Below are 72,089 nucleotides of genomic sequence, written 5' to 3'. Positions count from 1 at the left end.
ACGCTTGTTTGAACCCATATACTTGATTCCCAAAAATATGCACCCTTTCTTTGCCTATTTTTGCTTTTTTCTTTTTCATAAACCAATAAAGTCAAAATCAATTTGAGTCAAGTCATGAAAACAAATAAAATTCGCGTGGTCAAGAAAGGAAGGGCGTTAATCAAGGACAACCTCTTCATTCAATTTCAACTTTTTGATAAATCAGTCAGTCGTAAAAGAAAAGCTAAGAAGATAATGGCGAGTTAAGAAGAAGTCAATGAGCTTAAGAACAAAATGGCTAGCGTTACTGAGGTGTTGAAATCTTTAACCATCCAAATCAATGACCCTGTGAAACAACAACAAATGGAGCTCATGCAAGAAAGCTTGAGCAAAATATCCAATGACTACAGATTCCAAGGCATTATCTCATAAGGGGTCTCGGTGGACGAGGAGCTTCTTCCGCAGAATTTCAATGCCAACGACATCCCAAAGTTCAAGGCAACAGAAAACCCTTTTTTCCACTTAAGAGATTTCGATACAATAATGAATATTAAGGGTATTGATAGGAAAGTCTTTCGTTCTTTGTTTTCTTTATCTCTTGAAACTGTTTGTCAACAATGGTTCTTTTTCCTCGACAAAGAGAAAACCTCTACTTGGGAATCTATTGTAAACGCTTTCATTGATAGGTATAAATGTAATATTCAAGTTGAAATTGATCATAGAGAACTTGAAATACTTAAGCAAAAAGAGAATGAAGATTTCACTTCTTTCTTTAATAAGTGGAGTGAAATTTCCGCTAGGATGATTGAGGTACCTAGTGAGAAAGAATCTGTAATGATGTTCATTAAGAACCTCCAAGAAAAGTACTCCAAACATCTTAAATATCAAAATAAATTTCATACCTTTAAGGCCGCCTATGACATTGGAATTAATATTGAAGACGATCTTGCTAAACAAAAAGCTGTTAATAATAACTGTAACAGTGGCTAGAAAGGTTAGAAGAACGACAATCCTTCTTCTTCCAAAACAACCCACTCAAACAATGTTAGCACCTCTAATTTGAGTGAAATCCTTGCTATGAACAATCAAGGACAAAAGAAACCATTTAGGAGGAACTTTACTCCTATTGATATGAGTTCTGACACCGCATTTGACCGATTACATGCAAAAGGTCTTATAACTCCCATTGGATCGTTTGAGGATCCACCTGTCGAAAAGAGGACGACTAACTGGAATCCCAACGCACATTGCAAGTATCACCAAGGAAGGGGTCATCTCACTTAGAGCTGTTGGAAGCTTAAGGAAGCTATCCAAGACTGAATTGATAATAATAAACTCCCATTGCCCCCTTCAAGCAAGAAGCCAAGTATCAATAATGCACCACTTTCTAATTATGTAGCTATTTATGATGAGGAAGACCATGGTGACCCCTCATCCCTCATCAAACCAGTTGAAGAAATTCAAGCTATCGAAGAAGAGGAGGAAAACTTTTTCGATGCCATGAGTGATTTCCCACCCGGACAAGAACCTGCAACTAGAGAAGAACTATGGATTCTCATACGATCACTGTGGGAAGGAATAGACTTGTTACGTGAAGCTTTCGAGTTCGCAAAAAAAACAAGAAAAGATGGTCCAAAGAAAACATGTCAAAGTTCCACCCATGGAGAAAAAGCCATTTTCTCTCCAAGTAATTGACACACCCAAGATCTCCAAGTAAAATGCGTTGTTAAACTTATTGATGTGATTTTTAGCCTTAGACACCTAATATTACCGAACATTGACATGTTATGAGAATTAAAAAGGTGATTTGACAAGAAAGGCAGAAAATGGGCTGAATAAAAGTCATATGGGCCATATTTGGGCCATTTTGTGTTAATATGCTCTTTTGATGTGACTTCTTTCCTTATACACCTATAACTAGATAATATTGACATGTTATGAGATAAATAAAGTTCATTTAATAAGAAATGTAGGAAATGGGCAAAGTAAAGTCATATAGGCCATATTCGGGCCATTTTGAGTAAAAAGCGTCTTAAACCTTAATAAAATGCTCTTTTGATTCAATTTTAGGGCTTAGACACATAAAAATAGGTTTCATTGACATTTTATGAGAAATAAATAGTTCATTTGATAAGCAATGTAGGAAATGGGCTACATAGAAGTCATATAGGTAATATTTGATAAAATACATATTGTTCAGCCTAATTAATTAATTCTAACATAATGTTTTTGTAGTTCAAGTTTTGCAAGGTCCGAAAGGATGGTCCGTTGACAATCAAGGAGATTAATGAATTTCGTGACATGTTGGCGTCTTTTATCACCTTCAACATGTAAATGACATTTTATTTGTAAATTATTTATGTTAACTTTTGAACTATATATATTATTATTAATTATATATTTACTTACTATCATTTGTATATATATATAACACTTTTTTTTATTGTATATATATATATATATATATATATATATATATATATATATATATATATATATATATATATATATGTGTGTGTGTGTGTGTGTGTGTGTGTGTGTGTGTGTGTGTGTGTGTGTGTGTGTGTATATATATGTATATATATATATACATATATATATATACATATACATATATATATATACATATACATATACATATATATATACATATATATATATATATTCATTCTTGTTTTTAATATTATTTTTGTATCTTATTATAATATTTAATAATATTATTATTATTAGTAATTATAATAATATTATTAATTATTCTATTTAATATAATTGTTGGAATTACAGGTTATTATTATTGCTGGAAACAGATTTTTTTTTAATTTTAAAAATGGAAAAAAAAATTAAGTAAAAAGGCACCGGTTAACCGGTGCCAAAACTAGGTACCACAAAAAAATGGTGGGGGACTATTTTAGGCACCGGTTAACTGGTGCCCAAAACAGTTAAAGGCACTGGTTAACCGATGCCAAATCAGGTATAGGGCACCGGTTTTGAACCGGTGCTAAAAAGGGGGGTATTTGGCAGCCCCCACATAGAATGCGGTTCAAACCAGTGCCTTAGACCGGGTTTGAACCGCTGCCAAAGCCCCTTTTTCACCTAGCTAGTGAGAAGAGTAATAAGCCTTACACTCCAATTGGGACTTCCTATGCTAACATGTTCAAAATATTCTCCGAGAGTGGTAACATTAAACTTCTCGAACCGAGACCATTTGAATCACTAAAGAGGACAGATGGATTCTACTGTCCATATCATCAATTAGGGGGATTTACCATCGAACATTAATTTAAATTTAAAGATTTAATTTAAAAGATAATTGATAATAAGAAGCTTGTCCGAATTCCAAAAGAACGAGATACTAGCATCAATGGGCTTTGGGACAGCGATGACGAGGACGTCTATCTCAAGGATATAGAAGAACCTCTACTTTCAGTGATATATCCAGTAAGTGACTTTTGGGATGAAGAAGATTCACCCATAGATGTTCTCACAAGATCTGGGAGAATACAACCTCCCATCACCACAAATCCTATTCCTACTACTCAACAAGTTCCCATACCAATTATAGAAGACAACAATGTTGTCAAGCAATTCAAAAAGACCAAGGTCGAGATGAATGTATGGAAACTTCTAGCTAAATCCCGAGAACATAGGTTAGCGGTAATGAAAGCCTTGGAAAAAATAGGGATAGACTCCGAAACCACTCTTGAGGGGTTGGCTAACTTTCTCACGAGTGATCTTCCTAGTCCCATCAACTTGATCACCTTTTCTGACAAGGATCTACCTCTGGAAGGTGACAAACATTATAAAGCTCTAAACCACATAGTAATCTACAAGAGAATGAATGTCCCAATGACTCTTAGCTTGTAGATAATGGATCGGCAATCAATGTTTGTCCACTTAGAACCACGAGGATGTTAGGAATAAGGGATGAAGATTTAACCCCATCGACGCAAGGAATTAGAGCCTACGATAATACTCATCGCCAAGCTCTTGGAAAAGTTACCATGAATTTAACGGCGGGAGCAATAGAACATGCCACTACCTTCCAAGTAGTGGATATTAAAGCTTCCTTTATCTTATTGTTGGGACTCCCTTGGCTGCATGACCTTAAGGCCGTCCCTTCATCCCTTCCTCAACAGGTAAAGGCTATAGTTGGAGGGATCCTTATTACAATCGATGCTTCGCCTATGAGGATTAAAACAGTTGAAAATCCGATTATTAATGTGGAGCACGATGAGAACGATGAAGATTTGTGGGTCTTTAATAAAGAGTTCTCCTTAATCGAGGAAGATGAAAGGACCCCTCTTTGCTATAACCTCCACTCTAATATGACAATAAATTCTATTCTCAGAAAACAGGGACACTTTCCTGGATTGACTCTTGGGAAGAAAAAGGAGATTGCAAAACAAATGGAACTACCTGGCCTACCTAAATTAAATACTTTCGGAATTGGTTTCGAACCAACTCTAGAAGATCTAAGGCGAGCCCAGGAAAAGTCTAAGGCGCATAGGAACGCTCGTACCCAAAAGAAAGCAATCCTAATAGACCGATATCCCCTTACTCTTAATGGACAATTTTATAAGAGAAGGAGAGGACTATTCATGCCACGAATAACCTGAATCCTTTGTTGTAAATGGCATAAGGAAACCTGGGTTCGAAATCTTTCTAGATTTCTACATTTTAGACGAGATCCCAACTCCTATCCACAAGGAGAAAGTACCCCCATGCTTTGAATTTAATGTCATGGGACTCCTCTTTGGGCACGATAAGAATGAGCTAAAGTATACAGATGACAACTCTTTGCTCATTCAAACAGTCCTACAAAGTGAAAACTTTGATCCTTTGAAGCTCATCACTCCAGCAGAGGATTTAGTGCAAGGATGGTGCAAAACAGTAAAGGTGACTACTCCAAGTGGAAGAAAGATCTCCATAACAACAGGACAAGGACCAATGTTTGAAGAGTCGTCTAAGTCAGAGTAAGAGTTAGAGTCTCCTCCTATAGAGTCTTCTAAGTCTTTAACTGTAGCACCTTCTCCCTCTAGTTCTTCTATTTTAACACCTATTCCTAGGATAGTTAGTAATCAAGTCCCAGAGGACATTTCCTTATTTGATGTAATGATTTTCGAATTTAAAAATATGTCTTCTTCCTCTTACTCCTCGTGTTATTCTCTAATCTAAGATGACGAGCTTTGCTTAACAAACAATGAAAATGACAAAGAAATCATTAAAGCAATGGAAACAGTTGAAAATAAAACACCGATAATTGAGGATACTGAAATGGTTGATATCTCAAACGATCCAACCACTAAAAGAGAAGTTAAAATTGGACTTACGCTTAATGAAAATGAAAGAACCGATTTAATTAATCTACTTAAAGAATTTATCGATGTATTTGCTTGGTTATATGAAGATATGTCAGGTATTAACAGAGAAATAGCTCAACACACTATACCTCTAATCCTAGGAATGAAACCTGTAAAACAAAAGTTGCGTCGAATGAAACCCGACGTAGCTCTTAAAATAAAAGAAGAAGTTCAAAAGCAAATAACTGCAGGTTTTATCGGGTATCCAAATACCCCGAATAGGTTGCAAATGTGGTCCCAGTTCCAAAGAAGGATGGAAGGGTAAGAATGTGTGTGGACTATCAATATCTAAATAAGGCAAGTTCAAAGGACGACTTCTCTTTACCACACATCGACATCTTAGTATATAATACAACAAATCACGCGCTTCTCTCGTTTATGGATGGGTACGTAGGGTACAATCAGATTCTCATGGCGGAAGAAGACATGGAGAAAACAACATTCATAACACCGTGGGGTACTTACTGTTACACGGTAATGCCATTTGGGTTAAAAAATGCGGGTGCCACTTACCAACGAGCAGCAACTGGCCTACTACATGACATGATGCACAAAGAGGTTGAAGTCTATGTGGATGATATGATTGTAAAATCAAAAGATCGCCCAGGACATCAAGTACCCTTAAGAAAATTTTTCGAAAGGCTAAGGAAATACAACATGAGGTTGAATCCATCCAAGTGCACTTTTGGAGACACCCCAGGAAAACTCTTGGGATATGTCATAAGCTCTAGAGGAATAGAGATAGACCCAACTAAGATTAAGGCAATAATGTTAATGCCACCGCCCAAAACCGAGAAACGAATTCGAGGTTTTATTGGCCGGTTGGAATACATAAGTAGGTTCATATCTAAGCCAACAACAATATGTGAACCAATATTCAAGAAACTTAAAAAGAATGTGCCAGTAATATGGGACGATGACTGTTAAAAAGCCTTTGAAAAGATCAAATCCTATCTCTCAAATCCTCCCGTATTAGCACCAGCGCTTCTAGGGATTCCTCTTAGGTTGTACTTAACAGTCACTAATGAGACAATGGGGGCTATGCTCGCACAGGAAGTGGAAGGAAAAGAAAATGTAATCTACTACCTAAGCAAGAAAATGCTCGAGTATGAAGTACGCTAAACACCACTTGAGAAATTGTGCCTCGCATTAATGTGGGCCACAACCAAGTTAAAACATTACATGCTCGTGCTTACTGTCTTTGTAGTATCTCGAATAGATTCACTCAAGTACTTATTCGAAAAATCTACATTTAATGGGCGCATATCAAGATGGATAGTCAACCTAGACTAATTTGATGTAAGGTTCATGCCTCATAAGGCTATTAAAGGATCCGTAGTCTCAGACTTCTTAGCAGATTTTCCAATAGAAGATTCGACGCTAATACATGACAATGAATTTCCAGATGAAGACTTGATGGTCACAAAAGATGATACTTGGACCTTGTACTTCGACGAAGCCTTAAACCAAAAGGGATGTGGAGTTGGAGTATTATTAGTATCATCTAAAGAAGAACACGTTCAAATCTCCATAAAGATAGATTTTGACGTTACCAACAAAGCATGCGTGGTAGGCCTCGAAACAGCTTTGGCATTGGTAGTAAAGAAACTTCGAATATTCGGAGACTCTTCTTTGATCATCAACCAAATCTCCAAAAGATGGAAAGTAAGGAGTGAATGTTTAGCCCCTTACAAAACTTATCTAGATACTCTCACCAACCAATTGGAAAAGGTAGAATACACATATCTACCTAGAGAGGAAAACCAATTTACTGATGCCTTGGCAAGACTAGCCTCAATGGCTAGGACTCCTACGGAAATCGAGCAAACGCCTTTAACCATAGAGAAAAGGCATAAATCGGCTTACATTCCAGCCTTAGAAGACGATGAAGTGGTCCAAGATGAAGAAGAAGAAGAAGAAGAACCATTGTATATGGACATACTCAACTATGTCACCAAAGGAGAATTTCCTCCTCATGCTGACAAAAGAGCAAAACGAGCATTAAGACTCCTGGCTTCCCAATATGTATTCATAGACAACGAGTTACACAAAAGGGTACCTAAGGGTCGAACTCTCTTATGTGTAGGGAAAAAGAAACCCAAAGAGCTATGAGGATAGTCCGCGAAGGCGTTTGTGGAACTCATGTTAATGGAAAATGCTAGTCCAAATGATAATGCGAGAAGGATATTATTGGACTACCATGAATAGGGATTGTCATCAATACGTAAAAAGATGCCCCAAATGCCAAATATATGCTAACTTGCAACATGTTCCTCTATCTCTACTCTACACCTACACATCACCATGGCCATTTTCAACATGGGGAATTGATATCATCGGTAAAATTACCCTTGCTGGGACAGGAGGTCACGAATACATTCTAGTAGCGATTGAGTACTTCAAGAAGTGGGTTAAAGCACAGTCATATCCTAAACTCACTGCAAAACATGTAGCACTCTTTATTGAAAGGAACATTATTTGACGATATGGATTCCCACATGAGATGATATGTGACAATGGAACTCCCTTTCAAGCAGAATGTGAAGAATGGCTACAAAAGTATGGTATTCAACACCATCACTCTTCTCCTTATAGACCTTAAGAAAATGGATCAGTTAAGGCGGCTAACAAAAATTTAAAGACTATTATTGAGAAAATGACAGAGAATTACAAGGATTAGCCTGACAAACTCCATTTCGCACTTTGGGGTTATCTCACGTCCATTCGTACATCAATAGGAAATACGCCATTCTCCTTAGTCTATGGAATGGATGTCGTACAACCTGTAGAGCTAGAGATACCTTCTCTACGCATTGCATTGGAAAGTAAACTCGATGAAGTCGAATGGACAAGAGAAATATATGAAAAACTAATTCTACTCGATGAAAAGCGACTAGAAGCTATACATCATACTCAGTGCTATCAAACCCGTACGGCTAGACACTTTAATAAGAAAATCAAGACAAGAAACATAAAAGTAGGAGACTTGGTGTTAAGAGCATTAAGGAAAACTGTTTTGGATCCAAGAGGTAAATTTAGGCCTAATTGGTCCGGACCATATATATTCAAACCATCCTGTCAGGAGGTGCAGCAAAACAAACTGATATGGATGGTAATGAGTTCTCAAACATGAGGAACCTTGACCAACTTAAAAAGTACTACCCATAATTACTTGAGTAGGACACTCAAGAGAGCTATGTTTGGCCTGATTCTTTAGGAAAGGATACATAAACAACCCTTTATAGGGTACGACCACTTTAATTCTCACAAATCTCACATCCCAGCATCAACCAAAATTTGACGCAGCATCAGCGTAAAATAAAAAGTTTTTCGCTAGACGACAGACTGCAGCGCAAGGTGACAAAGCTTGTCTCCTAGCGACGAAAGCAGCGTCTGGCGACAGACTTAAAATCGCGACGCCAATTTTTTGCGAATATCTGGGCAAATTTCGGTGTATTTAAAAAAATTGACTTTAGTACTCAAAAAATTTTCTGCAAAAAAATTTACGTTGTTTTCATTGCTTTAATAAATTAAATGTAAAAGTTAATTTAAATTAAAAAAAAAAAGCTGAAATTGCATTAACAAAATAAAGTAAAATTACATTATTGATGGAATTTAAATAAAAGATTAATAAAATAAATTGAATTAAAAAATTAAACTAGTCTAATAAATTGGAAGTTAAGCAATGCTTCAATCTTTCTTCTCTTTCTTTGCTGTTTTCTAATTCTTGTCAGCATCTTCCTCATCATCAATTACTTTAGCTAGTAGGCATCCTTTAAAGGACCTATATTCAATCTTAGTGTAAATAGGTTCTCCTTTAGTTATAAAATCATGCTTCTTTTCCACCCAAACTTTCTTTTCTAAAGTGTCAGCTTTTCTTTTCTCTTTGCCCTTAGTAGTTTATTTCTTCTTAGATATCATAGGTGTTTTGAATTCAACTCTTTCACCTAAGCGTTCCTTAACAGGAATTATCTTGTCACCTAGACGGTTGTTCACATTGGTTCTACTTTGATCTTTCTTCTTGTCCTTTATAGGCTTATTAAGAACCTTTTGGGTAATCACTTCCCATAAAGGCCTAGCACTCCAATATGTGTCAAACCTCTCTTGTTCTTGAGAAACAGGGAATTCACAGGGACGACGGAGATCCCCAAAAGGATTGTTTGAAGCGGACCGTACTGCCTTTTTACCCTGCAGGGATAATAAAAAGTCATCTTGGTTAAGCTTGGAAGACGGTAGAAGGGTTGCTTGTTGACACCAGCCATCTTCTCAATTTTCCACCATGGGATGACTCATTTGATAGCAAAGTTGCAAGAGGCAAGTATTTTTCTCCTCTCATGGCAAATCATTATTATAGAGAAACACTTCTTTCACCTTACAAAGCAGTTCGGAGTGTATTTTTCAATATTGTCAGGATGAGTAATTAATTCTAGTCTCTCCATTAGCCACATCTGTAAAAATTCAATGCAAATAAATTAGTATTACTATACAAAAATATGTTTTTGATTTCTGCAATTAAAAATATTATTTTTCTACCTGTAATAAAATTGGAGAGCCCCGAAAAGGTGCTTTTGGATTTTTCTATAATTTATCTAGACTAAGAATAGTCTCTCAAACAATTAATGGCATTGGATTCCTTCTAGATTCAATTTGTTCCAAGACAGATATTATAATTGCTTGACCCTCATTATTTCTACCACTAGTGAGAAGATATTGGTTAAGCATGCAAAATAGGAAAGCCCATCTTCTATAAACATGAAAAGACTCATAATATGGTTTATCAAAATAGTGGAGTGAAAATTCTTTTAGATTAACTACACTACCATTTACAATATTTGTTAGATCTCTGTCTTTTAAATTAAAGAAGCGCTCAAAATCTTTATAATAATACTCACTCACTCTAGGAATTACCACAGGATCTAATGAAGGGAAGCCAGAATGGCACCAAATTCTTCCGATATAGGCTAATTTCATCATAGCCTACTCTAAAGCAATGTGTGTCTAGATCCCAATATTCTAAGGCGATATGAATAAAATCTATGTCAATATCTACCCCCTTAATACCATAAATACCTCCCATGTGAAAAAAGTCAAGTTCTTTCTCTCCTTTGCAGTCAAAGACCGACACCACTCACGAGTGAAATCGCTAAAATTCTTAGTGATTAAAGACATGATTACTTGTTGAGAAGCTAAGATTATAATTAGTGATTAATCTATTCGATTTATACAAATATAGACAGATTAAGGGGCTATTTATGCATAAAACTGGTGCAGTCCGATTCGTGAAAGAATTCGGAGGAAAACACTGCAGCGCCAGACATCAAATTTGTCGCCTGGCGACGAAGCCTGTCGCCTGGCGACGACATGCAGTGTGTCGCGACAACAAGCGGTGCAACGCCAGCTCAACGCGCTATGAAAACCGCGTTTTTTTAGTACGATTCGAATTCATACATTAACTTTACAATTATGTCCTTTGTTTAATCACCCTATACACAAAAATTTAATATATTTTTCCCATTTTCTTGGATTTAATCGAGCTTAATTAAATTTAGGCTTATTTTAGTCCAAACTATTTTTCATTTTTTTCTTTTTAGGGGGAGAAAGCGGATACCCTCCATTAATAATGAAAAAAACAGAAATTTTTTGCTCAAAATTAATCACAACTTTTTTTGTTTTCACACACGCATATGAACATAAAATGAAAAATAAAAGGCAAAGATAATACAGTCATAATAGATAAAAGTTTGTATATATAATGTTTCTAAAATGTAAGTCATATAATACAAACCGGCAAAGTCCTACAAAGTCAAAATAAAAAGCACAGGTACAACTATGGTGCCGGAGGATGCAAATGAGGAGGAATGTTCATCATAGCGAAAAACATCGCGGACCGAGGAGTATGCTCCTCACCAGCTCCAGACTCGCTAGTAGGAGGGAACCTCAACTCAGGGTCAGCCCACCCAGGATCACCCAGGTACTGAATCGACAAAGGATGAGGCTCTTGTGATTGCTGCGACGACGAGCCAAACTTGTATGTCCCACCACCCATCGGAGGAGCCGATGTCGCGCCTCCTTGGCCAATCGGCCCAGTCTGTGCACCCTTAGATGAAGACCCCAAACCCTCCAATGTCCCAGTCCTAGCAGAATCAGATAGGCCACTTCGGCAACCAAAAGTAGTGCGGTGACGCCATGAGCTCGGCTCCCTCCTAGCCTTGGGTCTCGCCTGAGTACGTGAAGGAATAGGTTGTCCCTACAAAATTAAATCAGGTCAGATGCAAAGAAAACAGGAAGATAAACAATACAAAATAAAGGAAAAAATGATACCTCCTCAGCAACGTCGTCACGACGATAGGAAGCTAGGTTCCTCATCCTCACCAGCTGACTCCGAAAGGCGTCTATACACCTCGTCATCGCTGTCACCACCTCGCGAGAGAACTGTCAAAAACAAGGTCGGTAACAATACAAGAAAAGTATAAATAAACAGCAAAGCAAGTAACTCACCCGAGTCTGGTGACGAGGAATAGACCGCTCGACGAAGCGTTGATCCTCAGGAGCCGGAGGAATCATCTCCTCAACCAGGCCGTATGTCCTCTAGTAGTTGATGGACATTCGAGGAGGAACAAACTCAGCAGGCACAGCCTGGCAAAAAAAAAAACAAATCTAAGTGATTAAACTCTACTTGGGGGCTATCTAGCAAAAACAAAAACATAAAAAGCATACCACCGCCACCTTGGATAAAACAGCGGTCGGAGCTAGTAGTGGTAGTAAATCCTCCTCGTAACACTGCCCCGAACGGGCATGAGATTGCCAAGGAGTACCGGCAGGCGACCTCTCCGCCAATTTTATCAGCATTGCCTCATGGAACATGTAACGAGGCGGAGGAGCAGGGACGATGAAGAGATTCGAGGAGTGTTGGACAACCACTTTCTCACTGAGGTACACCACGGCCTCATACGTCCCCTGAAAGTAGCGACGCTCGGTAGTGTACTGCGCGGCCAACGCAGGAACAGTCTATTAGATAAAACATGTCTATTAGATAAAAGTCTATTAAAAGGCAATACAAGAGACAAGTGTCCAAAAGAACATACCGAGAGGATTAATTCTCGAACACGTGCAGTAGTGGCCTTACTACTGATGCGACCTCCCTAACAGTCACCAATAGGGAGCTCGCGAGGAGATGGTCTCGCTGGCTTTAGCGATGGAAAATACTCTTAGAACCAAATCTACAAAGGAAGACGGAAAAAGATCAGTGAATGATAATAAGAATCTAGAGCTAACATTAAAAAGGGATAAAGTATAACTCTACGATCCTCCAGATGCTGGAGAGTGTGATGTCCCCTGTGAAAGATGTGTAGTGACAGAAGCGTCGCAAGCCTAGCAGGAAATTAGCATAGGCCAAGCTGGCCAAGTCATAGTTCTCAACCAACTGAAGGTTGCGGAGAGCAGGGAGGTGGCGTATTAGAGAAGTACTCGGCTACCTCTGTCAGGAGAAAAGGTCCCTAACAGCAAAAATAAGAACGAAGATGCGTATCCGCTGCTCACTGGTGGTCGCATCATCCTCAAAAGCCATCGCCAGAGTAGACCGGCGGATACGCCGAGCACTAAGGTGTGTAGGCTCAGCCTCGTCACGGGCCCAAATAGTAATCGGACCTAACAACTCCTCGACCATCAGAGAAAGGACAGTAATCATACTAACAAATGGCAGCGCGGTGCAATGAAACTCCAGTCCCAATATTAGACTGAAGTAAGCAGGGGTGACAGTCTTCTCGCCCCAAGGAAAGTGAAAGGTGTTGGTTGTGTCTCAGAAGAACTCCACCAAAGCTCGAACCACATGGTGGCTCGCGTCAAAAGAGTACATGGCCTGAGTGGCCTGAAACAAGGAAGTCAGCCCGCAAGAATCCCATAGCAGTCGCAACTCCTCATCGTTGCGAAAATATTTATCGTACAAAGAGCCAATGGTCTCGTTGCCAGAACCGTGGCTACGAGTCCTCCCGCTGACAATCCCGCGACGCACCCGCTCGGAGACGTGGTGCTCGGGCGCGAAGAACAAAGTACTCTCATCCCACTCCGAGAAGGGTCCTAAAGAGGTGGATGGCTCCTCGCCCTCACCAACGGGCTCGTGCTCCCGTCGAGTATCCCTTAACCGAGAACCGAAAACGCGTTGTCTAGCCATACTATATTATGCAAAATAACAAAAATTAAGGCTCTATAGTCTCTAAGGTTTGCCTAGCCGCATGATACTATGTTCGCAAAAACAGAGTACGTAGTACTAAAATAGAGCACGATTTCAATTCAATCATAGAAGGCATTTTAAAGCAATCAAATAATTTCTTGCAATAATAAGACAATTATTGTGAAAAATTGAACAAGAATAGCTAGCAATTGCGCCAAGAACAAGCCGCATTGTTCTAACGACCTCAAGGGGTTCAACAATGGTGAATTTTTCGTTTCTCCACCAAATTGAGTCAAACAAGTCTCAAAACACTCCCAAGGAAATATACAAACATAATCAAGGAATTTCAAGGCATAAAATTCAACAAACAAAGCGAATTAAGCAAAGTAAGTTTTGGATTTTTAAAAAAATTCGTGAAATAACATGCTGAAATTCAGCAAAATCCGAGTGAGTTTGAAGAAAACTTACATAGATCAGGAAACTAGATGAAATAAGCTTCTATTTTCAAAAATTTTGAGCGAAATTGGTTGAGAAATGAGCGAGAATGAGTAAGTTAAGGTCTGGAACGAATCGCGAACAAATAACAGCAGCAACGGCGAAATGAAGAAGAAAGGGGATTTATTCGAAAATCCCGAGTGCAATGCCAGACGACAAAATTGTCGCCTAGTGACAAGCCTGTTGTCTAGAAACAAGCAAAACGTGCGGCGACAAGGTCTTCCAGCAAGCGATGGTGCGGCGACAAAGTGTATGGCCCCGTATTATGCTTATGTGGACCTGGTGCAGCAGTTTGGGTTCCTTGGTACCACTACAAGAAAATAACCTTTTCGTGGAAATTATTTTAACCTTTAGTATCGATTGTAATTGCAACAAAAAGCTTTCCCAACGAATGGTCATTTGATACATTATCCCCCGTTACCTTAGCTTTTAGTAGTGGTTTTCAATATCGCTGGGGTTGGCCTCAATAATCGATACGAAAAACTACATCCAATCGTGGTGATTATTGAAGCGATTACAATAGCTATAAATGTTTAACTCATTTTCTCCAAAAAAAAAAAAAAAAAAAAAAAAAAAAAAAAAAAAAAAACATGCGTATGATCTTAATAAGATTCGAACACGCAACCTCAAACTCTTATATTAAATGTTTCACCAATAAGCTATGACATATTTTATGTATTCTTTGTCAAACAATATTTATATATCTAGTGTTGAAAAGGCTTTTCATATCGATTTATAGGATTTAGTGGTGATTGTAAATGATACGATTTCTCAAAATTATATAAATGTGTAAAAATAGTGTGGATATGTATTATTATGTTTTCGGTATCGATTTTATATGGGAAAACCATGGCGATTGTAAAATGATACGAATTCCTTAATTATTTCACTAATATACTTGCATATTGTAGCTAATGTACAATCACTACGAAATAATCGCTACGAAAAGACATTTTTCTTGTAAAATACGCCAGTTAGCCCGTATAAGCAATTTGACATGATTTAGTAATCGGCTCGATTACAATCATAAAGTGATCGACCTGATAAAAGATTGTCTCACTTAGCTTAAAGCGCCTAACCATTGGCTCATTGCAAAAGCACCGACATATTGATTCCTGAACAGCAGAGGCACCGACATAATGGTTCACAAGCAAAAAAACGCTGATGTACAAGCATAGCAACAATTTCAGCAAAAAATCGCAGCAACAAAGTTCAAGCGAGCTTTTCACGATCAACAAGCGTTGATCTTCGGTAATTTTCTTCGGAAATTGTCAAAACAACTGAGGATGACTTCAAACAAAGATATCTTCGACAACATTTCCTAGCTTGCGGAGGGTTTTCACAAACAACTGGAGGTGATTTCAAGAAAAGTTATCTTCGATCATGTTCCCTGACTTGAGGAAGATGGTCACAAGGCGGTAGAAGATCGTTTCAAGCAAAGCAATCTTTGGTAGTATTCTCTGGCTTCCAGAAGACTATCACAGCAGAAATTGGAGGAATTTACAAGTTTAGCAGTCTTCAGATGGTATCCCCTAGCTTGAGGAAGATCGTCACAAGAAATCAGTTACCTACAGAGACGCGTGCTCGACGGTGCAAGATTCGCGTTTCTTAACTCTTTTACCTGTTTGACTAACGCTAGTTTACAGGTATCGGCGTTACAAGAATGATTTAGGATTGCAGAATGTTCTAAATCGTTCTCCGTCCCTATAGATTATATGACTTTTGTTTTCGAAACATAATTTTCTCCAAACTCAGTCAAATTGGGGGCTTCTGTAGACACCTATTTGTGTCTCCCCAAAACAAAACCCGATGATGAATACCTTTCGCGTCAAATCATAATCTATTGAAATGAAAGTGCGAAAAGGCTAATGTTGTGGTTAGTTTTTATTAAAAAAATCCTTCTTTCTATTTTCCAACGATATATTATAAGACCAATTCCGATGAATAATGAGGAAGTTATGGACAAAATACTAAATTGGGCCTGGATTGGTTCTTATATTCGGCCCAATGATCAAGAGGATGGCCTATTATGAATTATCATTCCTAATGCAATTAGAATTTATTATAGTCTTCTAGAATCTTCTAGAAGGTTCTTTTAAATCCTAATGGGATTAGGATTGATAATTATGTTTTATGAGTTTTATATGGAATAAAAGAAGTGTGTTAAATGAAATTACAATTTTACCCTTCGTACGGATTTTACAACTTGATTTTATCAAAAAGTGAATTCCGCATTGAAAACGCGTGGAAATCCTTCTGCATCGCCAAACGACATGTTCGTCACCTAGCGACGAAGCCAGTCACTTGGCGACGAGCTGTGTCACTGGCAACAGAAGAGTGTTTTATTCCTTTTCAAACTTTGATTCGTTTCTATCGATTCCGGACAATTTTCTTATAAATAGGGTCCCTAAACCTCCATTTTTCAGGAATGAGAATTCTCTAATTCTCTTCTCTCTCTCTAAGATAAAGCTTATTCTCTCTCTCCTTCTTTCTAGCCTAGCCTTTTACAAGCACAATTCCTCGTACATTAGCACTAGACACACCTAGCCAAGTTCAAAAATTTCTTCGCCCTAGACGTGAAATGTTTGATATTTTTAAGGGTTTGGTCCCAAATCTCTATTTCAATTATTTAATTTAATTGTTTTGTTCTTTAATTTTCCTTGAAGTTACTAACATGTGTATTTTGTTATTTGGAAGAGATACGAGGCATCCAAGTAAGTACTTTAATTGCTTTATTGATATTTTGATATAGAATTCATGTTTAGATTGTTATTTTGATTCCTAGTGTCATGGTAGGATGTTTTATTGCTTCCTAGTATCATGTTTAGGGTGATAAATAAGTTTCTTATGTCAATTATGATTTCTATGATGTTTTCTATTTTCTTTCCTAATATCATGTTAGTATCATGTTAGGGTTAAATCTTTGATCTTTATACGTTTAGTGACATGCTAGGGTTTGTTATTAATCTTGTTAGTATCATGCCTAGGATTTTGCTATTAATATTATGCTTTAACATGATTATTTTATTTATCATTATTATTATTTTGGTGATTATTATTATGTTGTTTAAAGGGAATTTTTACTTGTAATCATGCTTAATAAGATAATTAACAATCTTGTTTAGGGTTAATATGATTATATTTCAAGTGATCGCCAATAATAGTTTTATTTGTGCATTAATATTCAACCAACATAGATTAAACAGGTTTAAGGTAAACCCATTGATTGCATGTTAGTTAGAAAGCACACATGAATACGAGAAGAATAAAGTATAGGCCTATTATTAGGGCAGGTTCTTTCTCTTTTAGATTGGATTTTTTCCTTCATCCCCGAACATCCAGTCTTCGTTTTAGACCTATTGGAGTTAACGATCTCTTGGATCGTTAAGGGGTGTAACCTTTACCCTGTGAACGGTTTACAAGTTCCTAACACTTGTTGGCGACTCTTTTGCTCTAGATTCCTTGCCTTTGGACGCCATCATGCTTAAGTGTATGATCACAGTAGGTTTCAAGTTTGGGGTAATGCTTGAAATATTCCCTACACTTACATGTTCTTCTATTTAACCCTCATTTTCTCTTGAGTTTCTTGTTTTTTCTTGCAATCTACATTGATCAAGGGAATAATTCTGACTTGATTCTTAAACAAAATTCAGGTAATTTGTTTATCTTAAATTGTGGTTGTATTTTAACTAGTAGCAATTAAGTTTTAGGGTTTTATCTTTTTTTTAATTACTATTTGATTGTTTGAAATTAGGTGTTAAATAAGGTTGTTTATGTCTGGATTATGTTTATTTGTTTGGTAATTGATTCATTAAGGTGTATTTATTTGAAATAGTGTTGCTGGTTATGGTTTTGACAGAAAAACATAGTGTTTGTGGAAGACCCTAATATCTATATTTGATGATAATAGGAAATAATGGACGTTCTAGAGGATGCACACCCTTTATTATTGCTGGAGGATATTCTTGCTAATCATGTTTTTTCCAAACTTAATCCCGCGGAAAGACATTCAGCAGGAAATGTTAGTAGGAGGTGGAGGAAAGTTATTCGATTCGAGCTAGAGGAAGCCAATCCTGTTCTGGGCATGGAGCAGATAATGGTTCTCCATGTCTTTTCTAAACTGAACTTTTTTGAGCAAAAAATTGCCTCTTTGGTTTGTCAATATTGGAGGAGGATGATAGTTGATTGTGCATTTATACCTTGGAATCATTACAACCAACTTAATAGCTACTATACATGGGTTATTGATGACCTTATCAACAATGAAGGAAAGGATTTCTGGACTGATATCAATGAGGATTGGTCACCTTATTGTGATGGTTTCCCTCTGTTGTTTAGGGAGAACTAGAATTTGGGGTTGGACAGGGAAGCTTTTGGTGTTTGTTAAGTTCTAGTGTAGTACTTATATTTTAGGTTAATTTGGATGTACATGATGTTGTCAAAGGATAGTTGACATTGTGAGGTTGTTTTTTGTAACACTTTGTCACATCCTTGACAATTATTTTGAAATGAATGGAAATGTTTATAAATTTTAATTGAATTTTCTTGATTACTTATTTGTTATTTACTTTCCTTTATATTCTTAACTATACTATACATTGTAGTGAATCTTGTTCTTATTTTTCCCTTTGGTATGGATATGGTTGTTTCACTATGCATAATGTTATATCACGATGTGAATACTTAAGAGTTTTGCATTTAACATTTTTAAGTCAGAAATAAGATTATTATAATTAGGAATCAGATATTATTAGCTAGAAATCAGGGTGGTTTAGTCAGATATTAGGTTGTTCATCTAAGGTATTAGTGTATTTTAGTCAGACATATTATTCTAAAAGTCAAAAATTAGCAAGTTTTATTCAGATATTATAGCTAACTTATGTCAAGGATCGTTCTATGTTTATTAGGCATATAAAAAATTAAATAGTCAATTGATTATGTGAATACTTAGAGTTTAGCATTTAACAATTTTAAGTCAGAAATAAGATTGTTGTAATCACGAATTAGCATGATTTATTCATATTTTAGTTAATTAAATTAAGTTATTGGTGTATTTTAGTCTGGCATAACATTCTAAAAGTCAGAAATTAGCAAGTTTAAGACAGAATTAAGATTAATATATTCAGGAATTAAATATTATTAGTTAGGAATTAGAATGATTTTAGATAATTCATCTCAGGTATTGGTGTATTTTATTCAGGAATAACAATCTAAAAGACAGAAATTAGCACGTTTTTTGTCAGATATTACATAACTTGTATCAGTCATTGGTGTATGTTTATCAAGCATAAAAAAATTTAGGGTTTTTCTAAAATATGCCCCCAAATTATTGAATTTCTAAGTTGTACTCCACTTCAAAGTTATAAGTTGTACCCATGCTTTTATCGACAATGGTGTCGTGGCGTTATTTATTTAACACGTGTCCCAATTTAATCGGTTTAATACTTTTTAAAAAAAATAAAAAATTAGAAAATAAAATAATAAAAAAGGCTATTGTTAACGTCAAAGGTTATTGTTAATACAAATTAGTGAGGTTGAGGGCACAACTTAGACGTTTGAAAAACATGAGCACAGCTTAGAAAACGAAGAAGTTCGTAGGCATAACTTATAAAAACCCAAAAATTTAATAGTGTTTGATTTTACTTAGAATGGCTCTCAGTACTTTGTGATTTGGATAAAGATATTTAACATAAAGATATTTACCTAGACTTTTAGATAAAGATGAAAAAAAATGTAAGAATAAGAAATCGAAAAATATTTTAAAAGTATTTTTTTTAATCTTTTTTTATTTGTTTATAAAACCATGATTTACTCACACATTTTGCATGTTTGTGTACCTGTATATTCTGTCTCCTAAAAACTCTTTTTTCTTTATTGCTCAAATATGGAAAACAATTCTTAGTCTTCTACTTCATCAAACGATCCAGAGAAAAATGTTTTTGACAACTTTGGAAAAAGATTAAATGATCTATTCGAGAGAAGAGATAGAGTGAAGGATGGGTTGATGAAGCTGTATAAAAAAGTTGAAAAAAATGAAATCGAAGAACTGAGGAAGAGAAATAGGGCGGAAGAAAAATTCCAGGAAGAACATAACAAAAAAAAAAAGAAAGAGGACGATCAACAAAAGAAGGAACATGAAGAAGAAAAGAAGATAAAAAGAAAAAACAAGTTTAAAATCTAAAGAAGAATATTAAGATTCTAGGTTTTTTTTTTTTCTCTATCACTTTCTAAAGGATTAACCTCAATCAATATCATTATAATATATGAAAAAAATATACTATATTTTATGATATATTACATTTTACGAAATATACTATATATTTTATGATATATTACATTTTACGAAATATATGAAATCTGTAGCCTATACATTGCTGAGTATTTATTTAGTATCGTACTTTAATTTTATTTTGTTTTGTCATTGTATATTATTGTAAGTTTAAATTGGTATGTTTGATTTATGAATTTTATTATTTTAGTCATGTATTGTCTTTTTTTTCAGGAATTAAATTATAATAATCAGGCTATAATACTTTTTAGTAAAAAATTAGTATATTCTAGTCAGTAATTAGATTTAAATTTTCATGTAATGGTATATATTTTTCAGAAATTAGATTACACTAAATTCCTTATATTACAATATTTATATTAGGGCCGAGTATAATACGTGGACAAATTAAAAGCCGGGAAATGATGAATTGATTGATTTATAATAAAATTACTTGGGAAAGCGCGAAATAATAACTTATTTAAGTAAAGTATTAAAAAAAAATCCTATTTTCAAATAAATCTATCCACCCTTTCATATTTCTCTTCTGTTCCTTAAAAAAAACCATCCATTTCCAGAGCTTCAACAAAGGATATTTACTAGTTTCATATTCAATTTTTATTCGGATTCAATTACATTGCAAGGTACATTGTTTTCTCTATTATTTTTATTGTTTAAATATTGAAATTATGTTGAAAATATTATTGGTATTGTAGGATTTAAAATTTTATGTTGATCATCAGTTTTTTTGTGTAGTCGCATATAATGTGTTACAATGTGTGGAATTTATGTATTTTGTTAGTTTTGATTGAATTTTCGGCTTTGTTACTCCAGTAATTTGATGCTTATAATTAGTTGATGTTCATTGTTAGTATTTTTTAAAACAAAGGATTTTTTGGTTTGAATTATTTTAATTTGTGGTTGTCTTAACACTATGACTATTGGGTATTTTTGTTAGTGTAAATGGATCCAGTAGACGACCCCCACTACATGGCTTCTCTAGAGGATGCGCCACATGCTAAATCTATTCCTGAAATCTTATGCATGTATATCTTTCCTAAGTGCACCCCTCGAGCCCAAGTGATGTGTAATTACGTGTGTAGGCATTGGAATGATGTGTGGTATTTAAATACCTGGATTCCTCATGTTGTTAGAGCTAGACATGCCAGTGAAAGGTGGTAGATTGCAACTGATATTATGAGGCATAATGGGTATGGCTTCCATAATTCAATGGTTCGGGATTGGGATGAGTTTCTAGATAGTTTGTGGATGGTTATTTAGGGATGATGAGGAAGATATCTAGAGTAAGAAAAGGAAGAGGGAGGAAGCTATTTAACCTGGTGGGCAGCAGAAGAAGATTAGGCTAGCTAGAGTAGTGATGTAAGTAGTGCTAGGTTAATTGCCCTGTGACTTGGTTTTTGGTTAACTAGAGGGCAGTCTTTTGTATAGCATGGAATTTTTTGCTCTTGTCATAGTTTAGTGTGACAGTGTTCTTTTGCTTTTGTAGACAATGTCACCAGTATGACAAAGAATTATGTACTTATTTGACAATTTTAATGAAATGAAGAAATTAAAGTACTGATTTGGACTTAATTTTTTGTTTTGGATTTGGTTTTTATTCTGTATGTTTTAATTGTTTATTCTTTTTTGTGCATAATGTTGGTGAATGAAAAAATACTCTTGAATAATTGTACTATGTTACCTCAATCAATAATAAAATTCTATCAGTCAGAAATCAGATTAATTTAACCAAGAATATTTATATTTTAATTAGTTAGGAATTATACTAATTTAACCAGAAATTAATTTATTTTTGTAACTAAATATATATTTTTAATCAGGAACAATATTATTTCTTTCAGTATTATTATCCTTTTAGTCATGTATTAGATTATTTAGGGCAGGAGTTAAATTATATTTGCCAGAAATTATTTTTGTTGTATTTTTGTTAGGAATTATAATATTTAATTCAGATATAAGTATTTTATAGTCAGATATTAGATAATTCTTGTCAGGTATTGATCTATTTTTGTCAGCTATAACTATATTTTAATCAGGAATTAAATAGTTTCAGAGTTTAATTATATTGGTTGTGAATAATTAGAGTTTTAGATTTAACATTTTTAACTCAGAATTAAGTTTATCTTTAACAGGAATTAGATAATATTAATCACATATAATTTCTTTCATCTTAGGCATTGGTTGATTTAAGTCAAGCGTAACATTTTATTCAAGTATTAGATTATGTAGGGTAGGAGTTAATTTATATTTTCCAGGAATTAAATAATCTTTGGCAGGAATAAATTTATTTTTATAAGTAAATACATTTTTAATGGGAATAAGATGGTTTCATTCAGGTATTAGATTACTTTTGTCAGGATATAAAACTTTATCATCAGGAATAAGATTTCTTTCTTCATGATTAAATAGTTTGAATTCAGGAATTAATAAATTTAAATCTGTTATTAATATCTTAGTCAGTTATTGCATTATTTTTCAGAGGAATCATATTATTTTTTTCAAGAATTAAGCTACATTAAATTACTTAGACTGTGTTAAGCTATAGAATACAAATCACATATTAAAGTATAAAATACAAATATTATGAAGCTAAAACTACTTACCTCTGGTATGGCGTTGCTCATTGCAAGATCTTGATCGGTGAAGATTGATTTAAGTTCAATTCCACACATTGACTTTTCGAAGATTGAAAGCAGCCAAACAAATGTTTCAGTCCTTTTATCAGTTATGAATACAAATCCAAACATTGTTGTTCTCTAGTGATTGTTTATACCAACAAATGGAGTACATATCAACCCATATTTGTTTGTTCAGTATGTTGTATTGAAGATTAAGACATGACCATAAGCTTTAAAATCTTCAAGCATTTGAGAGTCACGCTAAAAATAGCTCACAACATTATTTTCTTATCCCAATTTCAGTCTATACAAGAATGAAGGATCTTGATCCGCTCTTTCTTGAAGGGTGTCTAATACATTCTGCATGTCTCCACCTTCCACCATACTCATTTTCACCCTTGATACATAGTTAAGGTGATCTCTCTTAGTATGACCTACACATTCTTCTCCTCCAGCTTCATTGAATATATAATTATAAGCATACATTGGTTTAATACCACTCTCAATCATGCTCTCAATTAGCTCACCCATTGGAGCTGATATTTGCCTTTCTGATCTTAGATGATGTCGTTGAACTGTTACTACTAATTCATGACTATGTTCCAACTCATGTGTAAGAACAGCAAATCTACCTTCTACATTTTTCTTAAAACGAATATTAGCTTTGCACCCAGTTCTTGTCTCATTTACTTTCCTTTCTTTTCTTTTTCTTTCATTAGTTTTACCCAGTATGGGTATTTCTACTGAATTTTGTTCACCTGCAATCTTCATTTTTCCCTTTGTCTGTCCTTCCTTAGAACATCTAAAATAAAAGTGATACAGTGAATCATTATTATCTCTTCTCTTTGTTGATTTTCTGACGCTGAAACCAACAGACCTTAAACGAGCTTTGTATAAAAAAATATCCATCATTGTAGTCTGATACTGTATAACCTGCTAAACATCTATTTATGTTTTCATCCTTGTCATATTTGTAATAGTCAGGAATTAAAATATTTTTGGCGTAAGAAATTATAAAATTTAAGTTAAGAATAACAATATTTAAGTTAAGAAATATATCAATTCAAATAATTTGTAAGGAATTAAAGATATACAGTCAGAAATTAGATTTTATATATCAGGAATTATAGTTATACTGTTAGGAAATAATTTTAAGCAATAACACGAATTAGTATGTTTCAATCAGGAATTAGATATTTTGTGTCAGGTATTGAACAACTTTTGTCGGACATTACAATATTTAGTTAGGAATTGAATTAGAAAATTACTATGTTTTATTGAGAAACTATATGACGTACTCCCTCCATTTTTAAATACTTGCTCCACTTTCCTTTTTCGGCCGTTTTTATATAGTTGCTCCATTTCCTTATTTGGAAAATTTTTACAATATTTAATTCATTTTTACCACCTAGTGGACCCAATAAATATTATATTTTATTAATTTCATATTCTCTCACCTCCAAATTCTCCACTACTTTTGCTTGTTATAATTTTTTATTCTTCCACCAACCCCACTACCTCCATATTTTATTACTATCTCCAATTTCTCCTAAAACTCCGCGCATGGAGAAATGGAGCAAGTATTTAAAAACGGAGGGAGTATATATCAGGTAATAGTATATTTTGGTCATGCTTAAATATACTTTAGTCAGGAATTAAACTTGTTTTGAAAATTACTGATTTAATGAATCATCATCTTTTATTCAGGAATTAGATAATTTTTGTTAGGTATTACAATATTTTAGTTAGAAATTTAATAGTTTTTGGTCAGTTTTAAGATAACATAAGTCATGAATTACGTAAAATTACACAGTAATTATATATTATTACACAAGAATTATAAGTTTTTAGTTAGAAATTAAAATTGTTTTGAAATTTATTTCATCAGAAATAAGATTAGAATAATCATGTATTTGATTAAATGATTCAGGAATGAGATTTACAAAGTAACGAATTGAATTAATAATTAATTTTTATGTGTAATTACTATGGTTTAGTCAGGAATTACTTTATATATGTTAGGAATTACTCTATTTTTGTAAGCATTAAAATATTTTTTTTCAGGAAATAAACTATTTAAGATTATTTTAACACTTCATAAATTTTCAAACAATCATACCTATTATATTTGCAGCATCTTCATCTCTTTCTTCATCATCTCTTTCTTGATTGGTGTTCTCTTCTATAATTACATTATCTGCTGCATTCATTATTAGTGCTCAACACTTTAGGTATACAATCTGAAACTAAAATAGCTTTGCATGCAAATTATAAGTTCAATTAACTACGATCGGAAATCAAATTAGCCTTGCATGCAAATTATAAATAGAAATGAAATTAACTACGATCTGAAATTAAATTAGTATTGCTTGCAAATTATAACTTGAATTTAATAATGATATGAAAATAGATTAGCCTTGGTTGCAAATTATAAGCCGAATTTAACTCGAAATTAAATACGATATAAAATTAAGTTAACATTACATGCAAATTATAAGTCGAAATTTATTGTATGCAAATTTAAATTGCATCTAAAATTGAATTAGCTTTTTGTGAAAATTTATAAACTCGAAATTGATTATGAGCTAAATATGATCTGAAATTTAGTATAATCTGAAATTAAATACAATTTGCAATTAAATGCAATCTGAATTTAAGTTTGATATAAAATTATTAAATTAAATTGAAATAAATTGTACCTTTTTCAGCAGTAATTAAGCTCGAAATTTATTTTATAGGTGAATCAGTTTCTTCTTCAATTATCATTATGTTGTTTGATTTCTCCATTTTTCTAATTTGAATTTTCAAAAATTTGAAAATTTGAAAGCTCTGATGTTTGAAAAAATGAAGGAGTTCTTAGTTTCGTGAAACGAATGCATTCGCAATTTTGTTAGAAAATGTCGGCGCTCGAAATTTGAGGAAAGTGATACGGAGTAAATGATAAAAAATTAACACATTTATAAATTAGCGAGTGGGCTTTGGTCTGGTATCTCAGGCCCGCGCCTTCTTGATTAAGAGTTTGGTCTCACACAAAACGCTTTGTTTAGTGAGGATTACACATTGTTACTTCGAGGCCACAAGTTCAAACCCCTTCAACCAATTTATTGGGAATAGGAGATTTCCTTACTTCCCCCATCTACCCTCAACTCCTCAAATAGACCTGTTATTTAACAAGGTAACCCATTGATAATTGGGTCAGACCCAAATTTATAGGGCCTTATTGGTTAAGGTCAATATAAAGTTAAAATACTTGTTTAATTTAATACAAAAAGCAATTAGTCAATGCAAATTTTAAGATGCACCATAGTGCACCTAAAAATAGGTGCACCACGCCTATATTTCTAAATATTTAGTAAAAAAATTTGAACAATTGCAAATTTTGAACATGTAGTAAAAACATCTGAACATTGCAAATATTGAACATTTAGTTTAAAATCTGAACAATCTCAATGCATCACTTCTATACTATTGAACATTTAGTAAATAAATCTAAATAATCGCGAATTTTGAACATTTAGTTAAAAAAAATATTAACATCGCAAATTTTGAACTTTTAGTTAAAAAATTTGAACAATTGTAATGCACCACGCCTATACTTTTGAACATTTAGTTAAAAAAATATGAATAATAACAAAATTAGAACATTTAGTAAAAAAAACTGAACAATCGCAAATTTTGAATTATTATGAGTCAGACAAATTTTGAAAGAAGTTTGTCTGACTCGTAACTGAACATTTATTGTGCACAAAATGAAAGTTTCTTTATAAATTATATACATAAAAATTACATGTTTATGTAAAGTTTTTGTGACGTGTTCATATATTTTTTTTTCTAAATGTTCATATTTTGTAAAACGTTCAATTTTTTTTTTACTAGATATTCAAAAGTATAAACGTGATGCACCTATTTCTAGGTGCACCATGGTGCACATAATACTAATTGCTGATCGCCCTAATCCCCATGACTCAATTTCATCATAATGCTAATAATGTTGTAAGTAAACCCTGGCTCTAAAAGTTTTGTTATACATGCAAAAAAATTACTCCATTCTTCCCAGAATAAATGGGATGTTGGACTTTTTTACCATTCATGTATTAGCTTTGACTAAATTTTTTATTAACATACTCTCTCTGTCCCCCATTGATAGCCATTTTTGCTAAAAAATCACGGGAATTAAGGAGAAATAAAGAAAGTACATTGAAAAAATAAATTTAAATTGGGTATGCAAAAAAGTAGAGAGAGAAAGTAATTAAAGTACATGGAAAAGTAAAATTTACATGGAAAAGTTAAATTTGCACACATATTTTTGCAAATGTTAAAGAATTTTGGTAAAAAAATAATATTAATGCTACTTGTAAAAAGCAAATGCAACTAACATTTTGAGTCACCATAAATGGCAAAAGAGACTACCATTGGGGGACGGAGGGAGTATTAAAAACATATTTTATCATAAAATATGTTGTTAGATAGGTATTTATATGACGTTTCATAATAAAAATTTTAAAATGATTTTCATTAACATTAATTTTTATAAAAAGAAAGTCAAATTAGTGTATCGACGTGTGTGCAATTAAAGTTGATTATGTTAGTTATTATGGGACATGGGGAGTAATAACCTCTAAACCCTTGTTGTTTTTTAACCCCGTCAATTTGTCAAGCGTTAACTGTTGGGCTAACAAAACTTGTGAGAGGTTTTGGTTCACTAACGGTGTGTTTGGATTGAAGGAAATGGAGGGAAAGGAAGAGAAGAGAAATGTAGAGATGAAGTATCTTTCATTTGGATAGCAAATGAGAAAGGGAGGGAATTGAAGGGGAGAGAAATTGAAGGATTAAATTGTAGAAAATTAATTCCTCCAACTATGAAAAGATTTGGAAAGAAAACTCACCATTCTTCCCTTTCCCTCCCCTCCCTTTCCCTCCCCTCCTCTTCTCCTCCCTCCCCTTCTTTTCTTCCCCCTTTTTTATCCAAACAAACTGTAAGTTATTACATTTTACCACAAAAAAGTAGATTAGGAACATCTTGTCGCAAGACCGTGCCTTAATCTAGAAGTAAAAATGTATACAAAGATTATATCTTATTAATATTTCATGCTATGCAATTTCAGTTCCAAATAATAATATATAATATACTTGTATAATAATAAACTCTAGCATACATGGTTAGGATTGATTACATACTATATTTATCAATGAAGACCTTTGAGAGAAGGTTCAATGGCAAGATAAACTTGGTACCACCCATTTTGTGTAGGGTGAACTGTGTCCCAAAAGAATGCTAAAGTAGGCTTATCACATACTGTGTACTTGGCTTGATCGCCGTCGTTGCTCCCACAACCGAAATCGCCTGAAACACCTTGGCAACATGGCTGCAACAAGTTACCGTAGTCGAAATTTCCTGCACCATGGAACGAGTCATGGTGGTAGTTAAGTTATAGTTAAGTAATCCTTGGAGCCAAAGTACGCACTAATTTCAAAAAGAAAATACAAAAGCAAATGTTATCCTTATCAGTTAAAAAGGGAGCAAGGTTGTATGTAGATTAGTTTATTCAAGCAACAATGACCTAAAATAATAATGTGGAGGAATGATGCAATTAATGCAATTATGGCCATACAAAGTGTCATACCATTACTTGTAACACTACAACTTGTGTTTTTTAACATGACATAATAGGCTATGATTTATTTTGAGTTTAGCGTTTAATGGAATAAAATGTATACGCTTGAGAAAATTGTGAAAAGGGGCTTTTTAAGTGGTCGACTTTTTTAAAAATGATCTTTTAAGGGAAAACTTGTGAAAAATTACATTTTAAATTGAATTTTATTTATATGGGGTACTTGGCTGACCTTGCATGGTGGTAAACGCTGGAGCTTCGACGTGGTGGTCAACGCTGTTTTTTTTTTAAAAAAAAAATCCCCGAATTTCCCACCTTTACCGACCTAACCATTTCATTGAATGCTTTGTCTTCAATTTGGGTTAAGTCGGGAAATGAGGGAAATTTGGAGAATATTTTTTTAAATAAGCCACGTGACTAACATGTAATAGTCAATAGTCAATGCCGGAGCTCCGGCGTTGACCACCACGCAAACTCACCCAAGTACCCTATACGAACAAAATACAACTTAAAAGGTTCTTTTTCACAAGTTTTAACATAAAATGTCATTTTTCAAAAGGTCAACCACTTAAAAGGTCATTTTTTCACAATTTTCTCTTTATATAATGTACATAGAACAAAAAAAAACAATGATTTAAACGAGATTCAATCGCAAGTCTTGTTACTAATAAATTTAACCACAGTTAAGACTTCATAAGATAAGATAGCTAACATCATTTTTAATGACTACTTGTAATTTGTATGGTATTTCATAAATATAAATTATTACAATATGATAATTCTAAACTTAATGTATGTGTTATGTGTAAACAAGTAAGAATACGGTTAATTATGATGAAAGGGAATGTTAGAGAGTAAGGAAGAATTAAAGACCTTTATTATGAGATTTTTGTTTCTGCAATGCTGATAAGAATGCACCATACAGGTCCAAGGTAAAGAAGGCGCCCGGTTCGTTGGATGTTTTGCTCGATATCGTCTTTAAATTTGCTTGGAGTAACTGATTGTGAGTTAGGGAGATGTCGTTTATACCTTGGGTGCAGTTCTTGTAGCCAGAGAATAATGTAATAGCAGGTAAACATCCTAAAGGCTCCATTGCTGTGACAGCTATCTTTGGTACGCCTAAGTTATGAATCCGTTGAAGATCTAAGACCAATTGGTTAACAACTGACTTTGTGAAGTCTGTCAAATTCTATAATCACAAAATATAAAAGTAAAACATTAATTATACGTGAAGTGAAAGCTTAATTAGATAAGTTGTTTAGTAACAATAACAATAAAAATTTGAAAGGGTTAATTAATTAACAAATTTGAGTTCACAAAGATTGTGCTACTACTTATGGTAAAAATCTTAAAACAAAGTTGGCTGGAATAGCACAAACTATCAGTACAATGCACTCAACAACACGTACTTTAAGTGCAGCAATAATCACCCATTATTAAGCCATTAAGGTAGAAAATCTTACTTTTTCAAGGGTCCCCTAATTAAAAGAGAAGATTATTGCAATAAAAGCCCAATACTGTCATCTTCGAAGTGAGCCCAAGCCGACGATGAGATGCAATTACAATTGCTCTCTTTTGAAACTTATTATTGAGAGGTGCCGCCATAAGAAAAATATCAAAACCGCCAATATTTGAGGGGTGTTCGGTTCATTAAGTTGCAATGGATTGGTATAAAATCTCAAACTAAAGAGGTATAGATTCTTAAACTCATACTAGTCTAAATTTGTAAATTTGTTCGGTTTTATTGTTGGAATAGATTCTAGTCTTCATTAATATAATGCATTGTGAATCTTAGGCGTAAGGCAGGGTATGGGGGGAGTTAAAACCCCTTGGATAGGTATGAAATTCCATTAGTAAAAAACACTTAACCAAACAACAAACAAGATAGAATAGATTCTAATAATTCCATTCCAACCCGTTCCAAATGATCTAACCAAACGACCCGTTAGTGTGAATGGACTACCATGTCTTAGTACATCACCACTATCTGACAAATTAGGGTGAAAGAGATTATCGAATGGCTTATTTATTATTGATCATTAGGTAGAGAATTTATACAAAACCTAAGCTTATTCAATCTTCCTAACAAAATATAATAGCCTAACCATAAATCGTAAAGATATATTCTCTAAAAAATATTATAACATAAAATAAACCTCAATATACTTTTATTCTCTAAAAGATATTTATGAAAAATATATCACGCATATATTTTCTAATATATCATATTTGTAACACAGTCTTCCCACTTGCCATCAATCACTAACACCTTGAAACCACCACCTTGATCGGTGACAACCACCACTACCCTGACTTACAATTACCACTACCACCACATTGACCGACGACCACCACCACCACCACCACCTTGACCAACGACAACCAGGTTCACCTTGACCGGGCACCCACCACATCCCCCTCGATCAATGATGACCCACCACCCTCCCTTGTCGGAGGGAAGGTGGTGGTTTTTTTTTTTATATTTTCAGCAATCGCACCCATGGTAATCGGTTTTGGGTTCCGAGTACACCATGCTAATCGAATCTGGAAACTGGCTACTAAGCACGGTAACCGAAGCCCAAAGACGGTTAGCATGCTCGATAACTGGTTTTGAGCTTCAGTTATCGCGGTTGCTGGAATAAAAAACCTACCATCTTCTCGCCTGGAGGGAAAGTCGTGGGTTGTCATTGAGGGGGATGTGGTGAGTTGTTAGCGAGGATAAGAGGTGGTATAGGTAGTCCATTCACAACAAATGTTGGCAGTGTTTAGCAATCCCTTTATTACATCATTAATTTGTTATTAGCGCAAGTATCATACACATAGTATAAATCCGTATCATCCGACAAACTATTTTTTTCCTAGGCTTTTACATAGCTTATCATAATTTTGAAATGCTCAAGATATTAGTGTTATATATATTTGGAAATTTTGTGAAAAACAACCTATTATATTTCAAAATTTTTGAGAAACTACCTATTAAAAATATTGTTGTAATTGACTACCTAACTTTTGAAAAATGTTGTCATTTACTACCTTAACGCCGGATTATGAAGTAAGTTAGACCTAAATTTTCCGACGTGTTGACTTGGCTTCGTGACACATAGTGACCATCACGTGGGCAAACTGTGAGAAAGAAAAGGGTCATTGAATAATGTGACGTGATGGTAACGTGACCAAGTCAATGCCGGAGAATTTTTGTCATACTCATGCATAATCCGACTTAAGGTAGTAAATTACAATATTTTTCAAAAAGTAGGTAGTCAATTGCAACATTTTTTTTAATAGGTAGTTTTTTCGCAAAATTTCCTATATATTTTATAGTACGTGACCCTTGTACATGTTATGCAAATTGTTAACGCGTAATAGTGGGTGTTAGGCTTTCATTCCTATTGATTTAAGGGTTCGTGAAATGATGATTTACTTTTCTATAGTGTCGATATATGTTCATTAACATGAATACATGGCATGTGTAGGTGAGTAGGTCATGAGGTTTGCATTACAAATGAAAGATAAGTGCTTTGTGATTCATAATAATTTTGAACCAAAAATGCGTGTTAGTTGAAACTAATGCTCAAAATTAGTGCTATGTTTTAGTGGTCCTTAAATTTAAAGGACATGAACTATTAAGAATAAAGTTATTAGTGAAGGAAATGTGTCCTCGACTCTCGTGCAATTACTAATATAATATGGATCGTATTATGGAGATAATAAGTTCGTTTAGTTGGGTCATCTTTACGTCTTGCTAGAGACCAATATTGATCATTGGGTTAAACCAATGCCAACTAAATGGATCCTATATATGAGGTCACACGTTACAGTGTTAGGTCGCACATGAATACCGAGTCCAAAAGTTGGGCTTAGTGAATGACTGGCCATAAGGAGTAAGATAGGAATAAGTCTTGCCCTAATTAGATAATATGATTATATTTAATAAAGGGCTTGGGGAAAAATAAACAACAGACGTTCATCTCTCAAAAAGAAACTACGTAATATTTTTCCCTTCCTCTCTCTCTCTACAACCGGTTGGAAACTCTCCATAGAAGAGGAGATTAATCTTTCCCGTCCAACTAGCATTGGTGGAGGTTCGATCTACACTTGTGGACCAATATTAGAGGAGCAACAACTGGGGCTCTAATCTCCGCAAGAAGGTAGAAGAAAGCTTGGGAATTCACGCATCAAAGGTTAAATCTAAACTATTATGTGATCCTTTACTTGTATATGCATGAGATCCTTTTGAGGTGCGTATGAATGAGATTCACGAAATTCCGCTTAGAGTACCTAAAACCCTACAGTGGTATCAGTTAGCCCCTTGCATATAATTTATTGGTCACAATAATATGATTATTTTGATGTATTTTATGTTAATTTTAATTTGATTAAGGGGAGGAATTGAAGTATAGATCGAATAACCCAATTAAAATATGATTTTGATTGATTGGAATTGAGTAAATGTAGATTTAATTGCTCAATTTTTTTTAACCCTAGCCGAAATTTTTTTAGCCCTAAATGCATTAATTAATTATCTGATTTTTGTTGTGTTATGAACCCTAAATTCGAAAATTAATGTGTTAATTTCATATTATTTGATTTAATTTCTCATACTTAAAAGGTTTTTAGTGTGATTAATTAATTCATGTAAAAGAGATTTATATGAATTAGAAATCAAATTTTATCAAAAACCCTATATTATTTAAAATGGAGATTTTAAATTAATTTTCTGAAATTATGCGTAAAGGAGTTTATGTTTAATTTAATTAGATCACCAAATTAATTTTGCAAGAGTTGTGGAATTAATTTATCTCAAAAAAAAAAAGTAAAACAAGAAGCTAAGTGGGAGCAGCCATGGCTGGGTGGCAGAACAGCCCATCGGTGGTCCACCATGGCTGCTCCGGTGGTCTTCAGGGGCGCAGGGGATGCAGGGCTGCGTTTTCAGGGGAGGGCAGTGGCGGCAGTGGCTAAAACGTGCAACTGTTGCACAGTTCCAACCATTGCACTAGTTGCTGGCTGTGCTGGGGTGGTGCGCCAGCCAGTGCTGCCGTGGCTGGGGACTGCTTGGCTGCGGTGGCAGGCTGTTGCGGCGGCTGGGCTCCGGCCTGGCTACTGCGGCGGCGGTGCTGTGGCTGGGTAGCCTACACAGTCACGGCAGTCCCCTGTTTCAAGTTTTTAAAATAAAAAAAAAATTGATAAAAATAAAGTATTTTAATTAATTTTAAATTATGGATTTAAATTTAATTATGGATAAATGTTTGAAAATCTGTTTTCAAGGAGATAAATGAGAAATTCCAATTATGGTTATTTGACTTGGTTTATGTGATTATCCATAATTTGATTTTTTAATCAAATTAAAATTAGATGGTTAACTAATGATTAGGATGAAATTTTAAATTTGTTAAGATAATCCTAGAATATAAATGTGATTTATTTTCTTAGATTATATATTTATTTGATTTCATCTCATTCCTAATTTAAATATATGATATTTTGATTATGGTAATGAATAATATGGATATATTATCTAATCGTGTCCTAAAATATGTGATATTTTGAAATATATGTTGCCATAATTAAGTATATGTGATATTTTAGTTTAGGCAAAGTATGCTATGTGATTTATTATGTGGAAATTGTATGTTATATATGATATATTATTATTGCTATAAGTGACTAGTATGGCCCAAAGTTTAAATTAGAAAATACGATCTGCGTATCGTTGTGTATTTTTGTAATTTAAATACGATTTGCGTATCGTTAAGTATTTTTGTAATTTATTTTAATTATGAATTAGTTTAATTATTTAAATACTTAATTAATCCAAAGAAGAGCCCAAGATAAGAAGGCCCATGATGAAAATGGATGGAGATCCATGAAGAGTTCAAGGAGGTGCCTAATCAAGCTTAGTTCTTAGGATTATGGGCCATACTAGCCCATATTTAATTTTATTCATTTTATTATTATTCTTAAAATGTTTATAAAGTTATTGAATTTTGTTATCAAATGCGCTAGAGTTCACTGATTTATAACAACATAATAAACTTAAGTCCCACAATATTGAGGATCGCTTTTCCAAATATAAAGTACTTATTAAACACTTGATTAATAGTAATGGGTCATGCCTCCACAGGGCATTATTATTAATCTTGGGAGGTAAGGTGAAATTGCGAATTTTGCACACTTAATTTGGTCATCCTCAACAAAATCATCAAAAGCGTTTTGGATTTTGAAGCAAGGGGATAGTTTAACATATGATGTTATCTATCCAACAAAGAATTACAAGAAATTGTAATTAGTAAAGGAGTTTACTTACCTTAAAAATGTAACCTTAAGGAAGGGCCTCAGTCCGCTTAATGCTACATAGGGATAAGATCTTGGAATCACGTTATTCATGAAGGGACACAAAATGAATATAGTGTAAAGCAGCTAAAATGATTTCAAAGGATGTTTGAATCATAAACTACTTCGATAAACATAGTTGAACTTTGTAATTATTTGCAAATATTATGTCTTTATTGATTAATTTTTGTGTTATAAATATCTCCTCGATTGAAATAAATATTGAGAAATGTTCTCAAAACTAAAAGAGTATCCGTAAACCATTATCCATGCTTTGCTAAAAGGGTTTTAAAGGCTAAAAGGAGTGTTAAAAACCTATTTAATAATGTCACATGTCTAATGATAGCTTCGAAGAACTCAAAAAGTTTGAATAATTGAATGGCTCCACCATTGGCTCATTTTGAAAATGTTTCAAGTGATTGGACTCGATGGAGAGGTACAAGACCTCTAAAGACAACATGAGTGAGACTCACATGAAGAACCCAGTATTTTTCCTTGATCAATATGATTGAACATGGTGAATGACTTGGATTTTCATACTGTCAAATGTTGACTAATTTAAGTGACATCATTCATCACTTATTGCATGCGGTGTTTAATACAAGATTAAACTCCAACATGAATTGTGTTGAATGGTTTTGGCAAAATTATGTAAGATGTTTAAAGTAGTTGAGCATAGTATCATTTTGAGCTTGAAAGAAATGTTCTAGATGGTTCAAATGAGAAAGGGTTAAGAAGGATGGGGACTACAATAAAAGCCAAAGGATAAAGAAAAGACAAATAAGTTGTCAATTCTTAATCACAAGGCTACTAAATTGTCAAGTGTTATTATGAATAGCAAATGTTTAAATTGAGGACTGGCTCCAAGAGATTGAAAACTACCCCATAAAGTACAATTGGAAGGTAAAGAATGGAAATGTTCCACATCAAGTAGTTATAGAAATTGATTTAGCAAAAATCTACTTATTTGACATGTGATGTCAAGATTAAATCTCTTGTTGAAGAATTAGGTTGAGTTAAAGAGTTGAAACTTTGATAAGGGTAAAGTAAATCTACAATGTGAGAAACAAATGTTGTTTTACATGTATGACTTTACATTTCATTTAACTATATATAATTTAGCATCGACATAAATAATCGTTATTATATTCTTGCTATAATCAAAACATCATTCCATTGTAGTTACCACTTAATGTCAAAGATTCAAAGCATCGAACAAATGTTATTTTGTGCTTAGTTGAATCAAGGGATGTTTTGAAATGCTAAATAGGTTAAAGAGTTCTATATGTTAGATATATATGAACTAATTCTATGTATGAATCACTTCTAGAAATGTCAATTTGATCAAAATACGAATAGAATTGCATACGGAAGCTCCGAAGGGATGGACTTCTAACATCATAAGATTATGAATCCATTGATGCATGCAAATCTTATTGTAGTTTGATGATTGAAAAGTTTATCTTTTGTAGAAAAGGTGACGTGAACCCATGGTTGAATACATAACGATGTAATTAAGAAACCTAAGGTTCACAGGCTAGAGATGAACATGGACACTTCTTTTGAATATGATCACACATGCTTACATGAAGCATGAATCTGAAAATTTGAAGGAATTCAATAAGGTTCAAAAGAAGAATAAAATAAGACTTGGCAAAAATTGCGATATGATCGTAACAGTTTACTTTTGAGTCAAATCGTTGACTTGGAAAGAATTCAAAAGCATTTATGATGTGATCGTAGTGATGAGCATTTGAGCCAAGAACTTGATGATCATCCCAAGGATTGTAAAATTAGTTTACAACCTACTCCACTAAAAGAAAATGTTTTTCAAATGGAGGAATTAAACTATATAAGATATAGCATAATTCATGATGAATTGTACTTCCAAACAATAGTTCTAAGGATACACTTTTAAAATGACCTTTTTACACTAATTAGGACTGCGTCAAATCACAATGTAGATAAGACATCATATAAGATATGGATAAGAGAAGTTCTTATTTTGTTTTTCTACAAATTTAAGAATAAGAAACTTGTATTAAATTGTTTAATGCAATGTTGAATTCTAAAGCTTAGTACAAGGGTACTACAACCACGAAATGTTTTAAGGACAAATTGTTTGTTGCTCTAAATTGGTGCCTTTTTGAAAAAAGGTGTCATTTCTAAAAGGCAAGTGGGAGTAATTCTCGAAAAGGTCGAGAAGAGCAACATACCCTATGCTTATTGGCCCTTTTTCATAAGGCAAGTGGGAGTATAAGTCTCGAAGGTGTTCGAGATAAGGCAAGTGGGAGTATAAGTCTCGAAGGTGTTCGAGATAAGGCAAGTGGGAGTATAAGTCTCGAAGGTGTTCGAGAGAACTAACAAATGAGCATGATTCACACCATGTTAAAAACAACAACACGTGGTCTCATTGATGTAATGGGATACGTAACCATGTGTCAAGGGCCACATTCAATGTATACCCTTCTTATGTTGTTCTTCATTAAAAATAAGTTTTCACTTGTTGCGCATAAACCCACAAAGTCTAGTAAGTCTAAGCCAGATAAATAAGTTTGATGGTTAAGAAATTCTAAAATATTGATTTTTTGAATGTAAGATTTGACGAGTCACAAAATAGCTTAGTACAATGAAAATCTGAAATGGTTTCCAAGTCTGAAAAATTGAGTGTGAGACACTTGGTTGATTTGCATGAATTGGGAGAGAACCATTGAATGCAAAGAGTAGACAAGGAAGGAAAAATGTTTTCCAAGCATTGATTAGTCACTAAAAGATTTAACGAATTCATAGTATTGACTATGGTGAAATCTTTCGTTGCTAATATTGCTTATATCTATTCAGACTCTTCTAGTGATTTAAACTCTATGTGATATGGTTGATGGAGTTCAAAACACTTTCCTGAAATTGTTCATGAAAGGGAATGTGTATGTGATACACACATTAACGTTTTGAAGAACCAGGAAGTCCTAGAAATGCATGTAAGTTTCACAAGTCCATTAGTGGATTGAAATAAGCATCATGGAGCAAAATCTTCGATTTAATAAGTTAATCAAATTGGTTGATAGTCTTATAAATGAAGAAGCTTGTACATACAAGAATTTAGTGGGAGCTATGTAGTCTTCTTGGTGTTGTATGTAGATGACATACTTCTTAAAAGATACGATGTTTCCATACTTGAATAGGTCAAGTAATGGCTAATGAATTGTTATTGTATGAAAGACCTTGAAGGTTTAAATGAGTACATCTTGGGAATCAAGATTTATTGAGATTGGTCTTGGAAGAGGATTGAACTTGATTGAGAAACTTATATAGCTGAGGTTCTCTCTACGTTCAAGCATGAAAACTCCAAAGGAGGTTTCACTCCCATGTGGCATAGCGCATTGCTTATCAAGACTCAGTGCAAAGCAAAGACTGATGAGATTTAGCGAATGAGTGACATTCCTTGTGCAATTGCAAAGGATTCGTCATAAAGGCTACGCATTATACTCATTAGATGCATGTATGCAATTTTCAAATCGAACTCTGATATGTGATATTGGAAATTATAGAATTAAGAGTTTCCTAAAGTACTTGGAGAAAAACAAAAGGCAACGTCTAAGTATATGGAGATAAACTATCATAAAAGAAAAGGTCGCAAAGTTCATATGGATGAGAATGTCTCAAAATCTGTTAACTAAACTATTTCCGAAGCCTAAATATGAAAGTCATATTAGGTTCAATAGAAATTGAACATATTAGATAGCTTTGATTGTGTATTGGACACAGTTGCAAAACTATCAATTGTGTTCTCCCTATGTTTATCAATGTGAAACAATGTTTCATACTTATTTAATCATGGTTTAGTATTAAATAAAATGTCCAAAATATTTTATGAATTTCAATGGGTTTGTCAAATGCGTGATTTGATGAATGAAACCCCATAAGTGAACTGAATTCATGGAATATTTAAGTTCCTAATCCAAGTCGTTAAACTGGACATAAACGACTTATTGAAGAGGATTAGCATATAAGATTGATTGATAGCGCAGTTTCATGGGCTATGGGAACATAGAGATGTTCAGTCAATTATATGGATTTGTATGGTTGATACAGATTGAACTGACCTACTTAGAAGTTTTGAAAAACTTCGCAAATTATATTAGTGGATTCCTTAGACATGAGTGGAACACTACTCAATTTAATGATTAGTGTAACCTTGATGTTGTTAAACGTCATGCCGTAAAAGGGGACTATAAAAGCGACACTCGGGTTGCGCTAAAAGTTGAGTGGGAGTTTTGGTTGCCACAAGATTGAATAGGTCCTCCTATGTTAGATAGGATGGGTGTCTTGGCCTCTTGAAGAGTAAGGATTGGAAATGCATGGCCGTGCTCAAATGGATTACTAGATAATCATTTGTTTAGCAATTTGAACTCGGGTTTCAAGAAATAATTTGAACGCTAGTATGGATGACATAGAGATGTAATCATACTATCAAATTGGACACTAAGAGACTTAAGGAATTTGAAGATTGCACGCTTGTCTCAGATAAGTGGGAGATTGAAGGAAATGTGTCCTCGACTCTCGTGCAATTACTAATATAATATGGATCGTATTATGGAGATAATAAGTTCGTTTAGTTGGGTCGTCTTTACGTCTTGCTAGAGACCAATATTGATCATTGGGTTAAACCAATGCCAACTAAATGGATCCTATGAGGTAACACGTTACAGTGTTAGGTCGAACATGAATACCGAGTCCAAAAGTTGGGCTTAGTGAATGACTGGCCATAAGGAGTAAGATAGGAATAAGTCTTGCCCTAATTAGATAATATGATTATATATAATAAAGGGCTTGGGGAAAAATAAACAACAGACGTTCATCTCTCAAAAAGAAATTACGTAATATTTTTCCCTTCCTCTCTCTCTCTCTACAACCGGTTGGAAACTCTCCATAGAAGAGGAGATTAATCTCTCTCGTCCAACTAGCATTGATGGAGGTTCGATCTACACTTGTGGACCAATATTAGAGGAGTAACAAATGGGGCTCTAATCTCCGCAAGAAGGTAGAAGAAAGCTTGGGAATTCACGCATCAAAGGTTAATTCTAAACTATTATGTGATCCTTTACTTGTATATGCATGAGATCCTGTTTAGGTGCGTATGAATGAGATTCATGAAATTTCGCTTAGAGTACCTAAAACCCTACAATTAGTGGGTCATAGTCATAGGATTATATTCCTTTCTTACAGACTTATGTAATAGCAGACAATTACGATTTCAAGTTATGGTCTAGGTTTAAAAGTCATAAAGTTCTCTTCATCTAAATGTTACATATACCCATTAGATTCACGTACTTCATCTAAATGTCTGTTACATATACCCAGTATAACTTGATTGTTCATCAATATTCCAAGGATAAAATAAAGAGCCAGACCCCATTGATATCATATATCAACCAAATTTTGTTGATATAATGGCAAACTTGTAATAACTTGGAAGTTTTGCTCAGACCCACATGAAAACAAGTGGAATGCTGACATGTAGTCCGTTGGAGCAATTTTTTAATCAAATCTTGTAACGGTATTGATATGGACGGAAAAATTAACGCTGTGTGACTACTTTATTGAGATCTAAAATTCCAGAGGAGATGATCATCCTTTAGATCTCAATAAAGTAATCATCGGCGGTGGATAATCCGGTACCACCGCCACTCAAACACTCAAATCTAATCAATAAACCATTAGCTGATTTGGGATACAGTATTTCGTCTGGTTGTGTTGGAGTAAATGTGGAGTGCAGGAGAGAGATTATGCAAGATTTCGACAGTGCAGGCTTTGTGTAGATCCGAAATCACGGTAATTTTGCTGAACTTATTTTCCGATATAGCCTTTGTGTAGATTATGCAAATCTAATGAGTGAATTATTGCTGAACTTGGCTGTCCTTAATGAGCTAATTTTGTTAACTTATTTTATGTCCTTAATTTATTGTAATTTGGGAAGAATGGAGAAATACTGTATAGAAATGAGCTATTTCATCGGCTTAATGAGCTATTTCAAAGAGAGAAAACCATTAACGATGTTAAAACGATAACGGAGGTCAAAACGGGATACTCAGTCAATAAAGGGGATAAATTGGGCAATAATTTCTCTCTTCCAACTTTGTCCTTAATTTAATGACTGAGTTGACATTAATGCCCCTATATCAACGAGCTTCGTTGATATAGGATATCAATTTGGATTTACTCTAAAATAAACGAAATATGAAAACATATGAAAGTAATCAAATAATGTAGAATAAATAAAACAATTATTTAACTAAAAAAATATAGAGTTAATTAGGTAAACCACTAACCTGTTGAGAGCCATGCTTGAGGTAGTTCGAATAGTCGTTGCCAGCAAGAGAGACAAGAGCAACAGAATTAAGAAGGTCATTTTTGGCATAAAGTTTATCTTGAGTAATAACAGTTTTGAACAAATTGATTTGGGAAGTCATATTTGGTTGAGAAATATCCGTGTCGAATACTCCAGTTCCTCCATATGCAAAATTCATACCAAATTTTAACTCACTTGTACCACCTTTTGAGTTTCTTTGCTCGTATGGTATTGGTGATGTTATGTTCAAGTATGATGCTGTGTCATATTATCAAACAATGTCCATCAAATAAGAGAAAAGCTTCATCAAAATATAACAACTACTTGTTAATTTAGAGGTGTCCCGACCCAACCGGACCCGTAACTAACCCGAAAAATATCAGATTCAAATTTCGACTAGCATGGAAAAAATAATTTAGCATAATTGGACTTTTAACATTAACCCGACCCGACCTCATCGAAGCCAATCCGATCATCCGAATTGTTATTACACTTTGACGCTACTTGTCGAATTAAATGGAGAGGTGGTTTCACTTTATTAAGTAGATGAGTTACTCCTACTATCATAAATTGGTTTTAGTATGGATCCTCCTTTGACCTTCTTTGTGGACTAAACACTCCTCCATGTACGAGCTGTCTAGGCTCATTTCATAATCTTTCATAATTTAACATATATTGATTGGTGAAACTTTTTTTTTTTTTTTGGTAGGTTAGGTGAAGGGCCGCAACCCCTTACGGGCCAATTCGACCAGTTAGACAAAACCATTTTACCTAACTGGTCTTATCCCACATTTTCACCATTTCGTTTTTGTTATACGAAGTATTTACTCTGCACCGCTACATTTTGCATTATTGCCCTTATACAGAGTATTTAAGTCAAGGGTGTTATTGAGGATTATGCTGAAGATTATGAACTTCATCAGGTGTTAATTAGCCAATCGAGCTAAGACGGCGTAGCCTAGTAGGACCGGCTCGAGCTTGAAGCTCATTGAGCATGGAAAAATTAAGCACAGTTTGACAAAAGGCTCGGGACTTGATCAAGGCTTGTCAAGCCCAAAATTAGTCAGCAAGGTACAAATGGTGCTCAAAGCCATTGTTTCAAAGACAATCAAGTCTTGCTTTTATAATTCTTACATTTTGATGACTTGTTCTTATCTTTCAATGAGGAAATATTTTCTTTCTCATTCTTTTATTAATTGTTCTTCAACATAAACAACAACAGCAAAAACCATGAACGAAAGCTCTAAAACTCAACAACTCACTAAAAGTAATAAGAGTTTTGAAAAAAATAAATTTTAGTTGGAAAGTCCTAACTCCTAAGTATGAAACAAAGTTTATGTAAGTAATTGATTTATTACAAAAATAAATTAATAATAATAAAAAAAAAATGAGCTTGTTCACGAGCCTTCGAGCAAAGTCAATGCAAGGATAGTTCATGCTTGGCTCATGAAGATTTCGAGCTGAATTTGAGTTCAAGTTGAGTCGAGTCGAATCGAGTCGAGCCTATATCAAGCTTTTATTGAGCCGAGTCTCGAGTAGTTCACGAGCATACTCAGCTCGTTATACTTCAATTCATCTATCGGATTTCTTTTATTTGCTTGCAACGTAGACTCAAGACACGCATTTTTATAAGATAATTAGAAAAGTAAATGAAAGAGTTTATTAAAATAATTTTCAGACTAGAAATATGAATTTGTTGGGTAACATAAGAAAAGTATTTTGTCAACATAATTATGATAAAACAAATTGAGTGTTGTACAAGAAACAAATTCCTGGACCTCAACTATCAGTTTAATCTTTTAGTTGAGTTGGTCCAATAACATGGTATCGGAGCCAGCGTGACACAAAGTTTACGGGTTCAAATCTCATCCGCTCCTCCTTTAAAGTGGAATTAATTCCCACCAGGTATGGGTGTGCCAGTGTTGCATCCACATTTTAAGCCCAAAGGGCTTTTCATGTGAGGGGAAGTGATAGAGTATAAAACATATTCGTAGACCTCAATCATCAAATTAAGCTTTTGGTTGTAACCCTGATACGATCAATGGATCATAAACATGTGAGAAAAGGAGGGGAAATAATGAAATATGCGTGGAAGCTCAGAAGCCTTAAGAGGTTGTCCTTGGTCCTTACCTTAGCTTGTGACAATAATGAAGAAAGGGGTTCGTTTCAATTGGGTGTTATTAACAAACAAAATAATTGCAGTGAATTGCATGCGTTGTTTTAAGTCCTTCCAGCATGCATCTAATATTTAAGCATAATAATTGATGAATGCCTTAAAGCCTGTTGGAATTTATCACTACTCCCTCACCAAAAAAGTTAATTTTGTTCTTCTAGAATCTACATTTATCCTTAGTCAACCCACCCTCAATTCTTGTGCAACTCTTCCCTCAACTATATATAACTAGTCTTCTGTTCCGTGTAATACACGGGTTGTTTGTAAATATACAATATAATTTTTTATTTTATAAAAATAAATAGTTTATAAAGGAGAAGAAGGGGTGAAAAATTGAATGTAATTGTAGAAGATATTAAGTTTGGGAAAATGAACCGTGCGAACAACATTCATTTTTTTTTCATACATGTATTTAAATTAAAGTGTTTTTTTTAAAATAAAAAATAAAAATGAGAAAGGGGATTAAAAAAAAAAAAGGTTAAATGAGGTGACATGTGGCATTGGTGAAAAATAAAATTAACACGTGGCTTGATGAGGATGATGATTTGTGTTTTTAAATACTAAGTACAGATTTAGATATAGAAGTATAGATAGATATAGATGTGTTGCATGAACTACTAAAGACGCCTTTTATATATATATATATATATATATATATATATATATATATATATATATATATATATATATATATATATATATATATATATATATATATATATATATATATATAATAAGTGGGTAAAAGGGTTATCATGGTCACTCGTTTAATAACCAAGTTAGGTTGAAGTCAAGGGTTTTCAAGCCGGTTAATAAATAGGTTAGATTTGGGTTAAAGGTTTATTAACCCGTTTAATATTGACACCATCTATTTTTGTTTTGAGCTTAAAATTACTAGTTAAATAAATACATACTCATATACAACTATGATTCTATTATAGTATTATGGAGTACGACATAATTTGATTGTACTCCTGGAGTCCTAAGCTCCTAGCTAGCATGCAACATAATTACATAAATATATGTACATATCAAAGTACTACTCCGTATCTTTTATCAAAATATTTCCTGATTATATGTCCTTAATAATTTGGTTGATACTGGATATAAATAAAGATATTGTAAATCTGTAGAATCGCTGAATCATTTCTGATTTTCTGTATAATGTATGTACAGCGTACTCCGTAATTCTTAATTCCTTTTCATTATTTAAATTACGCATGAAATAAAAATGATATATTCCACTTGAATGATTACTTTAATTATTAACTGGGAGTCTTAGGATATATTTTGTCCTCATTTTCCAATCTTTATACTAGTATAGAACCCGTGCAATTGCACGGTTTATAAAGTTCAACTATTAATTCTCAAGGTCAGGGGTTACTAGAGTTTCTTGGTCATGGTTTACTCGAGTTGCCGGGGTTACTCAAGTTACTCGGTTAATTGAGTTACTTCAAATCAAGTAACCCCTGATCGAGTAACCCTTGACTAAACCCTCAAATAACCCCTGACCGAAATCACTGACCGAACTCTTTAAGTAACCCCCGATCGAATTACTCGAGTAATCCCTTACCAAACTCCTTAAATAACCCCTGACCGAGTAACCCCTGCCCGAGTAACTCGTGATCGAGTAACCCCTAATCGAGTAACCCTTGACCGAAAAACTCGAGTAACCCCTGCAATAATCCTTGACCGAGTGAATCTCTCGAGTAACCCTTGTCAGAACCTCTCAAGTAATCCCTAATCGAATAATTCGGGTAACCCCTTCTACACAGTGTGGCCTGCGCACCAAAAAATTGTTATATATTTATACAATAATTAGATTAACGTATAATAGTGAAGTTCTTTTACCTTAATTGATTATTTTTAATTTCATGACAATGTTAATCATGATAATGTGTATCCATTTATCACATAATCAATATTTTCAATTCATTGTTGAATATAAAATAATAGAAATAAAGATACGAATAAGGCCTAAAATTTCTACATATTCAGATTTTAGATCATGTTTTCCCTTTCAGATCATAATAAATCAAGCCCATTCACATTATCTAATAGACTAATACTAAGTGCATTGCCCTTCAGGTTATTTTTGTCTTAATCATAATGAAACATACTCTCTCCATCTCATAATGTAGTCACAAACCCTTTTTAAAACATATTATATGATAAATAATATTATATATCCGCTGTAAAATTGCCCTAAAATAATCAAAAGGTATTTCAACGCAAATAAAAATTAGCCTAGTATAAATAAAATTGTCTATTTAATACAGATCACACCAACTTTTATATGTGGTTTTACTGCTTTAGGGTTAGTTATTTCGTCAATGTTATAGGGGTTATTCGATCAAGGTTATTATAGGGGTTACTCACACAGTATAACAGAGGTTACTTTGCCAGTATTATAGGAGTTATTTCGTCTGATAAATGTACAAGTGGCCACAAGGTGTGGTCGATCAACTGCACACAAAACGTGTTCTAGAGACCAAATGATGCGAACCGTGCAGTTTTATTGGAGATCATATATAAAAAAAGCTCACATCATATCATAAAGTACAAAAACTTTAATGTACACACAATATACATTAATATTATTAGTGTACATCGAACATTTTAAGGAAAACTTTTGTTCATAACATGATAAGTTATATTTATTTTGAGGTAACTTTGGATCATTTTAGAGCCTTACAAGTTACAACTGATGTGCTATATTTATTACACTTGATTTTTTACAAAAGTTTGTAATTATACTATAAGACATTTTACTTTTATCTCAATGCCATATCTTAGATTCTTAGATACTTAAATTTTCTTATAAATTTTTATCCATAACTAAATTTTTTAAAAACAAGATATAAAAAAAAATAATAAAAAAAACACTTAAATATATGGATGTATAATCAATCATATTGCTGCCAAACGTGGATTTAATATTGAGATCCATGCTATGTATCAATATATCCATACTAAAGGCGAAATAAGAAATGACACTTGTCATAACCTGGTTAAAAGTTTTTCCTAAAAAAAGATGGTTTTTTTTTCTTTAGAAGTATTTAATTTAATACTCACTTTAGAACAATATTTCTTTTCTATTTGGCAAGTATATTCATTTTTACACAATCAACAAAGATTTATTTATTTATTTATTTATTTATTTTATAACAGGAACAAAGTCATATAATACAGTAATTTAATTTTATCTATAACTTTGTAATGTAATCCATAGTTATTTTCATTAGTCGTGCATGCATTTCATCCTCCGTTTTCTTTAATGATTTAAAAAAATCGTAATTACAGAGTTTTCATCCTATTTGCAATTTGATATTATTTTTTACAGTAAAATAATTGTATTAAATTAATGATAAATATTGAAATTACCGTGCATGGCACGACAACTAACCTAGTATTTATATATGCACAAATGATTATAAAATGCATTATTTGAGAATAAAATTATATGCACATTTTATATACTATAATAAAACTATATGCATCTTTTATAAAATAAGTTATACTTATTATAATTGGACTTTTAGTATCATTGATGATAGTATTTTCTCCCCGTCAAAAAAAAAAAAAAAAAAAAAGATGACTCCCAATGTAGAACAAAGTTACAATCCATATCTCAACGTGGATTTTTTTCATATTGAAATTAAGAAATTAAATTATATGCGTCTTTGAGAATAAAGATTCATGAATCTTATATACTTTATGAATGAATAATTGTATCCATTAATAATATGATATTGTTATCATAAAAAGAAAAAAATACTAAAAATGAATCCGTTTAATAAGAATGTACATGTTTATAATGAATTGCAGTATCATCATAATAATATATAGTTGATATATTTAGGGGTGGAAAATGAGCGGGAAAAGTTTTAATTATAGAGCGACATGTGTCAAGCTGTAGCTCGAGTGTCCTTTGTTTTAGTATAGATATAGATAAATTTGAATTAGGAAAAATTGAAAAGAATAACCCCACCTTTCACCATCTGCTCAAAATAATCTCACCTCGTCGAATTCCAGAAATAATCCCACCTTGTAACTCCATCTTCCCAAAATGAACATTTTTACCTTCAACCTGTAAAACACGTTAGATTTTTTTTTTTTAATTTTTTTTTCCTCTATTCCTTCTTCTCTCACCTCACCCCTTCCAATCTTCCATAGCCATCTATGTCAACCACCATAACCACCTCCACATCACCACCTGACCTCGACTCCACCCACACCACCACCACCCAAACAACTTCACTGCACCAATTAAAAATCAATCTCGGTTCCTACCCTGCAACCCACAATCGTGCAGCCACCATCCCTCACCTCGCAACAACCAACCACCCTCCTCCATCCCCGTCGGTCAAGCAGCCTGCCGCGGGTGTAGTCGAACCATGCCACCTAGGCACCCACCAGCTCACAAACAACCCACAAACCCTATGCCTTTCCGCCGAATAACACCCACTACCTTAACCAACGACAACGCAGCGGCGTCACGCCACCAATCACCAAAATCGACAGCGCACCAACACCGACTACGCCAACAATCACCAAAACCGATAGCCCACCAGCGGCGTCGCGCCACCAATCAACCAAACATTATCAATCCCGATAGCCTCCAATTTGAACGAAAGTAGCGCCAGAATTTGCAACTCAACGTACCCACAAATCAGCTTAAATCAGGGGTGGAGGTGATTTTCGTGGGTTGGGTGGGGTGGAGGTGATTTTCGTGGGTTGGGTTGGTAGCCTAAAACACCGACCGACTTCCGTTCCATTTCTTTCCAGTTCAAGTGTGGCTTCGGGTTCAAGGTTAGGTTGGGGTTTCAGGTTGTGATGGTGATGGTGATGGTGGTGGTAAGGGGCGGAAACAGGGGTTGTGATGGTGGTGGATTGGTGGTGATAAAGGGGTGGTGGCAGGGCCGCAAGGTGTTGTGACGGTGGTGATGGTGACGATGAAAGGGGTACGTGGTGGGGGCTGGGAGAATTTTTTTTTTAATTGTTTTGATTTTTTTAAAATATTTTAAAATTAGGATCAATTAGAAGGTGACAAGTATCAAGTCACCTTCTAAAACAAGTTACTAATTTCATAAACCGGTAAAAGGTTCATTTTGGGAAGATGGGGTTACAAGGTGTGATAATTTCTGGAATTCGACGAGGTGGGATTATTTTGAGCAGATGGGTGAAAGGTGGGATTATTCTTTTCAATTTTTCCTTTGAATTATTATTGGAAGAAAATGGTGAAAAAGCATAAAGATTATTTTAAAAGACTAACTTTTTTTTTCTTTTTTTTTTCTTTTCAAAAAAGGAAACTCTTGACCTAAACCATAGTGTGTCTAGTGGTCTATAATTAATTTATGTGAACCAAATCTATTTTAGAGTTTGTAACAGAATAAGTAATACTCCGTAGAAAAGAATAGAATTCCGTCAAGTTATTAGTTACTCCATTACCAACTTATTATTACCATTCCTCTTATCTTTGGTTTTTTAGTATATCTTATTTAGGATCCAAGTTAAAGAAAATTTTCGGAGACCCCTGTCTCAAGAAATGAAGGATGAATCGTAAATTATCAAATTCTCCTTATTCTCTGGCTAGTCATATTGCAAAATTGATTACTCCGTAGAAGCCTTATAGTACAAAATATACATAGAAATAAAAATAAAGTTTATAAATTGAAGTACAAGTGTTAGAAAATAAAACTTACCAATATAATCAGTAAGAATCCGACCATCAGAAAAGCGACCGGAAGGGTTACCAGGAAAAGTGATACCATAAGGTTTTTTCCAAGAAATTGCAACCGTCTTTTTCCAGTTTCCGGTATCCGCATAAGAATCACCAAACACAAACAATTTCGTACTCGAAACTGTTTTATGTTTATATCTGCTTTGCACCAATCCTATCAAATAGTTTAACCACCCAAACATCATTATTCAAGCAATTTAATCAAATATCGAAACAATTAAACGTCATGTCACAGTATCACTTGGCTATTAATTTCGGACAAAAGGAATATGATAAGGAAGCAAACCTGCGGACGATGGGGTTACGAAGAGGTAGGACAAAAGAATTAGGGAGAGAAGAAATGACATAATAATCTTGTTGAATGTCTTCATATTTTTAGAAATGTTGGATGAAAGCATTAGATATGTGATATTTATGTATGAAATTGTCAGCTATTATGGAAATTTATGTAAATGTGATGTGAGAAGATGTACAATATTAGGCAGTAAATGATACGTATGATTTGGCTGCCACGTTTAGTTTGGAAAAAAGGGGTGTGTTCATTGTAACCATCGTAAAATGGATTGGACTGCTTGATATGTGGGCCGTGATACATACTATACAAAAATTTGAGTCTGTTCCCAGCTGTGCGCCTGTGCCACATAAAATTTAGAATCTCATAATTTAATTTAATTTAATTTTTATTATTATTATTTTTTTTTTTTTGTGTACAAGAATTTTATCTATTGGTGATCAGTGGCGGACCCAGGAATTTCCGACTGGTGAGTCACAATCGATAATCAAATATGTAAAAAAAAATTTCACAATGACATGTAAGGAGACATTTACTTCATAAACTTGAAAATAAACAACACGATTGGAGACCAAATTAACTACAGCGGATGTAGCCTAAATACATATCAGTCCGCAACATGTTTTACAGGATGATCAATAATTTTGAAGCAATGCCTCAAGGCGTAAAAGCAATCCTTTTTTGGCACTTCAATATGATTCAAGCATATGATCAGGAATAAACACGAATAACAATTGATTCACAATACAAGTATACAATATTCCCAGCATGAAATAGACTCAAGAATTACAGAAATTGCCCAAATTAAAACCAAAATTACAGAGACTCACCCATATCCAGGCAAATTAACAATATACCAACTCTTGTTGATTAGAAAATGATTGATAAGCTGAGTCTTCCCTGCATATAAATTCAACAACCTAATCAAACACAAAGTTAACAAAACAAATGAAATCACAAGTATGAATCATATGCAAATAACCCCAACAGCGAATTACCCCTATTCATGATTGGTTGGACGGTTCATATTCAACTAAATCAAGCAATATTCAACTAAATCAAGCAATATTCCCCAGAAAAATTATTTACAAAGATCATCCAAATAGAAAATTGACAAGATTACAATACTAACTAATAATTAAAAAGCTTAAAATTGACAAGACTAAAATCAACAAACTAATATCTCCACTAGTCTATACGGAACTTCCAGCCGAATATGCGACTAGCACCACTAAGCACTAACTAGTCCAAACTGTATTCTAATTATAAATTTATAATCCTCCTTACACTAATAGTTTAATTGTTGTCTTATACAATGTCCGGCATCACATATTCACAATTTCACATAATGACATAAACAGATAAACTAATAAGTTCAATTTAATAGTCAAAACACAATTTACACAAATAATGCAAATTCAATGAACATTCACCGTATATACTAATTTTAAAAGACAAGTAATGCAAATTTGATCAATTCACAAAAAAAAAAAAGAATCAATTGATGATTACCTACCTTGCTAGGCGGAGGCGGCAGGCGCTGAATGATTGAGGCGAGCAGCGGAGCAGCACTGCAGCAGGGCCATGCCCAACACTCAGCAAGACAGCAAGTCAGCGACTAGGCACTGGAGCAGGCGACTAGCGAGCAGCAGAGGACAGAGCACAGCTGCACAGAGCACTGGAGGCTGGAGCAGGCGACTAGGCGAGCAGCAGCCAACAGGCCAGCAGCACAACAAGCACTGGAGGCGTGAGCAAACTAGCGAAGAGCAGTAGATTATGAACAATTAGTCAATTAGGGATTGAGTTGATAACTAACATTTTACATTTCACAAATTCACAATTAGGGATTTAGGGTTCAAATATTTCACAAATTCACAATTCAGATAATGCAAAATTCTCTGAAATTGAGTTGATTATTGAACAATTAGGGATTTAGGGTTCAAATTTAGTATTACTAAATCATAATTCATAACTAACAACTAACAAGTAATATCAACAATTAAATAAATAAATAAAAAAAAGCCGAAAGATGAGTAGATGAGTAGATAACTAACCTGAAATTATGCGAAGAGGAAGATGAAGCGAACTAACGAAGAGGAACTGAGGTCTGAGGAAGAGGTGAAGAGGAAGATGCGAACTTGCGAAGCGGAAGAGGCGAACTGGCGAAGTGGGCTAGGGCTAACTCAGACGTTAGAATTTTTTTTTTTTTTTTTTTTTTTAAAAAAAAAAAAACTTCAAATTTTTTTTGGGCCCTGGTGAATCACTTGACCCACCAAGCACAAGCCCAGGTCCGCCACTGTGGGTGATTACTGATTAGAATTGGGTCCGTTCGACCGTACTTGCATAGTTGCTTAGGTTTGTGCAACTTATAGTTTACCAAATTTTATGAAAAACTATAACCATTAATTAGTTGGAAAAATTGTCCGGAATAATCCCCGTCATGGGGCGTATGCCCAAAATAATCTCACTTTTAGCTTATTTGTAAATAATCCGACATTTATACCCAATCTTCTCACAATGTTCCCAAATGACCTGTAACCGATTCAGTAGGTAATTTTTTTTATTAAGTTTAATTTAGACGTGTCACCACATGATTGGTAAAAAAAATAAGTTTTAATTTTAATTAATTATTTTAAAACTACCACCATCAACCTCAGCCACCTCCCCACAGCCACGTTCGCTGCGCTCAGACCCATCGCAGCGCCCACACCCATCGTCGTTCCTCCTCCTACCCCCAAACCACCACCACAACCAATCAACAAACCAACCCCAAAACCCCTTTAAAACCCCACCAACCCTACCCATTCGAAACCCACCGACCCAAATCACTAGAACGAGGTGGTTGAAGGAAAGTGTGGCCGAAATCGGGACGGGAGAAGGGTAAAGGGGATCGGGATAGAGACTAAAAAGGAGTTTCGAGGGTGGAGGGATAGGATTTTCTAGGTTTTCGTTGTTTGATTTGTGCGGTTGGTGGTCTGATTCTGGCCGATTTGTGAGGTAGGGGGGCGCTGCTGAGGGAGGGGGAATCTGGGAGGCTGGATACGCAACGCCGGGGAGTCAGGCAGTAGGCTCAATGCTGGCGGGATGGAGTGGCGTGGGCTAGTAGGGTTGTTTTTAAGTTTTTTTTTCTTTTTTTTGGACTAGTCACAAGCCACCACGTTTGTTATTCATCACTGGGTTTGATTTTGGGGAGACACAATTGGGTGTCTACAGAAACCCCCACCTTGACTGAGTTTGGAGAAACGCAAGTTTTGAAAACAAAAGTCAAAGTATCGATAGGGAAAAAGAATGATTCAGAACGTTCTGCGATCCTAAATCATTCTTGTAACACCGATACATGAAAGGTATTCATCACTGGGTTTGATTTTGGGGAGACACATTTGGGTGTTTACAGAAGCCCCCACCTTGACTGAGTTTGGAGAAACACAAGTTTCGAATACAAAAGTAAAAGTATCGATAGGGAAGAAGAATGATATAGAACGTTTTGTGTGCCTAAATCATTCTTGTAACGTCGATACCTGCAAACTAGCGTTAGTTAAACAGATAAAAGAGTTAAGAAAAGCGTATCTTGCACCTTCAAGTACACGTCTCTGGGAGTAACCGATTTGTTGCATCTGCTGTTGTGACAACTTTCCACAAGCTAGGGAACGCCATCTTGCTGTTTTGATGTTCACTCGTCTCTGAACAATGGAGCTTTTTGATATCTCCACATGTCTCTGAACAAAGAGCTTTGACGATCTTCCTCAAGCTAGGGGATACCGCCTGAAGAATGCTACGCCTGCAACTGCCTCCAATTTCCGTTGTGATAGTCTTCTGCAAGTCAGAGAACACTATTAAAGATTAATTCGCCTAAAACCATCCTCGGTTTTTTGTGGCAACCCTCCACAAGCTAGAGAACGCCGTCGAAGATAACTCCGCGTGAGCCACCTTCAGTTTTGCGATAATATTCCGAAGAAAATTACCAAGGATCAACGCTTGTCGATCCTTAAAGCTCACTTGAACTTTGCTGTTGATGCTTTGAGAATCGTTGCCAACCCAACTCTTGTATGATGTATGACAATCCGATTTAGGGAAAGTTGTCAATGCCACGTAACAAACCGTCCTTGGAAATGTTGCTACGATGAAGTGACAATTCGTATCTTGGAAAATTTGCCAAAATCCAATTTTGGGAAAAGTTGCCAATGTTTCGTAACAATCTGTCATAAGAACTTTGATACGATCGACAATCCACATCTTGGAATATAACTCTTGAAAGCAATCCACCTTGAAAATTTTCCAACGCTATGCGACAATCCTTTTAGGAAATATTGCCACTATTGACAATCTGCGTCTTAGAGCATTTGCAAAAGAGAGTCGATTGAAAATCCACTTCGGGGAAATTTGCCACTTACTGAAATGAATGACAATCCACATTGAGGAACCTTTGCCGAAATTTATGATGAGTAGAGCCCTACGACAATCCTTTGGGAAATTTTGCTATAGGCAACTATGTGTATGACAATCCAATCTCGGAAAAATTGCTGGAGATGACAATTCGAACTTGAAAAAAATTGCCAAACAGAAAAAGAGCATGACAATCAACGCTTGGAAACTTTGCTTGAGATGACAATCCAATCTTGGAAAATTTTTTGTTGAAGAAGATGCGCAACAATCCATATTTTGGAAATATTAACAGTTGGGGATGACAATCTAATCTTGAAAAAATTGTCGTATAAGTGCTTGCTTTTGAACTGATGCGTTGGTGCTTGTAATAAGCCAATGCTTAGGCGCTTAAGCTAAGTGAGATGATCGTCTTCAGGTCAATCACTAACTGCAATTGTAATCGAGCCGACTACTAATCATGTCAATTTGCTTAAAGGGGCTAACTGGCGTACCAAGGAACCCGAAAATTGTTGTACTAGGTCTGCATAATCTAATATGGGGGCCACGCATTGTGTCGCCGCACAAGCGCCCGCTGGAAAATGTGTCGCCACACATTGCTTCTGTCTCCACGCGGCAACCTTGTCCTCTGGCGCTGGAGTCGAGTCTTCCCTATTTTCCCATGCTGCTGCTGTTCGTTGCTCAGTTTCGCTCCGAACTTTGAACTTGGTCGTTTCATTTCAACCAAATCCGCTCAAATCTTTTGTAAATTAAAGCTCTTCATCTTTAATTTACTGATCCATGTATTTTTGCTCAAACTCCTCTCATCTTGGAAGAATCTCATGTGTCATATTCGCGATTTTTCGAAAAAATCCGGGAATGTTCTTACTTGCTGGGATGCACCTGCATTTATATTTTTTACTATAGGATTTTTCTCATGTCTTTAATTATCTTAGGATTATCCTAAGGCTCAATTAAGACTTAATGTGTCTTTAACACATATGACTTGTCATGACTCGACTCAAAGTGTTTGACACATGTGTTAGACTCAATTCAAGGTGATATGACACGACATGACTCAACCTTCATAACTCGTGTATGCATTATAGTGTGATCGTGCGACTCAAAAAATTCAAAGAAAGAGAAAAATTTCCATCATTTTTTATGGAGGGTACCGACTTTCTCCCGAAAAAGAAAGACGCGAAAAGGAAGAAGTTTTTGATAATGCATGTTGAATGATCTTAGTCAAATATATGCGTTCGATACTATCTCTTAAGATGCAAGGAATAATTCATCTTAGGATATCCTAGTTGACTTGATCATGGAAGTATTTAGGTAACTTAGGCACGGAGGCTAAGCACTTCAAACTTTGTTATGCAATGATGAGTGATTTTGAGTAATGTTGATATGACAAGGCATGCTTCAACGTTGTGTTCAGATTTCATGACAAAGGATTCCTAAGGGAAGTATATATATTTGGTCATGTATCTGTGATGTGTGTGATAGTGACACTAAAGTTAGGCCACAAGGGCTGAGTGTGTAGAAAAGTATTTTGAGAAGAGTCAAAAGATTGTGACTCTTATGCTAGGTAAGTTAACAATGTAGGGATCAAGCCCCTAATTCTAACTCTAAATGAATAGGAATGAGCATTAGAGATCCTTTGATATGATCATGGTGTGAGTGTGTGAATTTGAATATGAATGCATTTTATTACGGCCACACCCCTTTATGAGGTTTCCTACGTATCCATTAGGAATCAGGCCGAACGTAGCTCTAGCCGAACCTCGCACAAGTGTGTATACCTCAAAAAGGACTTTTTAAGGGTTGTAACGTGGTTAGGCTAAAGGTTGAATAATAAAGGGATAAAGGCTCAAGACCCTAGATAAGCTCCCAAGGTGTGCAACCTTGCTTTTGAATCTTTGTAATTTTATGCTTGAGGTTTCTCACTTTTGAGCTCTTTTTTTTTTTTTTTTTTTTTTTTTTTTTTTTTTTTTTTGCTCTGTTTTTTTTATTTTGCATTTTTTTTTTAAAAATTTATTATTTGAATCATTTTTGAATAAGTGTGGGCAATCTCGATCACGCGGTCTATCACTCACTTAGCATTTATGTTTCTCAGGCACAATACCAATCACTCGATAAGAGACGCAATCTGAGACGTGTTCATATCAAGGACATGTTCATGTCACAGGCATTGGAACACTTGCCCTTTTGTAAAATTTTATTATTTTTGCTATTTTAATCTTTTGATTCAGTCAAGCTTTTGTTATTTGAAAATTGCATAAGTTACACACCATCCCATCCCAAGGTTAGGTAGATAGGATGTGGGTTGAAGAAAGAAAGGTCTGTCGTTAGACGAGGCTCAAAGTAGTTTATCAAGAAAAGGATTGTATATTTGAAAGGGTGAAGATGATATGATATGGATACAAGGGGTGCCTTAAATCATTGGTATACCTTGTGCTTAATTCGACATGATTTATTTATTTATTTTTTTTAATGCGATGCAATGATCATATGTAAGAAATAAAATTCTCATTTTATTAAATGGGAAAAAGAAAAAACCTACAAAGTAAATCTAAGGAAAATAAAAAGGTGCCTATGCTAGACTTATTAGGTAAAAGAAGAATGAAAAAGAAATAGAAAAAAAGGTCATGAAATCTTGTCGTTGAAGCTCGCTTAGTGTCTTGTGTTGTTTGCTTTATCATCACTCAGCCTTCTTGCTAGCTAGAGGCAATGGGATTTTGTTTTCATCTATGAGATCTTGAATGAAATTTTGAAACCTGTAGCATTCATTTGTGGTATGACCGTTTCCTTGATGGTACTTGCAATAAGAGTTGGGATTCCATCTCAAAGATCGATTTTCTGGCGTTGGATCATCAGTAGGGCCAATATGTTTGATCAATCGTTGGCCATAGAGACGATCAAAAGCAACGTCATAGGTCATTCCAATGGGTGTGAGCTCTCTTTCGGGTTTCTTTTTAGACCCTTGATTATCCATGGCTAAGACATCATTGTGGTAAAAGGTACTAACATTGTTATAAGAGTGGGCATTTTCGGAAGAAGAAGGATTGTTGTTCTTCTTTCCTTTCCAGCCACTGTGGTTACTGTTGTTATTAGTAGCTTTTTGCTTTGCGAGGTCATCTTCGATTTCAATACCGATGTCAAAGACGGCCTGGAAAGTATTCAAATTATGTTGATATTTTAAATGCTTCGAATACTTCTCTTGGAGATTCTTGATAAACATCCTTACAGATTCTTTTTCAGTGGGCACCTCAATCATCTTAGCAGAAGTTTCACTCCACTTATTAAAGAAAGAAGTAAAGCCTTCATTCTCTTTTTGTCTTAGCATCTCAAGTTGTCTATACTCGGTTTTGACTTGAATATTACACTTATATCTTTCAATGAAAGCATTTTTTTTATCCCATCCCAAGTAGAGGTTTTCTCTTTATCAAGAGAAAAGAACCAATGTTGACAAATGATTTCTAAAGACATTGAGAATAAAGAGTAAAAAATATTCTTATCAATCCCCTTAATGTTCATTATAGTTTCATAAGCCCTTAAGTGAAAGTAAGGATTGTCTGTTGACTGGAACTTAGGGATGTCATTGGCATTGAACTTCTGCGGAAGAAGCTCATTGTCCACTAAGACCCCTTGTGAGCTAATGCCCTGGAATCTATGGTCGTTGGATATTTTTTCTCAAGCTTTCTTTCATGAGCTCCATTTGTTGTTGTTTCACAGGGTCATTGATTTGAAGGGTTAAAGCCTTCAACACCTCAGTCACATTAGCCATTTGCTTCTTAAGCTCATTGTCTTCTTCTTAACTTGCCATTGTCTTCTTAGCTTTTCTTTTTTGACCGACTTGTTTATCAAAAAGTTAAACTTAAACGAAGGTGTTGCCGTTGATTAATCGCCCTTCTCTCCTTGACCAAGTACTGTGGAAAGGGAAATTAGGGATAATTTTTTTTTTATATTATTTATTTTGACTCAAGCTCTATTCAACATGGAAGAGAATGTGGAAGAGAATGGGAATAGATTGGACCCCCCCTCGAATGACGGAAAACGACTCATGCATGAATCTAAGACATCGTCATGGTGACATACCAAGTGTGTACTAAGACTAGTGAGTGTAAGTGACATGTTAAGACTCTAATGTATAACCATGGGACTAAGTGCTTAGACTCAATTAAGGACTAAATATGGCTACTGCCATTAACAGACTGGTAAACTGATTAATAAACTGTTTAATTAGACTCGTCGTGATGACTCGAGCAAAGAACTGAACTGTCGCCAAAGCAACAGGACTGTCGCCGTACTCTGCAGTGCAGCGCCAGATGACAAGGTTGTCTCCGGCGTTGCACAAAAGCGTTTGGCGCTGCAGCCCAGATTTTTGCGCCATTACTGGAACAGGCCTAAAGTCCTTTTAAGTCAGACCTAAAGTCGTACTAAGTCAGTTTGATTAATTTATTAGACTTTAATTACTCAAATTAATTAATTAGTTAATTAGGCAAAGTCCTTTTAGTCATTAATTAGTTTATTTATACTTATCACAAGTCAAACAAATGGTTAGGAAAAACACATAGAGTATGCACAACAAATAATGCACAAGTAATAACAATATGATGCAATGAGTTTGCAACCTAACCATGGCTCTAATTCTCTAAAGTTTGGGATATGGGTTAGTCAAAGAGGGTCCATGGTTACGAGTCCGGATGCACCACGCGAAAGCCTTACCTTTTGAAGGGTTGGCGCATGTGGATTGGACCCCGCGAGTTAAAATTGCTTCCATGGTTTGCTGAATTCAATAATCTCGGATGTACCCTTCGTTGCCAGGAGCATTCGATTGGGTAGATGAAGCATGAGTTCCCAGCGGGTTATGTCCATATGTAGAACACATATGGGTTTTAGAAAAGAGAGGAAAACTCAATCTGGAAGTAGAATCGAACCAACAGTGCTAGAACTAGTCAAAACAAGAAGGCAGAGTTTTTGCTCGGTATTGGAAGAACTTGGCGCCAGAAAATAAAGTCTGTTGCCAGAAAATAGCTCCGTCGCCAGGCGAAGAGGCCATTTTTCAGGCGACGCACTCTGTTTTTTAGACGCTAGTTCCTACATGCCTCAATAGCTTTCTATGTTCATAGATTTTTCCAGTTTTCGCAGCATTATTTCGATTCTAGTTGTGAAAGATATTTTTCAAATTTCCTACGTGAAAAATCCTATGTTTTTTACTCATTACGGATGGTCTTTCCAATGAAAACCTTTTTTATGCTTATGCCAATAATATCAATCAAAATTACGCACATGAAATACTTAGAACTTTTCGAGTCTCATCCACTCATTCTAAATCATTGCCAAATAAATTTCAGGAATTAAAATAGAAATCCTCCCCAGTGGCGTCGCCAAAAGTAGTAGGGAATATTTCAAGCATTACCCCAAACTTGAGCCCCACTGTGATCATACACTTACGCATAATGGCGTCCAAAGGGAAAGAAGCTAGAGCAAAAGAGTCGCCAATATGTTTTAGGAACTTGTAAACCGTTCACAGGGTGAAGGTTACACCCCTTAACGATCCAGGAGATCGTTAACTCTAATAGGTCTGGAACCAAGACTGGAAGTTCGGGGATGATGGTACAAATCCAATCTAAAAGAGAAAGAACCTGCCCTAATAATAGGCCTCTACTTTATTCTACTCGTATTCATGTGCGCTTTCTGACTAACATGCAATCATTAGGTTAATGCTAAACCTGTTTAATCTATATTGGTTGAATATTAATTCACAAATAAAACTATTATTGGAGATCACTTGATTATAAACAAATTAACTCTAAACAAGATTATCAATTATCTTATTAACCGTGATTACAAGTATAAATTCCCTTTAAACATGCATAAAAGGTGTGATCAAGCAATAACAATAAATATGTATCAAGCAACATAATAATAATCATAATTATAATCATAATAACAATCATAATCATGTTAACAATAAAGCATAATATTAATAGCAAGATCCTAGGCATGATACTAACAAGATTAATAACAAACCCTAGCATGTCACTAAACATAAAAAACAAAAGCTTTAGCCCTAACATGATACTAACATGATATTAGGAAAGAAAATAAGAAGCATCATAGAAATCATAATTGATAAAAGAAACTTATTTATTATCCTAAAAAGGATACTAGGAAACAATAAAACATCCTAACATGATATTAGGAATCAAAATAATAACCTAAACATGAATTCTATATTATAATATCAATTAAACAGTTAAAGTACTTACTTGGATGCCTCGTATCTCTTTCTAATAACAAAATACACGCGTTAGTAACTTCAAGTAAAATAATAAAACAATACAATTAAATTAAATAATTGAAATAGGATTTGGGACCAAACCCTCAGAAATATCAAACCTTTCAAGTCTAGGGCGAAGGCAATTTCGAACATGGCTAGGTGTGTCTAGTGTTAATGTATGAGGAATTGTGTTTGTAAAAGGCTAGGCTAGAAAGAGAGAGAGAGAGAGAGAGAATAAGCTTTAGCTTAGAGAGAGAGAAGAATTAGAGAATTCTGGTTATTGAAAAACGGAGGTTTAGGGACCCAATTTATAAAAAAATAGTCTGGAATCGATAAAAACGAATCAGAGTTCGAAAAGGAATAACACTCTTCTGTCGCCAGCGACAGGGCTCGTCGCAAGGCGACGAAACAGTCATTTGGCGATGCAAAAGGTTTTCCACCCGTTTTCAACGCGAAATTCACTTTTTGATAAAATCAAGTCGTAAAATCCGTACGAAGGGTAAGAACGTAATTTTATATAAAACACTTCTTTTATTCCAAATAAAACCCATAACTCATAATTATCAATCCTTATCCCATTGTAGGGAATATTTCAAGCATTACCCCAAACTTGAACCCCACTGTGATCATACGCTAAAGTACGGTGGCGTCCAAAGGGAAGAAAGACAGAGCAAAAGAGTCACCAACAAGTTTTAGGAACTTATAAACCGTTCACGAGGTGCAGGTTACACCCCTTAACGATCCAGGAGATCGTCAACTCCAATAGGTCTGGAACCATGACTGGTAGTTCGGGGATGAAGGTACAAATCCAACCGAAAAGAGATTGAAATTGCCCTAATAATGGGCCATTATTTTATTCTGATCGTATTCATGTGCGCTTTCTGACTAACATGCAATCAATAGGTTAACCCTAAACCTGTTTATCTATGTTGGTTGAATATTAATGCACAAATAAACTATTATTGGCGATCACAGGAATTATAATCAAGTTAACCCTAAACAAGATTATTAATTATCTTATTAAGCGGGATTACAAATACCAATTCCCTTTAAACATGCATAAAAGGTGTGATCAAGAAATAACAATAAATAGCATCAAGCAACATGATAATAACCATAATAAGTCATAATAATGAAAATAATCATATTAATAATAAAAATCATGTTAAAGCATAATTGCGAGATCCTAGGCATGATACTAACAAGAATATTAAGAAGAGAAATAGGAAGCATCACAGGAATCAGAATAAGCATATTTGATATTAGAAATTATAATTATTACCCTAAACATGATACTAGGAAAATCAAAACGCCCTAACATAACACTAGAAATCATAATAATCACCTAGACATGATTTCTATATCATAATATTAATAAATCAATTAAAGCACTTACTTGGATGCCTCGTATCTCTTTCTAATAACAAAATACACGCGTTAGTAACTTCAAGGAAAATAATAAACAAACAATTAAATTAAATAATTGAAATACAGATTTGGGACCAAACACTCAGAAATTAAAACCATTCATGTTTAGGGCGAAGGCAACTTTGAACTTGGCTAGGTGTTTCTAGATCTTATGAATGCGGAATTTTGTATGCAAAAGCTAGTGAGAGAGAGAAATCATTAAAACTAGAGAGAATAAGAAAATTAATAGTTGTTGATGATTAAAAACAGAGGTTTTAGGAGGCTATTTATAGAGAAAATCAGCCAGACGGATAGAAAAACGAATCAGAGTTTCGAAGAATAAAACGACTTGGCGCCAGATGCCAGTCATTAGCGCCAGGTGCTAAGGCTAGCGCCAGACGCCAAGCATTAGCGCCAGACGCTAATCCTGTCGTCAGGCGCTAGAAACCTGCTTCACGCGTTTTCTTAATTTTGATAAAATTTAGCCGTACAGAAGGGAAAAATCGTATTTTCCTTAAAAACACTTCTTTTATTCTGATTAAAACTCTAAAAAGTCAACCAAAGTCAATTTATCAATGCTAATTAAATTAGGAATGAAAAGAACCTTCTAAAAGAATCTAGAAGACTAAAATCAATTCTAATTGCATTAGGAATGATAAATCAATATTAGGCTCTTCTCTAGATCATTGGGCCGCACATAAATATCAAACCGGGCCCAGTTTATTAATTTGGCCATAACTTCCTCATTATTCATCGGAATTGGGCTTATAATATATCGTTGGAAAGCTCTTTTCAAGCTCCATCCAACTATTCTCTTATTGGACCCTTGTTATGGACCAAACCAAACTGGATTGGGTGTTTTCTAAAATAGATTTTCAAAAACAAAGAGAATGAAAAGAATTAAAACCTAACCGCAACACTAGACTTTCCACACTTTCACTTTATTCGATTATTATTCGACGCAAAAGGTACTCATCACTGGTTTTAGTTTAGGGGAGACACAAATGGGTGTCTACATAAGCCCCCACTTTGACTGAGTTTGGAGAAACGCAAGTCTCGAAAACAAAAGTCAAAGTATCGATAGGGATGGAGAATGATTCAAAACGTTCTGCAATCTTGAATCACTCTTGTAACGCCAATACCTGCAAAACTAGCGTTATTTAAAACATATAAGAGAGTTAAGAAACGCGTATCTTGCACCGTCGAGCACACGTCTCTAGAGGTAACCGATTTGTTGCTGTTGCATTGTTGTTGTTGTGACAACCTTCCGCAAGCTAGGTAACGCCATCCTGCTGTTTATTTTAACGATCTTATGAAATATAGAGAATACCTCCTGAAGGACTACTACACCTGTAACTGCCTCTAATTCCGCCGTGATAAACTTCTGCAAGCTAGAGAACCCCATCGAAGATTGCTTTGCCTGAAACGACCTTCTAGCGCTTTGTGACCATCTTCCGCAAGCCAGGGAACACGATCGAAGATAACTTCGCCTGAAATCACCTCCAGTTGTTTGTGACAACTCTCCGCAAGCTAGGGCACGCTGTCGAAGTTATCCTCGCCTGAAGTTATCCTCATTTGTTGCGACAGTATTCCGAGGAACATTATCGAAGACCAACGCCTGCCGATCTTTCGCTTTGCTATGCCTGTACGTCGGCGCTTTTGCTGCTTGTAAATTATGAACCAGTATGTCGGTGCCTTTGCTGTATATGAATAATTATGTCAGTTCCTTTGCTGTATATGAACCATTATGTCGGTGCCTTTGCTGTATGAACCATTACGTTAGTGCCTTTGCTTTGAGCCAATGCTTAGGCGCTTTAAGCTAAGTGAGATGATCATTCATCAGGTCAATCACTTAATGCAATTGTAATCAAGACGATTACTAAATCATGTCAAACTGCTAAGAGGGGTTAACTGGCGTACCAAGGAACCCAAAATTGCTATATGAGGTCGAAATAATCACTCTGAGTGGCTGAGCGTTCTGTCGCCACTAAAATATTGTTGGCGCCACAATTTTGACTCTAGCGCCAGGCGCTAAACCCTAGCGTCTGGCGCCAAAGCTTGTCGTTTGGCGCTAGATTTGGGATTTTTGTATATATCCCTTCCCTTCGTCATTTCGCTGCTACTGCTCTTATTTCTTCGAAATTCGCCGCGAGAGTTCAATTTGCTCGTTCTTGCTCGTTTCTCAACCAAATTTACTCAAATTTGTTGTTAATCGAAGCTTATTTCATCTTCTTTCCCGATCCATGTAAGTTTTCTTCATAGTGACTCCGATTTTGATGAATTTTGCACATGTTTGTTCACGGATTTCTTGAAAATTTGAAACTTAAATTGCTTAATTTGCTTTGTTTGTCAAATTTTATGCCATGAAATTTCTTGATTATGTTTATATATTTCCTTGGGAGTAATTTGTGACTTGTTTGACTCAATTTGGTGAAGAAACGAACAAATCACCATTGTTGGACCTCCTAAAGTTAGGAATATAATATGGCTTGTTCTTGATGTTTTTGCTAGTGATTCTTGTCCAATTTGTCACAATAATTACCATAGTATTGCAAGAAATTGTTTGAATGCTTGAAAAATGCTGTGTATGCTCAATTTGAAATTGTGTTCTGTTTAGTACTACGTACTCTGTTTTTGTGAAATAATATCATGCGACTAGGCGAACCTTAGATACTATAGAACCTTAATTTATGTTGATTTTGCACAATGTAGTATGGCTAGACAGCGAGGTTCGGGTTCACGTTCCTAAGACACACGACGGGAGCATGAGCCCGTAGAGGAGGACGCCGACCTGTCCACTTCTCTCGGTCCCCTCCCGGAGTGGGATGAGCGGACATTGTACTTCTCCCCCGTCCACCATATTTCAGAGAGGTTGTGGCCTGGGAATACTGTTGGTAGGACGCGTTTCCATGGCTCAGGCAGCGATACTCTAGGAGACCTGTATAGGATGCACATCAGCGTCGACGGAGATGTGAGACTTCTTTGGGAGTCTTGTGGGCTAACTGCTCTGTTTGAGGCCACGGAGGCCATGATTTCTTCTTCTGATGGGGGTCACCGTGTGGCTCGTGCCCTGGTGGAGTTCTTTTGGGACACCACCAACACTTTTCACTTTCCTTGGGGTGAGATGATGGTCACCTAACCGACTTCAGTCTCATCACGGGACTGGAGTTTAGTTCTACTGCGCTGCCGTTTGACAGCAACTTCAGTGTCTTTTCTCCTGAGGTTGAGGAGTTGTTGGATCCAATTACTGTTCAGGCTCGTGCTGAGGTAGAGTCGACTCAGTTCAGTGCTAAGGGTATTCGCCGATTGACTTTGACGACGACTTTTGAGGATGATGCGACCACCCGAGAGCAGCAGGTGCACATCTTTGCGCTTATCTTGCTGTCAGGGACGTTTTCCCCTGACAAGGGTAGTAGAGTGCTGCTTTACTACATGCCTGCGATCCGTGATCTTCAGTTGATCGGGACTTATGACTAGCCTAACTTGGCTTACGCTGATTTTGTTTGAGCGTTGCGAGACTCGTGTCGACACCGGTCCTTCATGGGGAACGTCACTCTGACCAGCTTCTGGAGAGTCGTAGAGGTATATTTTATCTCCCATAAAGTTTTAGCTCTAAGCTATGGTTAGCATTTGGTGATACTTTTGTCTTTTGTAGATCTGGTTCTACGAGTACTTTCCTTCGGTTGCACCAGCGAGACCGTCGCCATGCGGGTTTCCAGTGAGCTCCTGTTGGGGAGGCCGCCACGTTCGGATGTCTACCGCTTATGTTCAAGATCAGATCCTCTCGGTATGGTTCTTTACATAGTTGAACACTTTCGTATTATCTTTGGTAGATTCTTATCTCATAGGAATTTATCGTAGGAGCTTGATATGCAGTACCGGCCTTGGAACGACTTGGTTGTCCCTGGGTTAGCTGCGCAGTACACCGCTAAGCGTCGTTACTTATTAGGGACGTATGGAGCTGTAGACACCCATTTATGTCTCCCCAAAACCAAACCCATTGATGAGTACCTTTCACGTCAAATCATAATCGAATGAAGTGAAAATGTGGAAAGTCCAGTGTTGCGGATAAGTTTTAACTTCTTTTCTCTTCTCTCTGTTTTTGAAAACTTATTTTAAGAAAACAGCCAATCCAGTTTGGTTGGTCCATGATATGGGTCCAATAGTAGTGTAGTTGGATGGGGCTTGACAAGAGCTTTCCAACGATATATTATAAGCCTAATTCCGATGAATATTGAGGAAGTTATGGCCAATTTACTAAACTGGGCCCGGTTTGAGCCTTATATGCGGCCCAATGATCTAGGGGAGGGCCTATATGATTTATCATTCCTAATGCAATTAGGAATGGTTTTAGTCTTCTAGATTCTTCTAGAAGGTTCTTTTCATTCCTAATTCAATTAGCATTGATAAATTGACTTTTGTTGACTTTTCAGAGTTTTAATTAAAATCAAAGAGCATTTTCGAGGAAAAAATACGATTTTATCCTCCTGTACAGCAAATTTATCTGATTTTCGAAAACGCGTTAAAACCAGGCTTGGCGCCTGAGTCTAGGCATTGGCGCCTGGAACCAGGTCTGGCGCCTGGCGCTGGTGTTGGTGCCTGGAGCCAGTTAGCCAGGGTTTGCGCCAGCTCTGTTTTTTTGTGCGCCAAGTGCTCTGTTTTGATATTTTATCTTTTTGGCTGATCTATAAATAACGTATTAAAAACTCCGTTTTCATTCACCAATTCTCACGAATATTCACCTACAATCAGTTTTCATTCGCAATCATTAATTCTCTTATTCTCTTCTCATTCATTCATTCCTCTCTCTCTCTCTCTTTCTAAAATTACTTTTTACATACAAAATTTCGCATTCATTAGATCTAGAAACACCTAGCCATATTCTAAGTTGCCTTCGCCCTGGACGTGAAAGGTTTATTTTCTGAGGGTTTGGTCCCAAATCTCTCTTTCAATTATTTAATTTAATTGTTTGTTTATTATTTTCCTTGAAGTTACTAACGTGTGTATTTTGTTATTAGAAAGAGGTACGAGGCATCAAAGTAAGTGCTTTAATGCTTTTAATTGATATTATGATGTAGACATCATGTTTAAATTGTTATTATGATATTCCCAGTATCATGTTTAGGGAAAAGGTTAAAATATCAAATATTAAATATGATTGTTACGATGCTTTCTATTCTCTTCCTAATGTTAGTATCATGTTAGGGCTAAAAATTTGATATTTATTGCTTAGTGACATGCTAGGGTTTGTTATTAATCTTGTTAGTATCATGCCTAGGATCTTGCTATTATTATTATGCTTTAATATTAACATGAACATGATTATGATTATAATTAAGATTATGAGTATTATTATTATTATTTTGATGATGATTATTTTATTCATGATTATTATCATGATTATTTCAATTATAATTTATTTTTATTATTATTATTATCATGATTATTATTATTATGTTTCTTGATGCTTATTTATTGTTATTGCTTGATCACACCTTTTATTGCATGTTTAAAGGGAATTTGTACTTGTAATCACGCTTAATAAGATATTTAATAATCTTGTTTAGGGTTAATATGATTATAATTTCAAGTGATCGCCAATAATAGATTTATTTGTGCATTAAATTCAACCAACATAGATAAACAGGTTTAGGGTTACACCCATTGATTGCATGTTAATTAAAAAGCGCACATGAATACGATCAGAATAAAGTAGAGGCCTATTATTAGGGCAGATTCAATATCTTTTAGGTTGGATTTGTACCTTCATCCCCGAACCCTTATTTGGTTCTAGACCTTATCGAGTTGACGATCTCTTGGATCGTTAAGGGGTGTAACCTTCATCCTATGAACGGTTTACAAGTTCCTAAAACTTGTTGGCGACTCTTTTTCTCTATCTTCTTCCCTTTTAGACGCCACCGTACTTTAGTGTATGATCACAATGGGGTTCAATTTAGGGGTTAATGCTTGAAATATTCCTTACAGGAGCGGTTACGTACCTTGGAGAGAGGGTTTCTATTCAGCATCCCTCAGACACTTTAGTCGTTCCTACGCCTCTGCCACGTCATATGTTCAATGACACGAGGCTGGTGAGCATGTCGGAGAGGACTGGCACACCCTGGCGATCTCATGCGATCCCTGGGGGTGTTATGAGGAGGAGTTGTTGCCGCTGTTAGCTCTGGCCCCTGTTCTGTCTGAGGAGGTGGCGGTATAATTTTCATATTTTACCTTTTGCTAAGTAGTCCCCAAGTGATATTTTACTGACTTTGATTTGCTTTTGTCAGGCTAGGCCTACTGAGTTCGTGCCACCACGTATGTCTATCCATTACCAGGAGACATATGGGCCGATCGAGGAGATGATTCCTCCGGCTCCTGAGGATCAGCGCTTCGTGGAGTGGTCGATTCCTCGCCACCAGTCTCGGGTAAGTTCATTTATTTGCAATTTAGGTTATTCATTGTTACTGACTTTATTCCTTTAATAGTTCTCGCGCGAGGTGGTCTCGGCGATGGCTCGGTGTATAGACGCCTTCCGGAGCCAGCTCGTTCGGATGAGGAATGTGGCTACGTGTCATCGCGACGACGCTGTTTAGGAGGTAGCTTTCCTTCTTATTTCTGCATTATTGATTCTATTTTTATTATTTCTAATTTGGTTTCTTCTTGTAGGGTCAGCCTATTCTTTATCGTTCCCGGACGAGACATGAGGTCCGGAGATACTCGACAAGGTCTAGCTCGAGACGTCACCGTACTGGCTCTGGCAGTCGGGGTGGTCGTTCTGAGGCTGCTCTGACCGAGGCGGTGGAGAGCTTGGGCTCCTCATCTGAGGGAGCACATGTTGAGCCGGTAGGCCAGGGAGAGGCTACCTCGGCTCCTAGAGGTGGTGGGATGTACGAGGTCGGCTCGTCATCGCAGCAGCCTCCGCAGCCTCAGCCTTAGGGCAATCTTGGGTGGACGGGTCATGTTATGAGTTTTCCACCTCCCGAGGAGACTGGAGTTGGAGCTGGTGGAGAGATTACTCCTCGTACTGCACAGTTCTATGACATGATGGGCGTCTCTCATCATCTGCGTCCTCCGGCGCCGTAGTTTATACCTTTTTTTTTTTTTTTTTTTTTTTTAAATTTTTACTTGTATAGAACTTTGCCTAATTGACTCATTTATTAGACATATTTGTATATACATATTATTATGAGCTTATTTATTTAGCATTTATTTTTCATTTTTATGTGCATATTTGTTTGTGCAAAGAATTGTGATAATTAATAATTTTGCGCAAAAATTCCGTCATTTTTATTATTGATGGAGGGTATCTGACTTTCTCCCAAAAAAAAAAGAAAATGAAAAATAAAAAATTGGCGCCAGCCGCCACGCGTTGCGCCAACGCAAAGGCGCCAGACTCTGGCGTTTGGCGCTGGTGAGCGCTGACTCCAAATCCTTTCCGAATTGAAACTGTACCGATGTTGTGTATAAATAACCCCATGGTCTGCCGGTTTTCTTCATAATTTCAGCAGATTAAACATGCTCTTAGCTTTGAAAAATAATCATGTCTTTAATTACTAAGTGTTTTACCAACTTCACTCACGAATGGTGTCGGTCTCTAACTGCCAAGGAGAGAAAAGAATTAGACTTTTTTTTTCATATGGGGGTATTTATGGTGTCATGGAGGTAGATCTTGATATAGACTTCATTCATACCGTCTTAGAGTATTGGGATGTGAATACTCATTCTTTTAGACTAGGATGTGATGAAATTTGCCCTTTACCGGAAGAATTCGGTGCTATCTTAAACTTCCCTGCATTAGATATTGCAGTAATCCCTAAAATAAATGAATATTATTATAAAGATTTCGAGCGCTTCTTTAATTTAAAAGACAAAGATCTAACAAATATTGTAGATTGTAGCATAGTTAATTTGAAAGAATTTGCACGCCATTACTTTGATAGACCTTGTTCTGAATCTTTTCATGTTTATAGAAGAAGGGTCTTTCTCTTTTGCATGCTTAACCAATATCTTCTCACTAGTGGTAGAACTAATGAGGGCCAAGCAATTATATCAACTGTTTTGGAGCAGATTAAATCTGGGAGAAATCCAATGCCATTAATTGTTGGAGAGACTATGCTTAGTCTTAATGGATTGAACAGAAATCCAAAAGCACCTTTTCGGGGCTCTCCAATTTTATTACAGGTAGAAAAATAATATTTTAAATTACAGAAATCAAAAACATATTTTTGTATAGTAATATTAATTTATTTGCATTGAATTTTTTTTTGCAGATGTGGCTAATGGAGAGACTAGAATTAATTAGTCCTCCCGACAATGTTGAAAAATACACTCCAAATTGCTTTGTGAGAAGAAAGAAACGCTTCTCTAAGATGGGGCGCCATGAATGGAAGAAAGTCTTTGCCTCTTGCAACTTTGCCATCAAGTGGGAACTTTGCCATCAAGTGGGTCATCCCTTGGTGGAAAATAGAGAAGATGGTTGGTGTCAACAAGCAACCTTTCTGTCATCTTCCAAGCTTAACCAAGATGACTTTTTATTATCCTTGCAGGGTAAAAAGATAGTACGGCCTACTTCAAACAACTCCTTCCTGGGATCTTCGTCGTCCCTATGAATTCCCTGTTTCTCAAGAAGTAGAAAAATTTGATGCATATTGGAGCGATATACCTTTATGTGAAGTGATTTCCCAAAAGGTTACTCCTTCCTTGCCTAATGATGTGAAGAGATGGCTTCTCTAGAAACCTTCAAAGGACATGAAGAAAAATTAGAGTAAAACTGATGTGAAGAGTCGTCTAGGTGACAAGGTAATTCCCGTTAAGGAACGCTTGGGTGAAAGGGTTGAATTCAAAACACCTACGATGCCTAAGAAGAAGAGCTCTACAAAGGATAAAGGGAAAATAAAAGCTGACACTCCAGAGAAGAAGGTATGGGTAGAGAAGAAACATGGAGTCCTAGCTAAGGGAGAAACTATTTACTCCAAATTTAAATGTAGGTCCTCTACAGGATGCCTACTAGCTAAAGCCATGGATGATGAAGAGGATGCAGATAAAAAATTGGAAGAGAGCAAAGAAAGAGAAGAAAGATTGAAGCATTTCTTAACTTTCAATTATTAGACTTAGTTTTAAATTTAAAGTTAATTTATTTTATTAAGCTTTATTTAAATTCCATCAATAATGTAATTTGTTAGTTTATTTTATTAATGAAATTTCAGCTTTTTAATTAAATCATCTCCTTTAAATTTAATTTATTAAAGCAATGAAAACAGAAAATTTCATTTTCCAGAAATTTTTTCGAGTACGGAAGTCGAAATTTTCCGAAGAACACCAAAATATTCTTAGGTAATCCCAGAAGAAATGGCGCCGCTTCTTTACGACTCGTGCCGACTGCGGCAGTCTAGCGTTTGACGACAGACGCTGTCGTCATGCGCTAAGGTTTATCGGCCGGCGACGGAGCTTTTTCTGTGACGCCGATGCTTCGTCGAATTTATGCCGAATTTATTTTTAAATCTGGGATGCGAGGTTTGCAAAAAGTAAAGTGGTCGCACCCGTAAATGGTTGCCTACATATCCTTTCCTAAGGAATCAGGCCAAACGTAGCTCTCTTGAGTATCCTACTCAAGTAATTATGGGTAGTACTTTTTAAGTTGGTCAAGATTTGTCATGTTCGAGAACTCATTGCCATCCATATCAGTTAATTTTGCTGCACCTCCTGATAAGATTGTTTTGAGAATATAGGGTCCAGACCAAATTAGGCCTAAATTTGCCCCTTGGATCTAAAACATTTTTCCTTAATGCTTTTAACACCAAGTCTCCTACTTTGATGTTTCTTGTCTTGACCTTCTTATTAAAATGCCTAGCCATACGAGTTTGATGCATTGAGTATAATGTAGAGTTTCTAGTCGTTTTTCATCAAGTAGAATTAGCTCCTCATATCTCACCCTAGTCCATTCAACTTCATCGAGTTTACTTTCTAATGCAATGCGTAGAGATGGTATCTCGATCTCTACAGGTTGTAAGGCATCCATTCCATAAACCAAGGAGAATGACGTATTTCCTGTTGATGTGCGAATTGATGTACGATAACCCCAAAGTGCGAAATGGAGTTTGTTAGGCCAATCCTTATAATTTTCTGTCATTTTCTCGATGATTGTCTTTAGATTTTTATTAGCTGCTTCAACTGCTCCATTTACTTGAGTTCTATAAGGAGAAGAATGATGGTTTTGAATGCTATATTTTTGTAACAATTCTTCACACTCAGCTTGAAAGTGAGTTCCATTGTCACTTATCATTTCATGTGGGACTCCATATTGACAAATGATATTCCTTTCGATAAAGAGTGCTACATATTTTGCAGTGAGTTTAGCATATGATTGTGCTTCAACCCACTTTGTGAAGTAATCAATTGCTACTAGGATGTATTCATGACCTCCTGTTCCTGGAGGGGTAATTTTACCAATAATGTCAATTCCCCAAGTAGAGAATGTCCATGGTGAAGTGTAGGTGTAGAGTAGAGATGGAGGAACATGTTGTAAATTGGTGTAAATTTGGCACTAAGGGAATCTTTTTACATATTGATGACAATCCCTACTCATGGTAGTCCTATAGTATCCTTCTCGCATTATCTTTTGGACTAGCAT

General features: G+C 35.3%; 1 protein-coding gene across 1 annotated transcript; it reads right to left on the bottom strand.

The window, feature by feature from the left end:
* Nucleotides 1–27,983: 27,983 nt before the first annotated feature.
* Nucleotides 27,984–51,043, bottom strand: LOC110700001 (GDSL esterase/lipase At5g03610-like). Its single transcript, XM_021877491.1, has 6 exons — nt 50,927–51,043; nt 49,405–50,310; nt 49,081–49,272; nt 41,183–41,460; nt 29,397–29,712; nt 27,984–28,306 (listed from the first exon to the last, which is right to left on the bottom strand). The coding sequence occupies exons 2-6, from the start codon at nt 49,514–49,516 to the stop codon at nt 28,098–28,100; spliced, it is 1,107 nt and encodes a 368-aa protein (XP_021733183.1). The 5' UTR covers nt 49,517–50,310; nt 50,927–51,043; the 3' UTR covers nt 27,984–28,097.
* Between the last annotated feature and the right edge of the window lie 21,046 nt (nt 51,044–72,089).

Source organism: Chenopodium quinoa, unplaced genomic scaffold, assembly GCF_001683475.1.
Source record: "Chenopodium quinoa cultivar QQ74 unplaced genomic scaffold, ASM168347v1, whole genome shotgun sequence".
In the NCBI taxonomy this organism is placed as follows: Eukaryota; Viridiplantae; Streptophyta; class Magnoliopsida; order Caryophyllales; family Amaranthaceae; genus Chenopodium; species Chenopodium quinoa.
The sequence above is the reverse complement of the archived record's forward strand: the minus strand, read 5'-3'. Positions and strand labels throughout refer to the sequence as shown.

Bases quoted from the DNA above. Each gene is read 5' to 3' on its own strand.
- LOC110700001 (XM_021877491.1), bottom strand. From the start codon at position 49,516: ATGCTTTCATCCAACATTTCTAAAAATATGAAGACATTCAACAAGATT. The intron at 41,461-49,080 runs GTAAGTTTTATT...AATATGACACAG, and splicing joins GATTCTTACTGATTATATTG to CATCATACTTGAACATAACA. The intron at 28,307-29,396 runs GTCTTTAATTCT...TCCATGGTGCAG, and splicing joins ACAAAAATCTCATAATAAAG to GAAATTTCGACTACGGTAAC.